The following is a 72,089-nucleotide window of genomic DNA, read 5'->3' on the forward strand; positions in this document are numbered from 1 at the left end:
TTATCAATTAAACTCATTGACCAATGAAAATTATCTTCGACTTTTACCATGCTGAAGTGACCATGAATAGCGATGGACTCAACCATTATTATGTTGACGTGACATTTTATGTGGAACTAATTATTGATGTGATTTTAAGTAATTAGATATAATCATGTGTATTTATTCATTTTATGGTTGAATCCTGTTTGGGTTACGATGGTATTCTAGTAAAGCCCTCCAATAATGATGAATCCAAGATTCAAACTTAGTCCAAAGGTTAAAGAAAGAAGTCTACCCCTTCTTTCAACTACGAATTATGTTAAAAATTATGTTTAACTTATTATCTGTACTACGAATTTAATAATAGAATTCTTACTGAAGTAAAATCTTACAAATATAAATTAAACAATTTCTTGCATTTTATTATTTCAATATCTCTATATGCACACATCAAATTTCCACACCTTACAAAGAGAATGAAAAATTCCAAACTGAAGTTTTTAGTCGAAGTTAGAATTTGACATATAATTTGGTGAGCTTTGATGATGACTACCATTACTTAAATGTAATAATAATGTCAAATAAATAAATAAAGGCAAGCGCCGATGGAGAGTAAAAAGGAAATGGAACAGAATTATGGAGACTCCCACGTATGATTTTAAAAAAATTCAAACCCAAAAACCAAAATCAATCCAATAAAAAATAAATCAAAGTTGAAATGATTTGATAATTTCAAAAGTTTAATTTATTTCATCTAAATTTATTAATCTAAATTCAATTTGAAAAAACTACTTTATACTCTAATAATTTTAGATAGTTGTCTAGTTATTTTGCCAACCACGCCAGTTTTAATGGTGGAATCATTTTACTCTTTAATTTAACGTACAACGACCAATTTTATTTAGAATCCGATTTCTAAGAAAATATACTTTTACTTGACTCCAGCTCTTGTTTCTTTTGAATTTTTCATTCCATAAATTTGGTAAAAAGAATTAAATAAGAACAGAAGAAAAAATAAAGGAGAATAAGAAATTTAAGAAACAGGATGTCGGTAAAAGGCTAAAAGAAGATGCAAGAGTACATTTACTTTATAATATTTTATAAAAAATAATATTTCATAAAATAATTGAATAATAAATGAAGTACCATTCCACTTTTTAGTATGTGACTTATCCCTTACGTTATATCTATCTTGGGATGATTTCATTATTTATATTTAATCTGGTGTGTAAAATGATAATATGTTATAAAAAAAATGAAAATTGAATTTATGTAATCTTATTTATATGATGTGAAGTTAATTAATTTACTAGGAAATGCCTATTGAGCATTGTTGATCATCAATCTACTACTCAAATTTAGATGCTATATTATCCATTTTAATCCCTCTAGTAATTTGTAATTAGAATATTTGTTATCTTAGGGTAAATGTCAATTTCACTAGATATTCTTAAAATATGACTTAAATTCTACATTAATTTGTATAATTTCAAAATATCTTGATGGGTTATTAAAGTATCAATATTATATTAATTAAATCTTTTTATCAGTCTAATATTAGTTTAGACATTAAATACCAACTTGAATTTAACATAAAGTATACATAAATAAAGAGTTAATTTCATCAGATATCCCAAACTATGACCCAAGTTCTATCAATCAAGCCCTTTTTATTAGCCTAACGTTAGTTTGAGCATTAAAAACTAATTCGAATATGTGGATCAGATTTTAATATGTATATGAACAGATCATTTAGATATGACACGTTACAAAGAGAGTGTGTCATTAAATGTTAGGGGCTATTTCTTTTTTAAAAGGTAAGATCTAAAATGTCTAGGCAATAGGTACATATTGTCTTAAATTTGATTCATGCATTTTAAAGATTCCCCACACCAAATCTGAGCTAACATTCGACGCTCAAGCTAATGCTTATTAAGATAGAAGGACACGATTGATACAATATTGATACTTTAAAAAACTAATTTAGAATTTAAACCATAGTTTAATATAGGGTGAAATTAACCCATAATAGTAAATAAAAGAATAAAATTTTTATTTGAAAATAAATACTTATTTGAATAAAAATCTTATTCGAGTATAATAAAAACATAACAATTATTGTAGATAATTTACATAGCCTTTCCCTTTGTTAATCATAACCACATATTTGATGTGATTAAAAAAAGGAAAAGAGAGAAGAAAAAAACAAAATAATGGTAAGAAGTGACACGTCATAATGATAACTCAATTTGAAAATGACCTAATATAAACTTCCCTAATATGACATTAAACAACTATTGTCAAAAAGGAAAAACCTAAATTAGTCCAACTTGCAAGATTAATAAGTTTCTCTTTTAATGGCTCGATGAGGTCCCAAACAACCTTTTGACAATGAGTTTAATTAAAACCTAAACCTAACTTTAATCCTATTCAAACCTTACTTTATACCACTTGCGGGTACCTGCCGATCAGCATCGGCAAAAGTTTAGGTACCGGCAGGAGCCAAGTCAGAAGGGTTGAAAGTAAATTATAAATATTTCAGAAATTAAAATAAAATTTTATTATTATATTCATTTGTAATTTTATAAATTTTAAAAGGGTTTTTATATAATTTTATCATTTTTGGAGTTAAGGTAGCTGCCAACCCCTCTAATTTTGTCATTGAATACCGAGATTTTAAATATCTAAATTAATGTTATGTTTGTTGATTAAGATTAAAATTACCAATATAATTAATTAGGTGTAACTAAAAATTTTGTGGGTTGAAGTCCCAAAACTTTTTTAAGTATGAACCATGCAACAAAAACTAGCCTAATTATTTTTCTAATTACACCATTACTCCAAAACTAGATTCTGAATTAGTTATAAATTTGTATAGTTAAATTATTGTTTGGTCTTTCTATTATGTTCAAATTCAGGATTACATTTTGTTTTCAATACTACTAATTATTTTGTTTAAATTACGGTAAATGTATTATGGAGGCCTTTATACTAGGATTCGGATTGTATTTTGTCCTTTCTACTAAAAAAATCAGGCAAATTAAACTCTGTATGTTAGATCAAAAGAGAAATTTGGCCTTTTCTGTTAAAAATTTCATACGCATGGCTGATAGAATAGTTAAACTGTGACATATGACATGCCACATAACCATGATTTACTTTTTACTCTAACATCAATGACTAATTTGGTCATTTTGGGTAAAAGAGACAAATAACAATCTAATTACCAATATAATAGAGGTGATCATGGGCCGGGCCCAGACAAAAATTTTAGGCCCATTTTCTAGGCCTGGGCCCGGCTCGAAATATGGGCCTAAAAATTTGTCCAAGCTCAGCCTGAAAGAAAATTGCTAAGCCCGAGCCCGAGCCGGCCCAGCCCATATTAAATATATATATTTAATATACAATTCGGGTCAGGCCTGGGCGAAAAAAGTTTTACCCAAGGCCCGACCCGTTTTCTAAACGGGCCTTTTTTTGCCCAAACCCATATTTCGGGCCTATATTTTTACCCAAACCCTCCCATTTTTCGAGCGGTCCGTCAGGCCGGGCCGGGCCGAGCAACCCAACCAATGATCACCTCTACAATATAATGACCTCTATGATATTTTTACCATCATAATTAAATATTTTAAAAAATGAGGACTGAAAATCAACAACATATAAAGAAAAAAAAAAGAGAAAAGAACATGGGGCTGTTTTGTAAGAAAAAAAAATACTCATTTAGTTGAAGAGAATAAAATAAAATACAAAAGAAGGTAGCTTTCATCGTACCCCGAAGAGGGGCTGTTTTGTAGTATTTCTTTTAATTGTTGTCCAAAAAAAAAGCAATTTAGGGTTTAAAAATGACCAAAGGGGTTAGCCCCCAATATTTTTCGTCAAAGTTAGGAGCTCCATGTTTCATACTTATATTAATCAAATAATTAACTATCTAATCAAGTATTAGAAAGTGAAGACAAGAAGCTAACAAAAAAAAGTAGAGTCAAATAAGAAAAAAAATGGGATTAATCATTGTCTCGGGCCGCTAATTACAATCAACTTAAAATATATTAATTAATATTTTAACGGATAAATCTTAAAATTATATATTGTAAACGAAAAAAATTACGGATCAATCATAAAGCGATAGGTGTCAAGCTAAAATTATTATGGGTCAAAATCAAAATTATCATGATGAAAATGATGATATCATATATGTGTCATAATTATTTTTCTCTAATTAATTTAAATTAATTAAGATATAAATATTAAAATTTTATATTATCACTAATTAAAAATAAAATAGTTAAGTGACTATTAGTAAACGGATATGCTCCTTGTGGTCTTTGAAATACACTAGTATTATGAACTTGAAAATGGGCAAAACTGACTTATGGTCGGGTTTTAAATGTTGGAGCTTGAATTTGACTTATATTTTAAAGGGTAAACTACATTAGTAATCACCTAATTATTAGGAAATTTTTTCTTCTTCCTTTTTTGCCACTCAATTATGAAAAGTTACAGAATAATTACTCAACTATTCAACCTTTTCTTTTTTGGTCATGCAATAATTCAAAATTTTCTTTTTCAGTCATCTACAATTAAATTACTAACAAAAAGATAACTTGACAACTTTTAAAATTGGTATAATAGTAACTTTAACCCTCAATATTTATACATATTTTCAATTTAGTCTTAATTCAAAAAAATTAACTCTCAACATTTACACACTGTGTAATTTGGTCTCTTTTTCTTTTTTAAAGATTTACTTTTTTTTGTGACATTAAGGGTTTGGTTTTAAGAAAATGAGAAAATATGAAAATTATTATCTTGGATTTTTGGCATATTTTCAATCAAATTTAGTTGATAGATTTTTTTTTGTTTTTTAGGTGATGGAATTACAAAAAAAATGACCAAATTACACAATGTGTAAACATTAAAGGTTAATTTTTTTAGAATCAATACTAAATTAACACAATATATAAATGTTGAGGGTTAAAGTTATTATTATGCCAAATTCAAAAACTGACAAGTCATCTTTCCGTTAGCCATTTAATAATTGGTGACCAAAGAAGAAAATTTTGAATAGTTAGGTGACTATTTTGTAACTTTTCAGAGTTGAATAACAAAATAAAAACTTAAAAATATTTGAGTAACTACAAGTATAATTAAACCTACTTAAATAAGAAGATTTTTTTATTATTATTATCTAAGTTCATTTTTCAAACCTGATATTATCATCCATACATTTTTCAAATATTGCATGAAGCTTTGAATTTAGACAAATAACCCCAACTATAAACACATCTATTTTAAGCCTTAAATATTAGAAAAATAGGAAACATTTTAGGATGTTAAAATTTTGTCAAATGCTATTAGAAATTATTATTTTAACTTAATTATATAGAAAAAAAAAGAAGGTTTGATTAGGCATGGGAAAAGCCTGTTTAGTGAAGCGGCTATGGTGTACGATTGGGGGACAAAAGCCGCCGTCCGTACCTTTTTTCTTAATCATTCATATTAATATTAATATAATATACTTAATTAGTTTAAAATCCAATAATTAGTGGCCGCTAATTTCACGCGGTTTCCACGTGATTGTTTGATAATATTAATATTAATATTTTCTTTAAAATGAAAAATTTAAAGAAAAATGAATATTGTAAAAAATTTAATTTTTAGATTTTTGAAGGCTTTTTACAAAAGCTTTACCGCTCACTCTCTCTTTTATCGATTTTACTTTATGCTTTTAAAAGTTATGGAATACTGTTTTATTTTTCTTCAAAATTTTTATATTAAATTATGTCATGTAAGATTTGTCATATCATGATTTAATGGTTAAATTAACGGTTTTAATAATTGAAGGATCTGATTTATATAACATCTTTAAACTAGTTTAAAGATGTAATTAGAATATTTTAAAATTTGAAGATCAATTTAAAATGCGTGGGTCATAATTTTGATTTTGTACCAAAATTATCCCAAAGGGAAAAAGTGGCTATTTTACCAAAAAAAAGCCCTTTTTTAAAAAAATTTACCGAAATGGGCCGACTTTTTGATTATTTACCGGAATAGGTCATTTTCAGCGAAATCGCATCCACGTCAGCGCGATGTCAGGGTACGTGTCAGATATCGCGTCCACGTCAGTGCGATTTGCTGATGTGGAAGGAAATCGCGCCCCCTAGGAGGCGATTTGCTGGCTTGGCATGAACAGTGTGTTTTTAGCTTGGAAAACTTTGAAAGGCCATAACTTTTGGCTCGGTTGTCCGATTGAGACGAATTTTTTTTTGATTTCGAATAAATTTTTGAGATCTACGCGCTGGAAAACTGCTTAGAGATGAATAGGGACTAATTTGTAAAGTATAATTTGTTAGTTACGAGTATAGGGACTAAAGTGTAATTATTTCAAAATTAGCATGAAATTTTTGTATTTAAGAATATTTGAATGTTATGGAAGGATGAAATTGAATTTTAATTGAAAAACGAAGCTTATATTTGAAAATATGACTATTTAGGTTTTAGGGACTAAATTGAATAAAATAGAAAATTTTAGGGAACTTCTCAAAAGTGGAATGAGATGACTTATACCTATAACAGGATGATATAAGACAATTCTGTAAAAAAATATCCGGTGTTTACTTCAAATAAATGAGGAAAATAACGATTTGAATGTTTCAAAATTCAATTTTAAACCGAAAAAATTAAAATTTAGGGGCAAAAAAGGATCTTTTTTGATGAAAACTTCGGAAAACCGCCTTTGGTAGATTGCCAGCGAGTAGATCTCGAAAAGTTATTCGAAATAAAAAAAATTCGTCTCAATCGGACAACCGAGCCAAAAGTTATGGCCTTTCAAAGTTTTCCAAGCTAAAAACACACTGTTCATGCCACGTCAGCAAATCGCGTCCTAGGGGGCGCGATTTCCTTTCACGTCAGCAAATCTCGCTGACGTGGACGCGATGTCTGACACGTACCCTGACATCGCGCTGATGTGGACGCGATTTCGCGGAAAATGGCCTATTCCGGTAAATAATAAAAAAGTCGGCCCATTTCGGTAAATTTTTTGAAAAAAGGGCTTTTATTAGTGATTCTCTCGGAAAAAGTTTTCTTAAACAAAAAATTAAAATTACATCATAATTATATATTATTATCAAGTACATTGATAATGGAGTTAAAATAAAACACGACAAGTTATCTCTACTTTATTTATCAATTTTTAATAGATAATTATTTTATCCACTAGCAATATAATTTTTTTTACTTCACAAGCAGGATTAAGGGACCGCCACATATTATTAATTATTTAATATTTTAATTCCGTAAATAGAGTTCAAATACTGCTACTTGCCCTTTTTTCATTATTAATTTTTATTTTTTAATATATCCTAAATAGGACATGTGTTATCCTTATAACCCTATGTTGTGCGAAAGCGTGTAAAAGAGTAAAATTATTGTACTAAAAAATCACACTAAGTTCAATTCCCAGGAAAGAGAGGTGGATCACAAGGATCGCTTAAGTACCAAGTCTTTCCTAGCCAGAATATTCCTCAATCGTAATTTAATAGCACAATAAATCACTACAATCACACTCACAATTCATGCAGAATAATACAATAAAGAACACAAGAATTTAACGAGGTTCAGCAAATTTTGCCTACGTCCTCAGGCACTACCAAATATATTTCACTCCAAAATACAAGTGAGAATTTACAAAGAGAGAGAGAGAGAGAGAGAGAGAACAATGCCTTAAGTAGAGAATGGCAAATATGAGATACAGAATGTGAGATGATTATGCCTATTTATAGTTGAGGTTCAGGGATCAACAAGCAAAGTCACTTTACAATTAGGGACCAAATATTGCAAATATCTCAGATTTCTTATGCCAATATCTCGATACCCATATCTTTGACTTTCCAATATTTGATACCCATATCTTTGACTTTCCATAAATATGGATGATTTCCAATATCCTACTCACGGGGTCTAAAAAATTTATTTACAGTGTACCGAATAATTTTCCATTTAAATTTAAACTATAAAACAAACAAAATAGAATATATTTAACTAACCCATATTTTAAAAAAATTACAACAATTCCAATAAAATAAATAAATATAAGAACTAAAGACGAGAATTGGGGGTGGAGATAATCCCAAAATGGTAAATATACTATTTAGCCCCTTTAAAATATATGAAGTTACAAATTAATATAACAGTAAAATTTGCACTTTGACTCTTCCAAAATTATCACACGTAATTGTTTTCCCCTAAAGTAATGTGAATTAACGATATTGAAAGCAATGTTTTAATAACTGGATTTTGAATTGTTTAGATTATTGATTTTTAGTTTAATTGATTGTTGATTTAATAATAATTAATTTTTAGTCTGTTCTTGTAGCACGTTTTTTAGTATTGCTTATGCATGTAATCTTCCTTTTGCAAGTGATTTTTGGGATGATTTTGCTGTCGTCCTCTCTAGTTTGGCGAATGCTCGATTCTTTTGTCGATTTTTGCTCTCCGCTTTGGACCACCCGGGGCTGATTTTCGTACCGTATTAAGTGCTTGCAATCACTTCAGAAATGTCGTGTTTGAGTTGTGACAAAGCCAATTGCAACGTGTCATAATGTTCTATTGATGTTGAGGCTAAAGTCTTTGTTGTGTTAATAGAACTTATCATTCACCATCTACAACGACAAGTGTACGAGTGTTGTTATTTTTTCCTCTAAATTGTATGGTTCCAGTCATTCAATGAATTAATAAATGGTCAAAAAAAAATTTGGCCAAATAGTTTTTACTTGTCTTATGCTCGAATGGACCAATCCAAATTACTTATTTTACTCTATTAAAAGTAGTGAAATATTACTAACAAGTATTGTATAAATGGTAAGGCATATTGCGTTTTTAAAGAAAAATGTAGGCCAGAATCTTAAAAATGATATTATTAGAAGGATCAACTACGAACTCTAAATATGGACAATAAAATTATGATTAAGAATACAAAATTAACGAGATATTAAAAGAAATGGTTTATAAATTTAAATTCGTGTCTAGGTTGACTGAACGTGATCCTAGAAACAATATTTTATTAAATTTACGGCGTGTCATGTGACATGAAAGTAATAACATGAAGAATAACGAAAATTCAAACATTATTTCATTGTGTTATGCATATGTATTATTTAACAAAAATAATTAAAATATGGAAATTAAATTTGTGAAATGACTTGTATTCTAAATTGACATTATTGATTCAAAGATTAATTAGAAGCAAAATTCATTGTGAAATGACTTCTATTCTAACTTGACATTATTGATTCAAAGATTTAGAATCAAAATTCCTCGTGAAAAATGTGATTTCCATCAAGAAACTTTTTGGAATAATTAAGAACAAAGAGATTGACGAAAGAAAACAAATTCCCTCAGGAGACACGTGGGAGAAAATAAAAATAGTCACCAAAATGATTTATTGTTTATGGGATAATTTAACATTTAGTCCCTGGGCTTGTTAATCTTTTCCGCTTTGCTCCTTAACTTTTTTTTGTCAACATTAATCTCAAAGCTTGGTAACTTTTTTTTTCTCAATTTGATCTTTGAACTTAGATTTTGTTAAGGTGTAATGGTATGGCATTCCAAAATTTCATCACACCATCGCTTGAATTCTTTTAAAAATTTTATAATTTCTTTATAATTTTTAGGGTAAACTATACCCGATGTTAGTAAATTATTAGGAAGTTTACGTTTTGGTCACTCAACTTCAAAAAGTTATAAAATGGACATAGAACTACTCAAAAGTTTTCATTTGAGTTATTGAGTTGTTAAAATTATTGTTGTATGGCCTTCTCTATTCTCACTGCTCGCACCAATATATCATAAGCTCTCCTTCCTATTCTTTTCTACAATTTAGTTTTTTTTATGAAATAACTTTGAACATCACGAATTTACGAATCAAAATCCAAACAAATTTATTCTCCGACATTAACCGTTAGATTAACTTGGCTCTAAGGTATTAGGTATGTTCTTCTACTTGTTTATGGGTACTAATCCACTGTTTCGACCATTGAATCATTGCTTGAAGCTTGTTAGTTAGATTTAAAAAACAAAAAGAAAAAAACTTAACAGTCTAGTGACCATTTTGTAACTTTTTAAGATTAAATAATAAAAACTTACTAATAATTTAGTGATTTTGGGCGTAGCTTACCCTTTTTCAATAAAGTTATATATATTTAATGATTTTTTTAATTTAATAAAAGTAATATGTTGAAATATATTGTAATAATTAAATGATTCATAATCTGTGTGTGAGTATCAATTAAAAAATAGTAAAAGGAAAAATCAAATCTTAATTACAGGAAAAGTCAGAAAAGTACATGCGGGTTTTCCGGTAAAAGAACGAATAATTGATGACGTGCCACGTGGATAAACCTGAACCATAAGATGAAAGTTCAACGGCGGAGATTCAAACCTTTATTTGAGTAGATTCATTGAAACTGGAAGAGAAACTGTAGAGAACTGCCCACTGAACAGATTCATGTTCTTACATGTTTATCCCTCTACAAAATTTATGGTCTAATTTCATTTTTAGCCCCTCTTAAATTTCAGATATAATTCTTCTTCAATTTAAGTTTTTCAATTTTTATAACAATATTGATCTAGTTCTAACTTGTTCGGAAATCGATTCTCATATTACAAAAACTAAAAAAATTAATTCAATTGAGTAACAATATTAAACATCACCGTTAAATTTTTGACCTAAAAATTAACAATTCAATTATTTATATACAAAAAATTTAAAAAAATTAATAGTTATCGCTCATATGCATTGTTAATAATTAGGCCAACTTTTAAATTTTTCGTAAAAATAAATTTTAACAAATTAAAGTAAAAAGATTTAACTTTTTAATTTTCGTACCGTAGAGAGATAATAAAATTAATAATTAGACCTAATATTATTAGTAGCTCCAAATTTATAATGCGATTAACTATCGCTTTAAAATGGTAACATGGATTCTTTTCGTAGATAGTTTTTTTTCCGTATACAATTTTTATTATTACCCATAATCTCTTCCAAACTCTTAAGTCAGAAGATAATACGCACATAAACACGCTCAAACCTATATCCACTTGTTTATTGCAACAACAACAACTAACTTAACTATTGCAATAACAATAGTATCAATTGAACTAAGGCTTAATCGACAATGTTGATGATGTTATTAAAACTAGATTTTGTTACACCCATGATGTGAGTGAAAGAAAATATTATATGTTAAAAATAGTTTCTTTTAAAATTTATTCAATAGTAAATATAAGTGGAGTGGTAACAAATTTGTATTTTAATACTATTAAACACATGTTCAATTTGAGGATCTGTAATTTTTAATTCTTTTATTTGAAAATGATATAAATGTATGAAAAGATAAAAATGTCATCATAATAATATTAAGGGTAAATTACACTTAAGGTCACTGAGCTATTAGTAAGTTTACGTTTTGGTCACTCAACTTCAAAAAGTTACAAAAATGGTCATTGAACTATTTGAAAGTTTTCATTTAAGTTATTGAGATGTTAAAATCATTGTTGTATAGCCTTGTCTATTTGCACTACATGTACCAATTGAAAGCTCTCATTTCTCTTCTTTTCTATAGTTTGATTTTTTTTTCATGAAACAACTTTGAATGCCATGAATATGAGAATCAAAATCTAAACATTTTTCTTCTCTAATTTCCAACACTGACCATTAGATCGACTTGGATCTAAGATATGTTATTCTATTCGTTGATAGATATTGGTCCACTAGTCAGATCAACAAATCGTTGTTTGCAACTTGCTAGCTTCTCTTTTTAAAAAAAAAACTTAATAGTCCAATGATTTAAATAAATTTTTTGAATAGTTTAGTGACTTAAATGAAAACATTTGAATAATTTAGTGACCATTTATTAAATGACTAAAACTTAAAATTTTCTAATATTAATTAAAATGATTAAATATAGTATAAACAGATTAAGAGAGATTAAAATCAAAATCATATATATATTTGGTTATAATTTAGGAGGAGAGAGATAGGGAGCTGGTTTTGGTCATAAATGAGGTAAGGGTGTAGCAGAGGGCGGAGGGCAGTTCTCATGGCGGCGTTGCAGTGGCTTAAATTCCGTGCCATTATTGGTGGGTAAATTGAAGTGATAGAGAAAGCCAAAAAAAAAAAAAAACCCTCCTTGTTTTTCTTTATTTTATTTCTACCCTAAAAGAAAAATAATATTTTTAACCTCAAAAAACATCCTAGAAGAACAAAAAAAAAAACAGATCCTTTGTACTTAAATTTCTACTAATTCAGAGTTTTCAGACAGAACCAGAAACAAAACAAAGAAAGATCAGGTCAAAACCAAAACCCCAACAGTTGTTGTTTAACCCCCCCCATAAAAACCCACTAGTTGATCTTGGGTGGGTTTGAAAGGGGTATTTGATAGTGTGTTTTGCTATGGATTTTGGGTCCAAATTGATAGATTTTGTATCCAACAAATGGCTGGTTTCTTCTATTTAACTGGAAACAAACAAGAAGATAAAGAAGAAAGCTTACATTTATATAGAAACGAAGAGATCTACAACAGTAACAACAGAGGGTTCGAGATATGGCCGCAGTACTATTATCAGCAACCGCAGCAAGCAAACGTGGTGAGCAGCACCTACCCGTTTGGGACGGGTCCTAGTCGAAGAACTATCGCTGGTGGGTTTAATTTATCCGATGAATCATCATCTTCAAGGTTAAGACAAGGAGGAATAAATTGTCAAGATTGTGGTAACCAAGCTAAGAAAGATTGTCTACATTTAAGGTGTAGAACTTGTTGTAAAAGCCGAGGGTTTCAGTGTCAAACACATGTTAAAAGTACTTGGGTTCCTGCTGCTAAAAGACGTGAACGACAACAACAACTTGCAACTTTACAACAACAACAAGAACAACAACAGTTTCGTGGTGAGATCCCTAAAAGACAGAAAGAGAATCAAGGTGGTGTTGTTGTAACAGCTGTTCCTTCACTTGCTTGTACTCGTTTATCACCCACCACCACAGCTACCACTTCAGGTAAAAAAGAAACCTTGAGAATGGTCTAAAATGGTGATATTTTTGTAGACAAAAGCTCACATCCCCACCTGTTTTTTTTAAAATTTTTAAATTCCATTATTTCAGCCACTATTTGATGGTAAAACTGACTAAGAATTTCCATAATATTCGGGTTCCTGTGTTACTTATTTATTTATTAAGGTTTGCTTTTTCTTTATATACATATTAGGGTTGGAACTGGGGCAATTCCCACCGGAAGTGAGCTCACAAGCAGTGTTCCGGTGCGTGAAAGTAAGTGCTATGGACGATGTTGATGAAGAATTCGCTTATCAAACGGCGGTGAACATTGCCGGACATGTGTTTAAAGGTATACTCTATGACCAAGGACCTGAATCTCGTTACACCGGTGGCGGCGGTGGCAGCAGAGAAAACTCTCAACAACAACAGCAACTTAATCTCATGGCCGATATGACGACGACAGTCGTGGCTACTTCAAGTAACATAGGCACGAACATGCTCGATCCTTCGGTCTACCCAGCTCCGATCAATGCTTTTATTGCCGGTACGCAATTCTTCCCACATCCAAGGTCTTGATTTTAACGAGCATTTGTCTCTCCGAAATATGTTATCATCTACCAAAACTTAGAAAGCTCATAATTTAAATGAGAATAGAATCCATATGATAATGGGGGATGTTTTTTTTTTTTAAAATTTAAATTCAGATTTTCAATGACTTTACATATATATATATTATGTTTTTTGATTTGAGTGTACTTTGTGCAACATGTGAATGTGTTTGCTTTCTTGAATCTGTTTGGTTGCAAAGAAAATGGGACGAGAAAAGAAACATTAGGTTTTAGGCATAGGGTTATACATTGCATTAAATATATATGTTTTGAGAATGTATATGTATTGGTGCATATATATTCACAAATATTTAGCATTTATAGGACGTGCATGGGTGTGACCCTCCATTGCAAATTATATATATGCATGTGATTTATGTTTATTTTTAGTTTGAGACTAATGATAGTAGGCTAAGGTACGCAAGGTGTTAAATGGATATCTATAGAGATGCTTCTGTTTTGCTAGCCTTCTAGATTTATCCGATACCCTAGCTTTGCTCCTCGTTTAGAATCTGACCTGATTTAGTCAATTTCTAATGTAATTACTAGATACAAAAGATTTTCAGATAAAAAAAATAAAAAATATATATGTAAGATTTACATTTGATGCACTAATAATTTACCATTCTATAGATTATCAGTGAATTAGATGATGAGTCATTATTTGAAAAAGAATTAAATTAATTTCATTTTCAATGTTATTATTTGATTTACTAATGATGTGTATAATTATAAATTGTTAGAATATCAAATATTAATCTATATAATCAAAAAGTGTTGAACGTAGTAGTCATACAAGAAGAGAATTTAGGTTCGAACTCAAAAAATAATATTATTAGAAGAGGTAATTACAAATTCGAAAAGAAATAATTTTCTTAACCCATAAAATAAACATAAATGTTTGTTATTTGTCGGAGGGATTATGGAAGGGTCAGAACAGGATGATTCTTTATGGTCATGAAATGAATAATAGCTAGCATTGTCCTCAGTGTTGATGCTTAAATCTAATAATAATAATAATAATAATTGGATCGTAGGGAAAACAAAACAAAGTAATAAAAGATTCGTGGAGTTTTATAGAAGAAGATAAGAAAATATTATTGAGGAATTAATGCATTTATAGCCTACTTGACCTAGAAGCATCATCTCCTTGTGCATTTTTCTCAAAAAATAAAAAAGGGGTCACATTGCTAAAGATAATAGGGGAATGGTTATAAATATTGAAATTTGTTAAATATGAATTAATTGAATTAATCACATATGAAGTTCATTAGCAATAGTTAATTAATTTTAATTAAATAGTTAATTTTTTTCTTATTAGTATTGAGTCAATTAATTGAATTAATCACATATGAAGTTCATTAGCAATAGTTAATTGATTTTAATTAAATAGTTAATTTTTTTCGTATTAGTATTGAGTCGATTGTTAATCGTCTAAGGGAGGTTCCTGAGAAAATCGTTCCAATTTGTCCTCCAATTGGTACATATATAGCAGCTCGAGCAATGCCTCGATAATCAATAGGTTTGAGATTGGGATCTCCATGCCCAACCTTCAACGCTAATCCTTTTCCCAAGATTACATATCCATTTTACCAGTTTTCCTCAGTGTAGTTCCATCTACCAATTCCTTATGTGACAAGAAAAAGAAAATAAAAAAAGCCTAAAAATTTAACTCCCAAGTAATTGGGAAAACCATGTTAACTAGAATAAGTACATTAATGTTTTGTATAATAATAATTATTTATGTACGATTAATGTATCAATTTCATGTACCATTAGTAAATAATAAAACAAATAATGGAGGGCTTATAAATAAACAATAACTTTATTTAAGTATAATTAAATATTAATTGTAATTATTATAATTTTATCTGGTTTAGAGTTTACAGTTTAGAATTTAGGCTTTATATCGAATTTCGGGTTTTATATTTATATTTAAATAAAGTTATTAATATTTATTTCTAAGTGATGTATTATTTTTTATTTCATGAGTGATGAAGTATCATCTTATTATCTACGAATGATGTATAAGATGTACATATTGACCAACTGTGCATTAAATATTTACCGAATAATAATATTTGATAGTAAAATGAAAATAAAAGGGTTGGTTTTGCTTGACAAGTGTGGCTGTTGAATCATTTCCATTAGCATGAAAGATAGGATTGCAATTTACCTCACTAGGTCTGTTTGTCATTAAGCTAAAATTTGGCCAAAAAATTGACAATTTTTTTTACCTATTTTGCTGGAATTTTCACCACCTAATTACTTTGTTTTTGAACTTATAAATGATTATTTCAATGGAAGAATTTAGAATAGTATTAGGCGTGGGTAATTACTCTTTTATTTTCATAGTGCTCCTTGTTATAATTAGGTCATTATTGAAATCTTTGAATGCTAGATTACTACAAGAAATTATTATAATGCCAAAAATAATTGAGCTAAATTAAATTGTTTCTTATTATCAAAACATAATTTACTAAGATTTATTCCTCCATTGTTTTTGCTTTTTTCCTTGGAAAAAATTAAACATAATAAAAGCTAGAGGTGAGTATGGTTCGGTTTGGTCGAGTTTTTTGAAAATTTCAAACTATTTATAATGATTAGGTTTGTTTTTTCATTTTCTATACAAATTTTGTGTTTTAAATTTTTGGACTTATTTTGAAAAAAAAAAGCTTTATTTAATGGATTTTTGGCTTATAAAATATTTTTAAAATGATTAATTTCAAGTAAATAAAAATAATTAAAACTCTTATGTAGTATTTTTGAAAATAATTATTATATAAAATTTTAAGATATTTTCATTATTTTGCATCATAAAAATTAAAATTAATTTAAATAATTATAAATTAATAAAAATAAAATTAACTTCCATTCGAATAACTGCGATTTTTCAACTTATATTTCAAAAAATCATCCAAATGCTATAGATTAGATATTTTCATCCCAATATAAAATTACTTTCCATACTTGATATATGCATATTGTATACATGAGTTCTATCTATATTAATTTTAATTTCATCATAAATTATAATAATTGATTCTAACTATAACCATATACCTATAATTTTGTATTTATAATTTCTTTGCTCTAAGAAGAGTATTTATAATCTCTTAAAAAATAATAAACTAATGCTATATATATAAGATAATTGCATACTTCAAGTTTCAAATAATAACATAAAGAGTAAATTAATACATGATTTTGCAAACAAGTGTGGTTTTAATATTACTATATTTAATAATATATATTTTCATCTTCGAAAAATATAAATAATTATTTTTGGTACAAAAATTATAAATAAAATGTCCATTATTAAATGAGGAGGGATTGTATGAAACTGTGATTCTATGTCATCCCTCTCCTTTTCTAATAGGAGAATGACAAAAGAATTTTCTTCTGATTTTCAGCTTTTTCCTCTTAAAAAAAATTCAAATCCAACTAAAACTACTAAAAATCAAGAAGAAAAATCTGATTTGTCATTTTCCTATTGAAAAGGGAAAAGGATGACATGAAATTACAGTTTCATACAATCTTTTCTCGTTACTAAATTTAGTACAATATTATATTTTTGATAACCCAATATTATTGTTATAAAATATTGTATTAATTATCTTACTAACCTCATTTATTAGCAAAATTCAATTAAGGAGAAAGGCATTGTATGAAAAGTCGACCTTTGAAAAGAAAAAATAAAATTAACTTAGAGGGCGTAGTGCCCCCCAACTAACGTAACCTTAGTGACACGAAATATTTATTATTAGTTAATTTTAGATCCCAAGGCCATTTCCCTAGCTATAAAGCTGCCATACTTAATTCATTATAGCCTAGAATTAATTTATGATAATTTTATCAATTTAATTCATTGGCAAATAAAAATAGAAAATTCCGCATATTTATAACTACTTATTATCAATCAATTAATCAAGATTTCAATAGTAATTATTGAAGAATTTTTTACTTTTCCGAAAAACTATCATTTACTCTTAATGGATTGACCCCTCAATGAATTAATATTAATTTCTGAATCGGTGGTAGTACAGTTGTCCACAATGTCTTATATTCTATAGGGTATGAGCTCCAACCCTATATAGATAGATATGCTCTACACACGGTTTGTCTCAATGAGACGATCTTATTTTATTGAATCCGTCATCTTAAAGACTTAAATTTTTCACAAAATCTTAATTTGAAACTCTACTTAATAATAATATCGATTCATTAAAGAATTCATCCTCTCTAATTAAATGACACTCTAAAAACATGTTCGAAAAAAATAAAAACCCAAAACTTAAATTAAAACATACTATAAAATGATATTTTTCTAAAATATTATGAATGGATATGAAGAGGAAATTAAATTGATATGCAGTGATTAATATTTGGTGGGATATGGAATACTTTTTTTAACATTGACCCGATAGTGAATTGACATTCACGTGGGCTGCCCGCATGCTTCCATTGCACATTGACACTTGGAACGACTCTCATTACCCTAAATTAGATGCATCCGGAGAATATGGTACCTAATTTTTCATTGATAAGACTTCCTTGCCCCCACTAAGTCACAAAAATCAAAATATTATCTGTTCACAAAGGTTCTTGAAGTACTTATATATCAATTTCTAACTCTATGTTGGTTGTATTTAAATATCCTTTTACTTTAAATTTTACTATACATAAGTTTTTCTTTTAAAAATTATTATACTATGTAATATTTGATTTTGATTTGAACGTATGTTTTAATGTCTTTTATTAGTTGGCTTAAATTAGTGGGCAAGACCCATTAATCGATTAATGATTATCATCTAAGTTATAATGAGTTTAATTTTAATACTTAATTGGTATTTAAATTTAATTTTAGTGTTTAATTTTATACTCAAACTAAATATTATTATATAGTCTAATGAATATTTGACATACGTGCTTTAGAGGAAAAAATATAAGTACTTATTTAGGAAAAAAACTCAAATATTAAGTAAAACATTGAAGCTAAACTAAGGTGCTTAATTAAAAAAAAACCTTAAATATCAAACTGAAAAAGCTTAAGTACTAAAATGAATATTAGATCCAAACTCAGATGCTAAAGTGGAAGAAAAGGAACTCATGTACACTCAAATACCAAATCAGAAAAGAAAATATTGTGTTTGCTATTGTCAACATGTTTTGTGATACTGGAGATATATCATCTTAGCTGCGCATATATATATATATATATATATGTATATATATATAGGCATATAGCTGTATAATTTGAGTAAAACGAAAAAGGCCCATTAGCTGACCAAAGCTAAACATAGTGTTTTTGGGATACTCACTGATCCTCAATTGCCACAGTTGCTGCTATATTTTGTTATGGAAACTTCCTTAATTATTGAATCCAAAACTGCAAGTATAAAAGATGGGTTTTGGACCTTTGGTCCCTATTCATCCTTATCGTGTGATGAGGAAGGGTAAATTCCACTGACATCCTTGAAATATGATTAGATTCGATTCCTAATTTAAAGTATTTATTGAATTTTTAAAGTATAAATATTGATCAAGTATTTTCCGATTGTCTCACTATTAGCTTAAGCTTTTACTGCTGAGCATGTTTAAAATGTATGTGTAACTATTGAATGAATTGTTTGAATCTGATGTGTTAAGACAGGCATTGCACTCATGAGTTTTAGTAATATTGTTTAATTTTTTAACATGTTAGATCCAAGTTGTTTATATGGTAGGTGCACACATGTTTTACAATATGGTTCATGTCAGAACCAAACTAGTATTTAATGACTAGGCTAATGGAAGGATTTGACTGATACAAAACTAATATTTTGAAGAGGGTTGAGCAAGAAAAAATTGAGAAATAAAAAATCGGCCAGAATCGAAGTGTTTGAACAATTTATAAAATATAAGTTAAAAAACAATTATACAAATGGAATTGAATTCTATTTTTATTTAATTTTTATAATGTAAAAGCAAATATTTTCTATTTAAATAAAAATCACTTCAAAATTCTACATAAAAATTATTTAAAAAAAAACTATGTAAGAGTTATTGAAATTTTTTATTTATTTGAAAAATTAAATTTTTATAGAAATATTTATCAAAGGATTTTGAAACAATAACAAATAATATCTAAAAATTATAAAAAAATAGCTCATTTTTGTCAAAAATAAGTTTTTTTAAAAAAAAAATCCTAAAACTCAAAATTAATATAGAAAAACAAACATAACCAAATCAAATTGAATTATCATGGACGGTTCAAAAAATCCAAAAACCGGACCAGACTGAACCGAAATCACCCATAAGTTTGAGGACTTAATTAGAACATTTTTGACATTTAAGACTAATTTAGAATCGAAGTAATAATTTGGTGATGTCTAATGGAATTAACCCGAAAAAGGAAAAAGGGCAGTAGTGTCCAAACAATAGCATCTAGGGTTTCCGACAGTAGACAAAAATAGGGTGGCGAACTAAGGGTTTTGGCATATGACATATCGTCTTCGCCATTGGCATGCGAAAATCTACTGCTAGTATCTTTTGGTTTATTGGCGTTGTGGCTGATTTGTGGTCCAAAAACTCAGTTTTGTTTATTTTTCATGAAGAAGGCAAAATGGTTGGGATTTTCCATGCCGAAAAAAAGATGGCCAGGCCTGCTTTTCTGTTTGCATGTAAAGCTAACCACATTGCATGCACTGCAGCCTACACCCAAAGTCAAAACTGCTGAAACAATGGCGTGACCATTTTGATATTGGCATATAGGTTACGGAATGTTAGCGAGTCAGATATCTTTATCGCTTGAATTGGATTAAATTATTATTTGAGGATTGAATAAGGTAATTATTTTTATATTGAGTTTGAATTTGACAACTGTCTTTTCATATTGGGACTTGAATTTTAGGGTTTTCAAGAAATAACTTGAAAAAAAAAGTTTAAGCCCCGATTTGAAAACAATTATTAAGTTTAGGGCTTTACTTAGATAAAAAAATTTCAAACCCTAATGTAGGAATAATTGTCAAGTTCAATGCCTAAATTGGCCTAAAAGAAATTCAAACCTTAACGTGAGAACAATTATTTCAAAGCCTAATTTGGACAAAAAAAAGTTCAGGTTCTAATGTGAAAAAAACTACCAAGTTCAAGACCCAAATTGAAATTATTTGAATTTGAATCGGTAAATCTATATAAAAATCTTAACTTATTTATTATCCACAAATGATTCTAGCATTACTATGCATATTTGAGTTTGAATCAAATACTATTATCCATAAAATATTTGAATATGTAAAATTTTTTTTAAAAGAGATAAATTTCAAATTTATACACAAACTTTGATCCAATGTGTAATTTGATATTTGAACTTTGATCTGTTGCAATTATTATACGCATAAAACTTGAATTGTGGTTTATATGTATATATGAAACTTTGATTTTTATTCAATTGTTCACATTTAAAGAAATGAACACATACATTTATTTTTATATTGGATTAATATAATTATTTGTGTATTCGATATATCAACATAAAATGACGCTAATTCAATATTGTTTTTAGTGATTTGTAAAAACGGAATCAAATCAAAATTTCATATATAAAATTGCACAAAATAAAAGTTCATGTATGACATTGTACAAAATCAAATTTATCCCATTTTAGAATTTCCAATCATTTTTTTGGATATCCAAATTCACAAAAATCTAAATTCAAATTGGCTAAACTACATTTTTATATATACATAAAATAATGAGTTATAAGGTAGATTCAAATTTTTGAATCCACCTTTGTTATTCAAATAAGTAATGTGGATTCATATAATAGATATATGATGGATTTATCCACAACTATTTCGAATTTGCAGTGAATAGTAATTTTCAAATATAAATCTTTTCTAAATTTGTATAAAGAAAAAACAAATTGAATATTTGAATCCATAGTTCAAATTGTCGCCATACTCAAAATTTTATTCTTAGATTCATCTTTACCACCAAGCAATAGCCTAAAAAATAAGCAAATGTGCCTTGTTTTTTTTTTTTTTTTCTAATTTAGTTTTCGAGCTGGTTTACATGATTTATATACATAAACTCAAATTTGAACTCATTTCAAATACAATGAAGTAATTTAATATCAAAATATTAATATATTTATACATAAAATGTTTGATTAAACTAATAAGTTGTTCAAACCCAAATATTAAATATTCGATCAACTAACTCAATAGCTCTAGTTGCTTGAACTCGAATAGATAACGAAATTCAGTATTTATTTGTTCACTATAATATCACCAATGAAATTAAAATATGTTTTTTTTACATTAAACAAGAATTCATTTGATGAACATAATGTAATTTAAAATATCTAAAAACTTGTTTAGCAAAATAAAATTTCTTCCTATGGAACATTATAAAAAAAATTCTCTCCCTAAGGAAATTCAATATTTTTATCAACAAAACAATATTATAGAAAAATGGACTACTAAGAAAATAATGAATAATCATTTGCTAGACTTATAGGGCCCATATAGTTTGGGTCATTAAAAGGATTAACAAAACTCAATATCATAATGGGCAATAGATTTAGGCCTTATAGGCTTATTTTTCTAGTTATTATATAAATAGATTGTTAGTTAAAGTTATTTTTTACAGAGAAGTCCCCTAAATTTTGCAAATTGGTCCCTAAAGCTTAACGGTAAATTTACCATCATATTAACATGTAATTTTACAAATTTTAAAAGGAATTAATGAAGTAAATATTCATAATTGGTATAAGGTTTTAGCGAATAAAATTTATTGGTAATCAAGAGAGTAGATTTTAGTATTTAGAATCTTATAGAGGAGAGATGAAGTCCTCCAATACTCAATGAGGCAAGTCTTTAGCTAGTTTGCTATTTGCAAATATATTTACTATTTCTCTTGGATACATCAAAGTCATTTAGATACACTAAAAGAGGGATTAGTCACAACATCATTCACTAAGCTTAGATTCATCATGATTTTTTACAAATATACATTGTACTTATTGTTGAATAAGAATTACGAGTTCAAATCTTTAGTAGTAGTGATTAATAGTAAGTTTTGGTTCTTTTTCTATCTTTAATTTGTTCAGATGTTTGGGAAAATTTTATAATTTTTTTTACAATTAATGCAAAAAAAGAAAGTAGTGGGCAAATTGACAAAAACGGTAAAGGTTGAGGGGTTAAATTTGTGACTATACCTAATTTTTAACAGAGTTGCCAGAAAAAGTTAACAGAAAGACTGAAAAGGAGTAACTCGAAAGTAGATGAACCAATTTTGAGCAAATAAAAGTAGAGGGACTCAATTTGTACAACCCGATAAGTACAAGAACTGTTCTTAGAATTTAACCTTAAATAAAACAATTATATTTTTTAAAAGTAAAAAATAACATGGGTGGGAATAAACGAACTTGGGTTAGCTATTTCAAATATGAGTGGGTTTGAGCAAAATTTGAATTTCATATTTTGAACTTGACCGAACTTAGGTGACTACGTATGGTGTTAATGTTGTTCATATAAACCCAACCCGACCTAGCCCATGAACTACTCTTGTTTTAATTGAATTATTGATGTTTAGGAGAAGCCAAAAATACAATTTTTTTTTCATGTAAATAAAGAGTTAAAAGGAATTAAATTGAATAATTAAATTTCAAAGAGACTAAAAGGATTATTATACCCTTTTGCTAAGGGGGCCGCCAAGGCTTATCTGTCTCCTTTAACGATGGAAATAATTATTTTTTGTAGGAATATTAGAACCACATTTTTAACTATCTCCATCGTAACAATCATCTCTTAAGCCTAGTGGCGGAGGGAGGGGTTGGCAATAGTCTTCCCCCACCAAACCAAAAATTCTTTATATATTCTCTTTTAATTTTTAAGAAATCACAAGTTAATACCCTTAAAAAAATTATTCTTTTGTCTTTTGTCTTCAATTTCCTTGCTTCGCGGGTGCTTGAACTTATACAATTTCCAAATGTCTTCAATAGCATTAATGCCACTTGACATAATCTTTTGTTGTCCATCATATTACATTAACATCGTTAAATGTACCATGTCGTGTTTTTAACAATCGTAATAGCTAAGTTCGTTCACTGCATGTGATAAGACTAATCATGCCCTCTCGAAGTCCTAATCTATATGGTAACCGAAAATGCCAAGAAAACATCGAGTGGGTTTTGAATACAACATCATGCCTCGAAATTGAGCCCTTTCTAGAGAGCCAATGGCCACAGCTATGTCGCCCACTGAATTCTTCTTTGTTAGACCCACGCCAACCCCAAATATGATGAGTATCTTGACAATGACCAACTAGGTATCTTCTTTGTCACCTTTGAAAAGATTCCATTACCATCTTCTCAAATAAATATATTGAACCATTGAGCTTTGGCTATGCTTGATCAACTTGATCCTTTAAATTGGACAATATTTGGCATTTGATGTGGTCCTTTGGGGGGGGGGTGCCCCCATTGTCCCCTTTACTTTCACACTTAGTGCAACTTAAAGAGAAAATGGTAATGGAGACTGTCACTCCCATGAACGTGGATTGCTAAAAGTGGTTGAAGTGGGAAACCAATAACCCCATTGAAAGAGATTGATATATTAACCCAAAGTGTCAAAGATGGTTTCATTAGGAATATTGGAAGAAGCTGTGGCACTGTCCCTATATTATATATATAATAAAATTAAAATAAAATGGGGATCGATTTTAAAATAAAATGGGAGTCGCCACCCATCTTTTATTAAGGTGTGATCGGTTCACCATTAAAAATAAATTTTAGGTCTGCGAGATTTGAGAAAATAGGTCCAGGAGTTGGTTACGCACGAGGAAGGGTTAGTACCCTCGTAACGCCCAAAATTGGTACCGAATTGATTATTTAATGTCTTAGTGTCGAGAATTTGAAAAGATTTTAAAATACGATCTTTGAAGTTTAAATTTGAGTAAACCAAATTGAACAATAAGACAGACTCATTTTGAAGAAATAAATTGCTACACTCAGTGAGTTAGGGTGCAACAATTCGATCTTTGAAATTAAATTTGTTTCTTTTTAGAAAATCATGTGATTTAAAAAGGAGATTTGATTATTTAAGCCAATCGAGAAATTCGAACCCAGTAAGTTAGGGTTTGATCTCTCGAAATTCTTAAACAACCGACATTGCTTTTATTTAAAACGAGATAACAAAATGTTGCATCCAGTAAGTTAGGATCAAACATTTTGAAATCTTAAGAATTTTAATTGTGATTTTAAAAAAATGGACGCTTGGTCGTCTAAATTCATCGAGAAGAATCGAAGCCCAGTAAGTTAGGGCCTAATTCTCTCGTGAATCTACAAACGCCAAGCCTTTTTAAAGTTTATAAAATAAAACGATCATGACCTTAATAAAATACAACTTTTACAAACGGAACATGATTAAATAATGATACTTCGAATAATTCAAACTTAAATTTAAACGAGTAATAGGCCAATACAAACATTGATTTAAATCATATTATATAAACATCCATAAAAAAACTTAAGCAACCCATAAACTCATAATCAATAAAAACAAACAAAAACAATACAATAAAAAGTAAAGAAAAAAAACAGTGATAACAATAAACAATGCAAATATGTACTGCAATTAGTAAAGGAGTAAAAAGGGTTTGAACAAATTTTAATGAAAGATCTTCAAAACACAAAGAAATAAAAAAGTAAGATAAAAGTGAATAGCTTGGAATTAATATCTACATTCTAATCTATGTAAATAAAACTTTGTAAAATAATAGTATGTACTTACTAATAATCTATAATAGTTGAAATAAAACAACAAATTTAAAAGGAAGAATGCTTCCCTACGTAACACTATTATTTGAGATTATTATACATATATATGCATATAGTAAAAAAAACATATTACATATACATAATATATAAGGATGTAAAATATTATTAATATAAATCAACTTTCTATAAAAAATATAAGGTTAATCCTATATAAAATACAAACATATAGAGAAAAATAATCATACAATAATAAGAACAAGTACGGTATAAAAAAACAATAAATTTCCTAAATAAAAAACTAAGCAACAAGAGGGATTAAATCACAAACCAAACCAAATTGACAGGGAGCAACTGGAATTAAAGAAAAGTGGGGGACTACGCTGCAACACGCGCATTACATGGGGGGCGATTGAGAAATATCCCGCTTTCCCAAAACGCAGTGTTGCAAGCCGGGCCGAAATGGAACGAAAGCAGAATATGAGGGCCAAATCAGAAAAGAAGAAGGGACTTGATTCAGAAACACCAGAAAAGGGGAAAGGCTGGTCGCGCAAATACCCCTCCCTACGCCAGAACACGCGATCTAACCGCGTCTGGGTCGGGTCATCGGGTCGCGGCCCAAAACGACACCGTTTAAGAGCCACTGAATCAGGCAATACGGCGTCGTTTCTCATCTCCCCACTTAAACCAACATTAACCCTATTACCCTAATCAAAAAAGAAAAGAAAAAGATAAAAAAAAAACTAAAAAAAATCTCCTCTCGTTCCTGAGTCGCGCCGCTTTAGCATCCTGTTCATCCAACCCGGACTCCGATTGCGGCGGAGTGAGCCTAGATGCTGCCCTCCCACCTCCGAGGAAAGTATCTCCTCTCCTTTTCTCTCTTACCCTCTTCTTACAATAATAAAAAAACGAATATCAAAAGTAACCGAGAATATCACTAAGACAAAATGGATCACCTTTCCAAAAACTTTCTTTTCGATTTCTCCCTAAATACTTTTTGTATACACTGTTTTTTTTGTATTGTCAAAAAAAATCCCTGTTTACAGCATTCGCATGGCCTTTTATGGCCCGCATTACAAAATGAAATAAAAAGAAAAAATAAAAGAAAATGCTCCCCCCAAAATCCCCTCTGTTGCCCCTATTCTGCTAACCTTCTCTGCGTGTTTTCGTGTGTATTTTGCAGGTACGAGGGCAGAGGCCAACGTGGTGTGTACGGAGGCAAAATGAGCAGTGGCGGCGCATGTGCGAAGGAGCGCACGCTGGCAGAGGCTCGGCACGTGGGGACGAAGGCCCTGGTGGTTGCGGCGTGGCACGTATAGAGGCTAACTGGTGTGCGCGGAGGTTGCTAGGGTTTGCCACAATGCATTATGATATTGGGCATTTTGGGCTGAATCGGTTTGCTGGTTTAGGTTTAGGGCTTTGGTTATTGGGCTGGGATGTATTTGGTAATTCGGATTTGATTTTGGGTAGTGCGTTGTGTTTAGTTTTGGCCTTATTGAGCCCAGTGTAAAAGGACTATTTTGGACGTTTAATTTTGGTTTTATATTTATTGTTTATTTATTTCTGATTTGGGCCGGGCAAATTTGAGCTATTACAATATATATATCTTCTTGGATCGAAAAATACCTTTATATAATAAGGTATTCATCCATGCCCAGACAATAGCGTATTTGTGTCAATTGTTTGCTTTAACTTATAAACTTGTTTATAAGACCAATAATATTATCATGATTTACGTTTAGTGAATTAGTGTTTTGTGATGTTGCATTATGTAAGATGTAAATTCTCATGCAAGTGCACTGACAAATTTAGACTTCAACATTCAAGGCTCAAGATACAATATAAATATATATATGAACAATTTTATTATAGGTTCTGATAGTATCTACTCTTTTTGACACAATGCCTAGAACTGCCTATAGCCCCTCCCCAACCTATAAATAGGATGATAATGCGTTTCAGCGTACTCGAACCCACGTCCTCCTGCATTGACAACAATACCCATGCCAGTCAAGTTAAGACTCAAACGGTAGATACCATATAAATATTAAAAAATGTTAAACTTGTCTAAATTTATAATTTTAATAAAAGAAAAACAATCTAAAGATTAAATATTAAATATTAAATTAAAATTAAAATTAATATATATTTTTAAAAAACATAGATGAGTCTAAAATGGACTTGAATTAGTAATTTATAAATATAGACAGATTAAAGCAAAATTTTAAACTTGTATTTTGGGCAAGCCGAGTTTGAGCATATATAAAATGTACTAATCTCATACATAGGCTCGATAAAAATTAAATCCGGCGTAACCCAAACTTGACTTGACAAAACATGAACTCAGCTCACAAACGCCTCTGCTCACAACTTGGCAAGTCTATCTCGAACATATTTGATTCCTTCGGCATTGGGGGTCCAACTTCCGAAAGGAATCAAGTTTTGTTTTTCAATTTTCTCATGCCCCATAATCATGAAATCAGCTTCCATTATTGCCTAAAACAGGGGAACAAGAAGAATTGTAGATAAGACCCTTCAAAGCCATCGATAACAGCCTTGAAAGTTGCATTGTTATGTATATATATCAGGGGAAGGTAGAAGCTGGCATGGTGCGTGTCAAAATTGATTCTAAATATGAAGAGAGATATGTTCGTTGGATGAGAGTGATTGCTAATAAAATGGTTGCAATAATGGCAAACAATTTTGGACATTTGAGAGTGACCGATTGATATTTGTTCACTAAATCTCTAGACAATTTGTTAACGAGTGGTAGAGAATTAAAGAAACCTAAATATAGTGATTATATTGTTAAAATGATTTAATGATTATGTTGAAATTGTGTGAGCTTTAAAATCTAAAGTTCGAGTCTCATAATGTGTTAATGTGTGAATTTTTCATCAATTTTATTATGTTTAAGTACTGTTAATTAATTAGAATTGAATTAATTTTTTAATTTAATACATATAATGATTAATTTTATTGAAATTGATGTAATTATAATTTTTTTATAATGTTAGTATATATTTATTTTTGAGAATAGTATATCTTTAGAAGTTAATTGTAACTAAAGTGATATTGACATATAGATTTTTATTCCAAAGTATGGTAGTATTAAATTAATAATCCTAACTTATCATCTCCTTTATTAAAAGAATATTACTTCCTATAGCAAGTTAGTCCAATTTGATGACTTAATGTGTAATCATCAAGGAAGATTTTTCAGTAAAAAAGAAGGGAATAGCATATCGTTAGGGTGTGTTTGATCTAATTAAAATTTAATTAAGTTATTTGACTTAATTGATTAATTAATAAAATTAATTTTTAAAATTTTTTTTACCCAGTTATGATTTGGGAGGGAAAATTACATCAACAGTTTGAACCTTGATCATTGAAGTGTTAACAAAATTAACCACTACTCTCGTGTTGTTGACAATTTCGATTATTGATCATGCATTCACTCTTGGATTGGATTTTCCAATGGCTTCAAATGAAGGATACCAATGCTGAAGAGGTAAAAAGTTTCTACACGTTACTTTCTTGCGTTCTGTGGGTGATTTGGAAGTCTAGAAATGAAGTTATCTTCAAGGAAGTGGAGCCCAACTCAGTGGGTGTCATTCATCAATTGAATGAGCTTTATGACTATTTCATGGAAGCATTTGATAATCAAGAAGCATCGAGAAGAATAATAAGCCCATTGCGAAGGACATTGAGACAATATTGGAATAATTGGAAGTGGTTAATAAAAGATTGGTCTAGTATATTTACTTGTGCATTGCTAAAAGTTTTGATGGAATTCTTATAGAAGAGCAGCTATGGCGCAATACTTAATTGGAGAAAGATCGTTTATTTGTAAATCTTTGAAGGTGGATTTCAAATTGCAAGCACGAACTTTTATCCTTATACAACTTCAATTATTCAAGAACAACACGTTACAGAATGTAAGTTTCTAAACAGAGATAAAGGTTGAATTAATTCATTATTGGGGAGATCATGTGTAAGATGGAAAATCTTTCTTGCTTAAAATGCCATCTTATTAATAGTGGAACATATCAAAATTATGTCAAGAATAAATCAAGATAAGCTACTAATGGAGAAGATGAAAGAATAAATTAAGGTTTTAAACTGAAATTTTATCTTATCACATGATGATGGAACAATTAAAATTCAATTAATTCATTAAATTCGATCTATTAGTACTAGATTTTGTGTTTGATTAATGGTAAAAGAAATTGGCACCTCAATTAATGACTATTCGATATATGATTGTATTTGAACCGGTCAAGGGAACATCCCTTTCAATCATGGATCGATGCCTAAATGGTAATGAATGGGAATAGGGATTGATCTCCCTTTAATAATTACACTACATAGTATTACGTAATTTGTAAAATTACATGAACCCATCTAATCATGTTGATTGCCTTCAACAAAACCATGTAAAACCACATGATAGTTTATAGTTTTACCAAATATACGCCATACTTGCATGTTCCAATAAATATGATTTAAATCGTATTAGGACAAGATAAATTTTATTTTGACACAAATTTATATATCATAACTCATCGACGATAAATATGTTCATGAATTAAGTCAGATGATTTGCATGATCTAATAAATTTACCCTAAATCGTGTTAGGATAAGATAATTTTTACTTTAAATCAGATTCATTAAACTATTTTAGGATTAGACTGATTTATAGATATTGGATTAAAATGTCTATGTGGGAAGTCGAGTCAAATAAAATCAAGCCATGACCAAATTTGAGTCATGAACATTTTTAATCTGAGTGTGAGTGCGGGTGGGTGGAATCACTTTATGTGCTAGAAGCGCCAAGCAAAAGCAATAAAAAGCATCACTAGTAGTAGTGGTTTATCCTCTAACGAGTGCAAAACCCAAAAGGAGCCAACCCATATATAGCTAAGGAGATTTTTCCAAAGGGATAGAGTTAAGTTTTTAGTTCTAATTGAATCTAAAAAAAAAAAGTGACATGCACTTAAAATGATCACTAAATTATTAGTAAATTTACATTTTGGTCATTCGATTTTAAAAATTTACAAAATGATCATTGAATTATTTGAAAGTTATTTAAGTTACTAGATTGTTAAAATTGTTGATATATGACTTTTTCTGTTTGCACCGTCTGTACCAATCAAAAGTTCTTCTCATTTTCTTTTATAGATCAAATTTTTCATGAAATAGCTTTGAACATCACAAATATGTAGGCCAAAATCCAAACAACTTTCTTCTCTGATCTTCGACACTGACCGTCAGATCGACTTGGATTTAAGATATCTTCTTCTACTTGTTGATGGGTATTGATCCACCGTATCGATCGTCGAATCATCACTTGGAACTTGCTAGCCGGGATTTAAAAAAAAACAACTTTACAACCTAGTGATTTAAATAAAAACTTTCGAATAGTTCAATGACTTAAATGAAAATTTTCAAATAGTTTAGTGATTATTTTATAATTTTTGAAATTGAATGACGAAAATATAAACTTACTAATAATTTTAGTGACGTTTAATGCAATTTACCCAATAAAATAAAATAAAATCTCTCAATTTCATCAAAGCTATGACATCTTTGGGGGATACATTGGCATTATTGTTGTTTTCGATATCCAAAAACAAAGAGGGTCCAAAAAGAAAAAGTGAAGGGAAAAAAATGTTTGCTACTTTTGTAAGTAAGGTTTACTACAAACTTCCAAGCTTTGATGATCCCCTAGAGATACACCTATTGAAAATCCTCTTTAACTTATTATGTCTTTGGAAGTTTGTTTGTGAAATTCAGTTCAACAAATATTCCCAAACTTGAATATGATTAAATGATTCATATGATGAAGGTTAAGCCACAAACCAAGTGCCGTGCATAAAGGATCACCACTTGACCTAGCTAGGCTTCTGTTTCATAGCATCACAATGATTAGCTCCAAGCCAAATGAGATATGGCCTGATTCAACTCTATAGTAGCTTTTACTGCAATTGATCTTTGTTTTTACAGGGAGATTAGCTTTCCCATACTTTTCAGCTCCTTGCTAGATTGGTTTTTTCGTCAATAGGTCTATTGATGATTGCTGATTGATATCCTACGTTAATGTTGCATTTCACTGTTGTCAATTTAGTGGCCCTGGGTCACTTAATGAGCTAAAAACAGGCACCTTTCAATCGAGTGGTAGGTTTAAGTCTTTTAAAATTTTAAATTTTAGAGTGAATTTAAGTTAGAGTCATTTTGGGTTTGGATGATTATTAGTCAAGTTTATAGGTCGATCATTTTTTGTATGAGTAATTTTATTTCTTTTTCATTTGGGTCTAACACTCGAGTTTGAGTCATTTTGGATTACTTGTTTAGATTATTTTGGGTTTGAGTCATTTCGAGTTCAGGTTGTTTTGAATTCAAGTTATTTTTTGGTTTGAGTTAAACAGTTTTAGATTCTTGACCTTTTATTATCAAGTTAAGTTGAATCAAATTCAAATTTAGATTACTTACGAAAACCTTAATTAGATCTAACCAATCTAGAGAAAAAGAATCTTATACTTTTGAATATAACTTAATAAGTCAAAATACCAACAATCGTTGAGTGCAGTAGTAAGATATATTACATTCTTGGGGAGAAAACTTTAATTCGAACCTTGAAGATGACATTGTTGTGGGGAATAACCAGAAACTTTGAAAAGATTAATCTTTATGTTTCATAAAATGAAATGTTTAATCATATTTAAAAAAAAGCCAAAATATAGTAAAATATTTATTTAATGAAAAAGCTGAATAAAATTTGGGGGTTGATCACAAAATAATAGACACCGGGATAGGCGGTGATTTTAGCCTTCAAAAACAATACAATTATACTTAAACTCCTCTAAATTTTATAAAATTATAATATAATCTAATCATGAATTTACACTTTAATCTTTTTAAAAATTTAATTTAATTTTAATCCTTAAAAACGAAATTTCGGGCATAACATTACATGCAGATTAGTGATGAGACACATTACCATGGGAAACAAAAAACAATGTAATTTCACGTTGTCTTCAAAGTGCTCAACATCATTGTTACATGGTGTGAAAAAGAATGATTTCAGACCCCCCCAATATATATCATATTCTTTGTTAATCATGAAATTTAACTGCAATTAAGTATATGTCACCCAATAAAGCTCACTAATTTTGAAATTTCAAAAAAAAAAAGAAAAAGAAAAAGGTCATCTATGTCATGAACAAATTTCAAAGTCATAGCAAACATTATTATAACTAATAATTTGTATTAATTAACGAGATGTTGCATGCTTGCATTGATCCATTATCAGCAAATATTTTTTGGACAAATAAATCAAAAGTTTTACAAACTTTTAATGAAAACTAAATCTCACTTAATTGTGAAATTATAATAAAATATTCTATTATTTTTATAAAACAATAAATATTATTTTAAGGTATTTTTATCTTTTTATTTGTTATATAAAATTTTAAAAAAAATTACATACATATGATAGGATTTGAATTTGAAAGGATCTTTGTTTTGTATTTTGTTCCACTATTGATGTATGTACTACTGGTAAAACAACAAAACTTGATTTATAGCCATTTAAAATAAGCAATCTCGTCCTATTTTCTGTTGGAACAAAATTTGGACAAAATTAAGAGAGTTTGCAAAACAAATTCAAAGTGCAAGTGAGTCAAAGAGAGAATTGACATACAATATTTGTTCACGCAGTTCAGATTCCTCAATCTTACATCTGCATAGTTTTTCTCAAAGAGTGATTTTATTCTCCAATTGTCTGGATCACCTATTGGCTCAAGCCTAGTCTACTTTTACACAAAGAATAATTACAACCCCAATATCAACTCCAATTGTATAAATCACTCTCCCTCTATACCTCATTTTATATAATTTCTCTCTATAACAAATCCCTAAATAGGGAGTGTCTAAACACACCCCACACAACTAAAGAAGAATGTCGGCCAAAATAGGCTCTCCAACGTGATTAGCAATCAGTGTTTTGATAAGCTTGAAATACTTATTTGAAGGCTAAAATTATCCAATTAATAATCTTGAATATTTATCACATAAAATCCTTCATATACTAATCTTCCAACAGCTCCAAAACTCTCTCAATAGGTAATAATAAGGATACACATTTTCTACACTTTAAACTTTTCAATATGATCAATTAAAGAATTAAAGAGTTTTAACCGAACACCAACTATTATTTTGTTAAACATGTCACTACTTTGAAGATCGAAAACAATAACCGTCCATGAGATCCTAACATCCCACAAAAAATTCGTTCTCATTCAAACAGACCATGGAACAAGCAAATCAAAGACCCAACAGAAACCAAAACACTATGACATTCACTCACTTAACTTTCCTATTTAAAACAAAATTATATTTGATTTTTATGTTATTCTTTTTATAAATTTATTACATAAGTATGCTTAATCCAAAGATTTTGGCTTTTGATTTGGGGTTTAAATCAATTATATTTTATATAGATTTTTTCTTCTCAAAAATCAAATCTCATTGATTTGGTGGATTATCTAATTGATTTGGATGATAATTTTTTACTACTTTCAATCCGATTTATTTCATGTAAAACTTGTTAGATAAAAGAATATGTATAACTATGGTTTTAGTCCTCCTATACTAAAACTTAAGATTTAATAGTTCGAATTTAATTTAATATAATTTGACCCTCTATTTTTATAATATTATTAGTAGGTCTAAATTGATAGTCCTATTATTTGTTGTTATTAAAGTGGTGATATACAATGTACTATATGAACTTTAATTTAGTGTAATAGCATACATAAAATTTCAATTTGATTTAATTTTCACAAACCACTAAATGTCAACGTAGCAACATTTTGTAATCCAAATAAATATGTTATCCAATAGGAAAATAAATGAGTGTATTTATTTATTTATTTAAAAAATATATAATTAAAATTAAAATTAAAATTAAAGTTTTATGTGTATAATTAAATTAAAATTAAAGTTTTGTTTTATATAATTACACTAAAATAATATATATATACATCATATTAGCCAATGAATCAAACTATCCTTAGTGCACATGTTATGATTGTGTCACTATCAAAACTCATCAAATTTAACTAAAATATTTCTATTTAAAATAAACCAACTAATACTCCCAAGGGAAAAAAATTCCCTTAAACATTGTTTGATATGTATAATATTCTCTTTTTATTCTATTTATAGGCATAATAATAGATTAAATGGAAGTCTACTATATAAATGTACACTTTCATTTTTCATATGCCCTACCATTAATCTTGAAATATTGGGATATTCCATATTTGTGGTCCGTTGGCTGAAAAGAGATCCCATGTTTTATGGACTTTCCTTTTTTAAAATTAAACTTTATAATATCAAATAAACTAATTATATATGGCCATTGTATTTGTCATCAATGAAATTAGTACTATGCTTTATTAAAGAAAAAAAAAAGAGAGGGTGATATTAAGTCAAACGAATCGACTCAGACCTCAACCAGAGTCTGGCATTGAAGATTCTCCCGAGGAAATAAAATCTATTTTAGCTAGCTGTCAATCATCTACTTAAATAATCTTTATCCCTATCTCTTATAAAAAAAAAATCACAACTCCATTTATTAGATTAGAGTTTGAGATTTTTCGGTATTTGATAGTTAAATTGGGTTTGATTAAATTTAGAATTGAATTCTGTTAGGCTTTTAAATGATTTAATTGGTATCTAATCGGTTTTTGTAGGTTGAATTAGATTTAAATCGTTTCTTTTTAAGAGAATCTTTAGTATTTGGTAGTTGGAATTAAGCTATGTCAAACCCCTAAATGGTTAGATTAGTATCTGATCGGTTTATGCATGTCAAGTCAGACCCAGATCGTTTGTTTTGAGGTCATAAACCTTTTGGCATTTGCTGATTAACTGGACTCGACCAGATTCGGAATTGAGCTATGTTAAACCCCTAAATAGAGGGACAAAACTTACTTAACATTATTTTCTCAATTCACAAGACTCAAATCTCAAGATAAGACATTAGAAAAATCAAGGATAAATTGCAACACTATTCCCTCAAACTATGAGCTAAATTCTAAATTGATTCTTAAACTTCACAAATATTCCAATTGAATCCTCAAAACTAAAATATCATACCAATCAAACCTTTACATTAGTCTAGGAATCAGCTTCGAGGTTAAATTTAGACAAATAAAAAAGTTCCAATTGACTACTGAAATCTAAAGTACTATTCCATCCTTCTGTTAGTTTAATCGTCGGCTTTGACATTAAGTTTATGGACCATTTATGAAATTACCTTAAGTTTATGGACCATTTATGAAATTACCTTAGCAATCAAATTCATACCTGTTTAAAAAAAGGAACAACACTAGATCTAAGCTAATATTTAATACCAAAACTAAAGATTAGACTGATAGAAGCATCTGACTGAAAAAAAGCATTCAATTAAAACATTTTGAAATTTATGATCAATTCAAAATTTAACCAATAATTTAGGGATACCTAATCTAATTAACTTAAATTATATATTTGCAGGGGCAAGGCAAGCCTCCTTTGTTGAAATTTAGAATGATGGTGGTCTCAATTGGCAGGGGTCAACATGTCCCTTAAAGCAAAGTAGGTGAGATCATAAACAAAGCCCAGCATTGAGCATACTTTGGGAGTGGGAACTTTTTAGTGGAAACACTTCATTAGGTTCAATATCTTTTATGTTTAAAGACCCTTTAATTCAATTAATTATGGTAATTAACCTGCTCTACACTAAAACAACTTTTGATCATTTCTTTAGTACATATGGTTTTTTTTTAAAATTATTTACAAAACAGAAAGAGAAAAGAAAAGTTACAAATTGTTGAAAAGTTGGATTCCTCATGTTGGCAATGGCACCTACTTATATATATATGTACACACACATATACACCACGGTCCTCTACTTGCTCTAGATTAAAAAAAAAATGTTTTCTCTTTTTTAACTTCTCTTTTGCAAGCACCTAGTGGACCCTAATCTCATTTGGAAAAAAGCCTTAGAGCTAATTATCTTGAATTGTTTGACAACTTTGTTGTTGGGTTAATTATTTGGCTTTCAAATGAAAATCAGATTGCTTTGATTATTCTATGAACAAATTAAAGAAACACACAATTAGATTGTATTAAATAAGTATATCTATAATACGGGTGAAAAAATATAAAATAAATATATTTATTAAAAATTGATAAAAAAAAAGTAATACTTTAATTAAAATGGTAAAGTTGAGATTATTGAAAATTATGTTGTGGGAAGTTCAAAATATGTGTATGTTTTTTTAGATTTTATATAAAAATATAGAATAAACTATATCAAAGGTCACTAAGATTAGTAAGTTTACATTTTGGTCATTCAACTTCAAAAAGTTGTAAAATGGTCACTGAACTATTTGAAGGTTTTTATTTAAGTCACTGAACTACTATTTAAAAAAAAAAGATTGGCTAGCAAGCTCCAAGTAACGATTCGATGAACAGTATGACGAATTAGTATCTATCAACGAGTAGAAGAACATACCTTAGATCCAAGTCGATTTGATAATCAGTGTTGGAGATTGGAGAAGCAATTTTTTTGGATTTTGGTTCTCATATTAATGATGTTCAAAGTTGTTTCATGAAAAAAAACTGAATTGTAGAAAAGAAGGGGAAGAAGAGCTTTTAATTAGTGCAGGCAGTGGAAATAAAGAAGGCCATTCAATAGTGATTTTAACAGCCTAGTGACTTAAATGAAAATTTTAAATAGTTTAGACCATTTTGTAACTTATTAAACTTGAATGACTAAAACACAAACTTACTAATAGTTCAATGACCTTGAGTGTAGTTTACTCAAAAATATAAAAAATACACAAATACACTCACTTTGTAAAAGGAATGAGAAACCTGATTGATGGATGAAATAGCTTAGTCAAACACAAAAAATAATAATATAGATCAATAGATCTTTTCCACAACATTGTGTTATGTTAATTATTTATCAAATTATGATTTTTGCCCCTCTACTAAGCTCAAAATTGGGGTTTAATTTCTATACCTTAATTTGGCATTATTTGGCATCTACTTGTATAATGTCATTAATCAATGTAATAATTAATAACATTAACTATTTCAGTTTAAATATTAATGTAATTTTTTTCTTAAAAACATCTTTTCTAATAAGAAATGATTCATGTTAGCATAATGAGCTAGAAAATATATTTTTCAAAAAAAAAAGGGTTTTAAATGATTAACAAATAACATTATAAAAGTATAAAAAATCAAATTATATCAAGTTAAACTACAGAAACTAGGCTGAACCCCAAAAAACTATAGAAACTAAATATCAAATTTTAACATAATAGGAGGGCCAAAACCATAATTTAACCTTGATTATTAAATGGTAGGGATTGGTAGTAAGAAATTGTGATCTCTTGGAGATTATATACAGGTGATAAATGTTGGAATATTTTCTTTTTAAGTATAATTACAAGTGATTTAACTCGTTTTATAGTCTGAGTTTAACTATATTTAAAGTTCAAGATCCAAATAGTTGAAAAAGAAGTTTACGGCCAATTGCCGAATTCTTCTACACATGGGTTGATTAATATTTTATTACAAAGAATGGTGAGGGGGGTTCATGGAGCATGAAGACGCATGGGGTGTGTACCCATCATTCACCCCTCGTGCGTGTTATTTATCAATGGCGGCTCACTCACCTTCAATTATCATCATTAATGGCATGGAGCCAAAACAGAAACCTCTTAAGATAATAGTGTATAGTAAATAATCATTCTTTTTCTTTATTTTTTTTCAATTAATGTCATGTCAGCTAATGAAGAGAGGGTGGAATAGGGAAAAGAATGTGGGAGACAACCCAAAAACATTTGAAGGGCTATCACCAGTTGACATAACGTCTTTTTAGGTCCATTGTGGGTCACACCCTCCACTTTCAAATCTCTTGGTCTAATTCTAGTTTTAGTCCTTCTAATATTTTGAAATTAGAGGTTTAATCCCTTTACTTTAATTTGGCATAATTTAAGCTCTCTATTTTTATAATATTTTTCCTAGATTCAGATCGATAACAATGTTATCTAATACAATAATGTTATGAAGTAGATATTTTTAACTATTATTTGATCATACACTTAGAGCTATGTGAAAATTCAATTAATCATTTTCAACAAATAATAAATTTATATGTGAATCGAATGCTTAGTATTGTTTTAAAAGAAAATTTTGTATCACCATTTATTCAGTTGCAAATAATATTCTTATCAATTTGGAATTACTAATAACATTGTAAAAGTAAATGATAAATTATGTCAAGCTAAAGTAGAGGATCAAATAACAAGTGTTGACATAATAGTAAGACACATTGCATTATCAGAGAAAAAACTTAAGTTTGAACCCTGGAGATAATGTTGTAGAGAGAACAACCATAAATCTCGAAATGATTAATCGTCGTGGATTGTAAAATGAGCAGGTAGGAATCCACCTTTTGATTTTTGATATTGCAAATATAAAGGATTTTAAAGGATTTGAATTCGGATTTTTGCATACCTCAATATTCAAAAACTTATTCTGGAAATTTTAAAATTGTTTTTTTTGTAGATTCCGGTATTTGACTGATAATAGTATTTAATTCAAATTCGAATTTTAATATCAATATTAAGATAATTTATTAATAATAAACGAATTCAGATTTTTAGGTGAATTTACAAATTCAGATTCAGATAAAGCAAAAAATGTAGATATTTGACTTGCTATTATTCTTACATATTATCGTAGTCCAAATTGATAATATTATTAGTTGTTACGGACAAAATTATACAATTAGAATCACCTGAAAATCTAAGTAACTGTGTTTCAACAAATAATATGTATGCATGTCAGCAAATTACTTAATACTATTTTAGAAGGAAAACTTCATCATTATGTAAATAGTAGCAAGTAACAATGTTATTAATTTAAACCTACCAACACTATTATAAAACTTAAAGGATTCAAATTATAAGTAGAGTGACCAAAAACAAAATTAGACCAAATCTCTTTTCTCTCTCCCATTCTTCAAATATATTTATATATATACCAGCACCTCGTTCCCTAGCTCCCCATCCTCAACTTCCCTTTAATCTCTCTCGTAAAAATCCCTAGTTTTTTTTTTCTTTTAGTTCAAGACCTTTGCTTCAATGGCTGATGCAGGTGGTTCAGCCGTCTCTAAGAGGATGTGGTGCTCGGTTCCCGAAAGACTCCAGCTGCATATGGCCATGTTGGCCTTGCAGTTCGGCTATGCAGGGTTCCATGTGGTTTCTCGAGCTGCCCTTAACATGGGCGTTAGCAAACTCGTCTTCCCAGTCTATAGAAACATCATTGCTTTCCTTCTCCTCCTCCCATTTGCATATTTCCTCGAAAAGTAAATACAAATATACATATATATATTACAAGCATAGGTAAAAGTATCATGAAACTCTTATATTAAGAGTTTGATTGTATTTTGTCCTTTTCATTTAAAAATTAGATAAATTATTTTTTATACGTTAGGTTAAAGAGCAAATTGATCTTTCTATTAAAAATTTTACCCATTTTTACGGTTAAAAATTAGTTCTTGTTTGCCAAAATAAGGTACATTTGGTATTATTTTATTAATCATGCTATCTTTTAATAGTAAAAATAGATGAAATTTTTAATAAAAATGATTAATTTGCTCTTTGATCTAACATATCTAGATTAATTTATCTAATTTTAAATAAATGGGAAAAATGGAATTTCACTTAATATAGAGCAAATACTTTTACCTACAAGCATGATATGCTTTTTAAATTAAAACCCTAACTTGATTCTTCTTTGTTCCACAGGAAGGACCGACCAGCCATTACACTAAATTTTCTTTTACAGTTCTTCCTCTTAGCTCTTGTCGGGTATGCTTTAAACACACTTAAAATGTAAAGAACAATGGGAAAAAAAAACATAAAAAGCTAACCCTATTTTTATTTTTCAGGATAACAGCAAATCAAGGTTTCTATTTGCTTGGTTTGGATAACACATCACCAACCTTTGCATCTGCAATACAAAACTCAGTCCCAGCCATTACTTTTCTAATGGCTGCTTTGCTTAGGATAGAAAAAGTGAGGCTTGATCGAAAAGATGGGATATCAAAGGTAATAGGAACAGCCTTATGCGTGGCTGGTGCATCAGTGATAACATTATACCAAGGTCCAACCATATACAGTCCAAGACCATCATTAAATAGACCCACACCACCTATGTTTGTTTCTTTGGGTGACGCAAATGGAAAGAATTGGACACTTGGTTGTTTGTTTTTGATCGGTCATTGCTTGTCTTGGTCTGGTTGGCTAGTGTTACAAGCACCGGTGCTGAAGAAGTACCCGGCTAGACTCTCGGTTACGTCCTATACATGTTTCTTTGGTCTCATTCAGTTCCTTGTTATTGCTGCGGTTTTTGAAAGGGATGCTCAAGCTTGGGTTTTTCACTCTGGTGGTGAACTCTTCACTATTCTCTATGCGGTTAGTAGAAACCATTTATGCAATTTTCTTCTTTTCTTAATGGGAATTTGTGTTTCGGGACACGTTTAGATTATTAATCTAACGTTTAAGTTATTTCGGAGGACTATGCCAAGTGACCAGTTTATTGGTCCTGCAACCTCTTTTCCAACAATGTTTTCGGGTCCTAATAGTTACTTACTATGTCACGACTTAGATTCTTTTGAGCACCTAAATATATATTTCTCCGTAAAACTATTATAAAGTTCTTATATTAAGAGTCAAATTACATTTTACCCTTTCTATTTAAAATAGGGATAAATTAGCTTTTATACGTTAGATCAAAGAGCACATTGGTCTTTTCTATTAAAAATTTTATTCATTTGTATTGTTAAAAACTAGTGTGGCTAATAGAATAACCTGGCAATGGCAAATGGCATGCCACTTGTACCTCATATTGACGTACATGAACCATTTTTTAACAATAGAAATAGATAAAATTTTTAACAAAATGATCAATTTGTTTTTTGATCTAACATATAGGAATTAATTTACCCATTTTTTGAGTAGAGAAGGCAAAATATGCAATCCAACTACAGGGACCTCCATTATACTCTTACCCTATCTTTTATGTATACAATACACACTCTTTTAACAAAATCTTTAAGTTCTACACTGCACATACCACATACAGATTATAACCAAGTAATTCTTAAATAAATAAACACCCGACCAATAAATGTTTCTAACACCTAAATTTATCTTTTATCATAAAAGATAGTTATCAGATACCATCAGCTACTTGGGAAATTGGCCAAATGGTACTAAAATAAACATTTTAGGCACATGGGGAAGAGAGATAAATAATCTTTGTTGAAATTCTTGGCACACATTGGCTTTTGCTTTTCTTTTGTAGAGTGTGAATCTTTGTGCATATTAATTACTTTAATGTACATGCATACCAAAAGGAATGCCTAAAGCTATCTTTTATGTGCATAGTATTTTAAGACCCAAAATTTTTTTGGTGTGGAAATGAAATGTGCAGGGAGTGGTGGCATCGGGGATTGCATTTGCTGTACAAATATGGTGCATTGACAGAGGTGGCCCTGTCTTCGTTGCTGTTTATCAACCTGTTCAGACTCTTGTTGTTGCTATTATGTCTTCCGTTGCTTTAGGTGAAGAGTTCTATTTGGGAGGGTAAGTGGGTCCTTTTGTTTCTCCTTCTTCAACAATTAATAATGGGTTAGATGCACTATACATCCCCCAATTATGATAGTGCTTTTTAAGTCTTCAAAGTATCAATATCACATCAGTTAGATCTTTCGGTCAACCTATTTATCAGCTTAATAGTTAACTGCTAACTTGAATATAATGTGAAGCATGTGGATAAATAGACAACTTAGATCTAATGTATTAAAAAAGTATTGGTATTTATCTTTTTAATGCGTTGGATCCAAATTATCTTTACAATATGTACTATTTAAAATTTGATCACACATTTAAAATTAAGTCCTCCCATCAACCTAGCAAGGGAGAAGTTAGGAATCAAGTGATGGGAGACTGAGATAAAACTAAAAAAATTCGGATGTCCAAAATTTAAAAAAATTGTATTAAAATGGCTTAAATTGAAATTTTTTTAACTTTTGAAAAAAACGAAAATTACAATTATTCCATTTAAATAAAAACTAAAAGAGATTAAATTGAACAATATACATTTAGGAGATACTAAAATTATAATTATACTATTTAATCAAGAAAAGTTGAGGCCCTTGACTACGTCCTTACAACCTAGTCGTTAATTTAAAACATCTATACCGATCACATCGCTAACTTAAATTTAACATATTTAAAACCAACCATATAATATATAGACTCGTATTTACAATTTGATTGCTTGTTTTGATTATCTTTCATCCATTTAACACTATTTTCCTTGTGGTAAAACACTATATATTACAGTATCATAGGGGCAGTGCTGATCATAACGGGATTATATTTAGTGCTATGGGGTAAAAGCGAAGAAAGAAAATTCGCAGCTCAAGAAAAAGCCGCAATTCAGTCGTCAACGGCGGAGCACGGCAACAGCAGAGCATCGAGCCATATCAAAACATCCCTTACTCAGCCACTTTTGCCACCTTCAACGGAAAATGTTTGACCCCTAAAGAAAATTCCTAAACTTTCAACCATTCTGCTTTGCTGCAAAAAATGAAAGAAAAAAAAAAGAAACAAATGGGAAAAAAAACCAAGCACTACCCTATATCAGAAAGTTTGTGTGTGTATGATTTTTTTTTTAATTTCTTTTCTTTTTCTTCTTTCTTTTTAATTTAGTCGTCAATGGCTGTTCTCTGAGTAGCAGAGAGGGTTTTTGAAAGATGATGATGATCACTGTCACAGCTGTGTATGATGGCTTATGGGGGGCCTGAAATTCTCCATATGCTTTTTTATATGTTAGTCTTATGGTTTGTTTTAAAGATAAAAAGATAATGCAAACTATCAAGTTAAATTGCTCAAAATCATCATCATGCATGTATGCAAATGGACCCACTAACTTATATAATATGAAATCTTTTTTTAATTAAATGATAAATCAACATTTAGTCCTTCAATTTGATAGGTTTTCTCAACTTTGTTTCTAAGAGGGACAAAGTCAAAATATTATTTTAAAAAGTAAAAAAATGAATCATAACTTTTTGGGTGCAATTTATCGTTATATTAACTTGTAATTTTTAAAATTTTAAAAAAAATTACAAGACAATTTTACCATTGTGGGAGCCTGTTCCGTCTATGCCTTTATTCTCTAAATTTTTTTTAATCCACATTAATCCTAAAACTTAGCAAATTTTCTAATGAAATTTGTTATATAATGATAATAAAAATAACCCGACTCGGAGTCCGATCCAAAATCCGACTTGAAAACTCCCTAAAATACAATTTTAAAGACCCTCTTAGAGAAGGACAATCCAGACCTCTTTTTGAATCCTTTTCTTCTCTAGTTCTTCATCCTCTCCCTTCGTCTCCACATCCGTTAATCCAATATATTAATAAAATTAAATTTAAAAAATTATCAAATTCAATTAGCAGACGTTACTTCACCCAAAGTTAAACAAATTCCCATCACACCAAACAAGCTGTTTGCAAATATATGAAAGCTCATAATAAAGATAAATTAGAGACCGACAGCATACCACCAAACCCTACATTTTGGAAGGTAACTAAATTTATATATTATGTTGGAAGGGAGCCAAAGAAATGACATGCAATGAGAAGTGACAAACATTTCATATTAAATTATATTATATAGTATAGGTAAGTGATATGACCCATAAAGCTTTTAGAAACAACCAAGGGGAAAAGCAAAATAGGTGCATTGGGTTTCAACTATAAAATTTTAAACCAACAAGATGTCAGAGAAATATAAAAGATATATATTATTTATTTTGTGGAGATAAGCAAAAAATTGCCAAAATTAAGGAACTAAAGAACCTTTTAAGAAGATTGACTCAATTAGAAGTGTCTTGGTTCAAATCCTTCATCCCCCACCTATTAAATTATGTACTGAAAATAGAGTTAAAAGCAAAAGCTAGGTGAAGGGATCCCAAGATTAATGCTTTAATTAATATTAAAGAGATTGACATCATTAGGGAAATTTTTAATTATCACAGTAATTAGTAAAATCTTTTTCAAAAGCAATAATCCCCTTTTCTTTTTCTTCAGCAATCAAAATATGCTTTAATGATGTGAATGGCATATGCATCATTTTGTTTCTCTTAAAACTTTTACTTATCTTTCTTGTCTTCCAATTAATTAATTACTCTTTCTTTTGTCTACACAAAGTTTTTGTCTCAATGCATTGCCCTAATTAACTGCAAATCCTAGATAGTTTTTAACTTTTTTGGGAGTTTCATTTCACGCATAATTGAGTTTTAGTTTTATTGATATTGGTATTATTATTAGTGCAGGAGGTTGTGAATTTGAGTGCGCTAAAATGTATTATCCTCCTATTTAAGGATTAGGGAGGGATTATAGGTAGTTCTATGCATTGTATCAAAAAATTGCATATAAGAAAAATATATATAGCTAGATAAATATATTATATATGTACATATATTCTTATATAGTTACAAGAATAACTATGTAATTGATTTTATAAATCAAAAAAATATTCACACCATTTGTTTAAATTTAAAGTATTATTTTTTTCGGTTCGTTTTATGGTTCATAAACATTAATATTTTCGAGTTTTATGGCTATCCCTCTTAACAATATGTTGTCTCCAAGAATCAAATTGAGTTCTCTCCCTAAAAGTGCCATGTATGATAAAAGTATCATGGAAGCCCTTGTACTAAGAGTCAGATTGCAGTTTACCCTTCTACTAAAAAAATAGGTAAATTAGTCCTTGTACGTCAAAATGAGGTACATGTGGCACGTCACGTGTGACTGCCTTGTTATTTTGTTAATCACACCAGTTTTTAATAGTAGAAATGGATGAGATTTTTAACAAAAAGGACTAGTTTGCTTTTTGATCTAATGTATAGGGACTAATTTGTCAATTTTTTAGTAAATGAGGTAAAATGCAATCTAACTCGTAACACATAACCCTTTATATAATACTTTTACTTGCAATCTACCCAATATAGTTCTTCATCTTCCATGAATCAACCATACTCCCAATACCATACAATTTCAGAATTCCACAAATACATTTTTTCTTTTCGTATACTTTTATTTGTTTAGCTTTTTAATTCTAATAATTATAATAATAGTCATGTTTTAACCCACCAACCCCACAAAAGAAAATTCTTGTCGTAGTTTTGAATTTTTAATAATTATAAACAATAGACTTGAGTTTGTTCCATATCAAGTCAAAGAACTAAAAGATAAATTCATCCTCCAAATATATTTTTCAATATTCAAATTTGTACTCTCAAAATTTATTACCATCTCAGCCAATAGTTTGTAAATAATTATATATTTAATTTACATATATAGTGAAATTATTCACAAAAAGTAAAGTTTCGACGGAGACCGTGCACGTTTCACGATCCGCCCATAGAAGTCTCGGCCAATGGATATGATTTTTAATCATATAAATCTATTAATTATCAAGATAAGAGGGACCCGTATGCTTATGGATCATCATTCCAAGTAAATAAGAGGGAAAAAAATTCTTATCATTACAACATGGATAAATGACACATGGAAGCAGAACAGCTTGGGCAGAACCACTCCTTAGAAAAAAAAAAAGCATGGGCCATTAGATTGCATGGTCCAATTCGAGCAGATATTAATTTGGGTCTCTAGGCCTTCCTTCTCGGGTATCAAACACCTTTCACATTATTTTCTTCGGGGTTAATTATATGATTAGGACCAAATGAAACATTTGTTTAATGATAATGTTGAGGTCTTGAAATTGAAAATTAAGGGTGACCGTTTGATTGAATCAAGTAAAAAATTTTAAGTTATTCGAGTTGATAAGCCTTATTTTATCATCTTAACTCAAATTTTGTTCAAATCAAATTGAGTGAAATGAAATTTGAGTCGAATAAATCAGTTCGAATTAAATTTTAAAAAGTAAACAAGTCAAGATGAAATCTTGTTGGCAATTTGACTAAATTCCAAATTAGAGGTAAAATTTGAGTCATATATATTTAAAAAACTCTTTCAAAAAAAAACGACAATTTAATATGATAAACTAATTTGAGGAATGTACATTGATTTGCTATTGTATCCAACACCATAATTGTTGAAATCATACCAAACAGACGTGTTGAATTGAGAATTAACACCAACCTGAAATAATGAAAAATAATTGATGGAATTGAAATAAAAACCTGATCGAATATAATTTTATAATATTTTTATTTAAAATTGAATCAAAATTAAATCGATTAAATTCAACTGATCACGTATCCAATTTTAAAAACCATGTATCATTGATCCAATATTAGGTACAAAGAAGTACCACCCGTGCTTGCTTTTAGTTGGAATATACCTACAAAGCAATCTGACATGTCATATGACATTTATCAGTTAAAATTTAATTTTAGTCCTTTTTATTATACTCAAATTTTAAAATTAATTTTCATATTATTTTACTAATTCAAATAATTTAATAATTTCAATTAAAATATTAATGTAAATTTTTAAAAATAAAACATTCTTTTTTTTTATTTAACGAAATTGAGAGAACAAAATGTAATCTAATTTTTAATATAAACGTTTACAAGTTAATTAATATTAAATAATTAATAAAAATGTCATTTCAAACACAATTATGGGTTATTAACCCAAAATTATGGTTAGTTAAGATATTATTACTGATTAAATATTATATGTTTTACGAAGTAAATAATGGAATAAGATTTTTATTTCTAATTAAACTTTCCATTGAAATAAAAGAAGGTAGATAAATTGGCAAGTTTTTATTTAAACATTATATAATTCATAGCATTTGTTATTTATATTTGTAATGATATATATGAGATTTAATGAAATAAATATTAGAATATAGTAAGATAATGAATATAATTATAGTAGGTTTGTAGAATTAAGATAATTTGTATTATAATAAATATAAATTAATGAATGTTCAAAATAAATTTAAATTAATTGTTGATATTCATTAAAATAATTGAAAATTTAGAATTTTTAAAAATGAATTTATGAAGTCAATGTTTCATACATTCATTATCTACTCTAAATAGTTGTTTTAAAATATTGTTAGGAGTCTGACTTTAAAAAATAAAACTAATAATTAACATTTATAATATCTTGAAAATGCTGTTTACTTTAAAGAAGTTGGGGTATAATTTACTTTCTGAAACGGATGCTCTCTGGGTTTGTGTTCTTAGATTTTAGTATGGAATGAAGGAGGTTATGTCGGATTGTATTTCTCGGGGACATTGTTCTTTCCTTTGGAGGGCCATTTCTAAGGTTTGGCCTCTTCTCCAAGAAAATTTGCTTTGGTCTATTGAGGTCAGAGTCCTAGATAATTGGTTTAGTTTATGTACAGATGGTGCAATACATGTAGGCTATGGAATTGCTACAGCTGGAGGAGTATTACTAAATCGAAAAGGCGAGTGGATCATGGGATATAACAGTTTATTGGGTGAATGTTCTGTGTTCGATATTGAATTGTGGGGTATCTTTGATGGTTTGACTCTTATCCGAGATAATCAATTTGCTAAGGTGATGATTCAGACAGATTGTTTGGAGGCGATTAAGACCATTCAAGCTACTTCCTTTAATGATTCGAACTCCACTCTTATTAGAAGAATTTATCATCGTTTAGCCAATATTGGAGTTTGGGGCATGCAAGTACATGCCCAAGGAGTCTAATAATATTGCTGATTGTTTAGTCAAAATGGCTTCTTCTTTTTTTGGCTTCATTCGATCTGTTATGTTGTAAAAAACAAACTGAATAACGTTCAAAAGTTTAACATTATATCATTCCAAAAGAAAACACATTCAATCACTAATAGACTTACATTTACATCAAAGCAATAGCTCACCGCCAAGTTTGAAGAGATTCCAAAGTAGGTTCTACCAATCACTCCGGTCATTAAAGCAAGAAATAGCCTTGTTCAAAGTTTTTATGTGTAGTTAGTTTATTTTTTCAGTTTAACATAACAATAAAATGTGTAATATTTTGTATGAAAAAACTAATAATCCTTTTATACACTTTGTCTTCATAAAGTTACCAATATTGAAATAGTTGTAATATGTATGGTAATGGAGTTATTTATTTTTTAAGTAAATATAGTAGAAGAATTAAATAGATTTTTGTATAGATGTTAATGTTAATAAAATTATGAATGTGTATCCAAATCTACATTAAATACAAATTACATATCAAACAAGTATCATTCAAATAAACCTTAAAAGAGGATATAATTGATTTAATTTGATATTAATGTAAAAGCAATACTCTCTATATAAAGTACTAAATGCTATCCTTTGCCATTCCCCATTTTCTTTTTTACTTTCTCGTTGTTGTTAATGATTAGCATGGAGAACAAAAGTTCTAATATTAGATTCATGCTACTTTTTTTGGGTTTATGTTGTTTTTTGATATTTTGTGTTGCTGTTCCTACAACAAGTAAGGGAAATATTCTACTTTTTTAAGTTTATTTTTTTTAAGAATTTGGTTGATTAATTTATACCAAATTTCTTTGATATATATTTATATATTTTTATATAGGAAACCTCAAGTTAAATGAGGAATTACTCCCCTCTTCCCTCCAAAATTTACTTCCTCAGGTTGTTTCTCTATCTTTTAATTTTTTTTTTGCGTACATATAATATTACCTGGTATTTTATCGATGAAATTTTTAAACTCCAAAAATAGAATAACATAACAATATATTTTTAGGGGAGAAAAATAAACTCCTTTGATAGATTCTTAATTTTGAAATAAAAGAGATGCTTTTGAATGAGCGTCAATACTAACAATTAAGGGCGTAGTTAGAAGGGCAAGTAGTGGCTTTGGCCACCTTAGTTGTGTGGTATTCGGTTTAAGCCTTTTTTTTTTAACAAAATTTTTTGTTTTGATCTCTTAAACTTTTAAAATTTTATTTTAACCCTCCCATAATGAATTGGTGGCTTCACCTCAGCTCACAATGTTGAATATTGTTGTCTTCTAAAACAATTGCCAACTTTTTAGAAAAGAAAAAGAGAAAGATTGATTACTTATCTTTATAAATTTGCTTCTTAATATATATATTTATATATATAAATTTAATAATTAGATTAAGGTTGTATATATGATTATATTTTACAGGATGTGAACAAATCAAATGAAGCTGAAGAAATGTTTGGACATGGATTCAATGAAGAAAGGATGCTAATCGAAACCATAGATTATGAAGAAACTGGTGCCAACAGTAAGCATGATCCTTTAGCTCCTCCTCCTTTAATCTAAATATTTTATATATTTATATTATTGCAATAAATCTCTATTTTATATATAGAGAGCTTATTTCTAAAAGACTCTCTTTATTTCAATTATCTTTATATTCTTATCATAAATCTGTTCTTTTTTATACAATACTTAAAATTACTCATAGCTCTTCCTCAATCCTTGAAAAGGAGAATAATGCACTTCAGCGACTCGAACCCACGTCATCCTACATTGAAAATCGAACTAAGATTTAATTAGCCTTAAACAAGTATTCTTTAAAAACCTAAACCATCTTCCCTAATTATTTTGAAGCAATTATTAAGCATATAAATATTATGGATTTTGGAATTTTTAGTCATATTTGAACAATTGAGCAGATATTATAATTAGACATATTACAAACCCTTCTTAAAACGTCTTATTATATTATCACTAAGTTGAATACCTTGGCCATGAAAGTATAAATTAATTAATTAATTTCCTTATAAAAATGGAAATTAATTAATTTTATTGCAATTAATGTTTTTTTTAATGGAGAAATTAATGTTTAAATTTCAATACAAAGAGAAAAATTAGACAAACACATACAATTTCCTTATAGATCAGTATATATATACCTATTAATTAATATCAAGAATCACGTTCAATTTAATCCAAAATATTTAAATTTCACGTTTGGAGAAAAAATATCATATCTAAATTTATTATTTCCCTTAATATTATATTTAAATATAGGGTAAACTATATCAATTGTCTCTAAATTTTGATTAAAATTACATTTAAGTCACACAATTTTCTAAAGTTACATAATTGTCACTAAAATTATCGAAATGTTACATTTTGGCCACTCCTCTGCTACCTCCCATTAGGAGAATGACATAGCACATTAATTTAAAGGGTTAATAACTAATTTATCCCCTGAACTATAACTAAAATATCGACTTGATATTTTTAAAATTATTAACTAAATTGGTTATTAACTCTTTAAATTTACGTGCCACGTCATCCTTTTAGAGGAAGTTAACAAATGAGTAACCAAAATGTAATATTTCAGTAATTTTAATGATAATTATGTAATTTTTGAAAGTTAGGTAACTGAAATATAATTTTAATCAAAGTTTAGAGGCAATTGATGTAATTTACCTTTAAATATATTGCTTATCTTAATTTTCAACTCCTTAAATCACGCCCAAAATATCAATTTAATTTCTTTAATTTTATTCTATTTATTTTTCTTTGATCTTATTAATGCACTAAGTTCATATTTAATCATTGCATGACACAATATAAATCTATTTTTACTATTAAAAATTGGCCAATGTACACCAACAAGAGGTATACGTGGCATGCCACGTGTCACTGTTTTGTTAGTCTGTCAACCATGCCAAATTTTAACCATATAGAGATGAAAATTTTAAAAGAAATGGCCAATTTACTCTTTGACCTAACATATAGGGGCTAATTTATCTATTCTTTAAATAAAAATGACAAAAATGACCTTACATGTTCCACAATGCGAGCAGATACAAAGAGGGACCAAATGGTGCTAATTTGGGTCTCTTGGCATTCTTTCTTGGGTATCTCAACCATCTAACCCTATGTGCAAGACTTCTCTGAAGTCTAACCCAACGAGTATCAAACACCTTTCACATTATTTTCTTTGTGGTTTAACTATATAATTAGAAGCAAATGACCACATGGTTTAATGGTATGTATGACCCGAGTTTCATTTTATATAAATATTTGTGTTTGATGATTTTATAACTTCAAACGATGAAAAAAAAATCTAATTTGAATTGTAAAAATTGATTAAATTTTTTAAATTTCAATTTTTTATATAAAGTTTAGAATTATCTATAATCTTTTTTTAACTCTTAAAAATGAGAAGAAATACATTTCAGTTCGCTCAAATCTATATCTTTCTACACTAACAATAATATCGATACTAACTGCGTTAAGACTCAATCAACTAAATTTCAAAATAAATAATTACCATTTAAATTATTTAATTTTTTTAATCAACTCAAACTTAGAATATGCAACACAAGTGAATAACTCAAATAATTTGAAATTGCTTTTAGTTGTCATGTACCTACAAAGACGGTATGGAAGCTGATTCCAGATGTTTGGACAACACTTCTACAAGAACTATTGGGATTTTAATAAAAACAGTTTCAACCTATTAGGTTGACATGATTTATTTCATGCTAAAAAAAGATATTTTTAATGTCAAATATTTAGATCAATAAATTATAGAGTAATTGAATTATATTGAATTAAATAATAATAATCAACTGATAAAGGGACCAACAATTGTGGTTTGGAAACATATTGTATTTTAAAAAAAACCACATTTAAATTTTAAATTAAAAAATAATTATAAATTAGAAAAGTTTAATCTCTATAAACCATTTTTTATTTCTAAAAAAACCCAAAATTTTACTTGAAATAGTCGTGGAGGATGAGGAAAGAATGTCAATATTAAAACCCTGGCTCTACCTTTGCCAGCAAATTTATTGAAAATCAAGGTTCACTTGGGACAACATTGAGACCACATCTTTGGGGTATTGGGTTGTAGAGTTTATTAAATGTGACATTGGGTTCTTCTTTTTCATGATATTTTGTTTGTGGGTGATAGTGATGTGTAAAAGTATCATGATTTGCCAAGATATGGATGGAAATCCCTTACATTATCCTTCTATTTTTTTTTTCTCTTTCATTGTCATTAATTACAAATTCTGATCTAACATTCTTAGAGTGGAAGAGATAAAAAGGAAAAGTGAAGTAGACAAGATAAGGCAATCTGATTGAAATGCTGTAGCTTTTGTCAGCACCACAAGTTATTGGAACATCCCTTTGGTTTTTATTTTTAATTTTCTAATAACTTTCGGTGTGAATTGTTGACACCATTTTTTTTTATGAAAACGGGGTCAACTTGGATTTTGAAAATAAAACGAAAAATGGGAGTCGCCACCAATCTTTTTTCATGAGGTGTGATCGGGTCACCTCGTAAAATGGTTGTTTTTAATAAACGATTTAGATTTTATTAAAACAACGATTTTTGTCTACGGAAATCAGAAAAATGGGTTCGGGAGTCGGTTACGCACGAGGAAGGATTAGCACCCTCGATACGCCCAAAATTGGTACCTAGTTGATTAATCAGTGTCTTAGTGTCGAAAATTGAAAATTTGAAGAATTTTAAAAATACGATCCTTAAAAGAAACTCTGATAACATGAATTGAAATATAAGATTTTCTTGTTCCGAAGGAATATCACATCCAGCACGTTTGGACACGATACTCTATACCATCGAAACCAAGATCACCTTATAGTTTATTGAAGCCATACTTTGAAGCTTTAAGAGGATATTTGGCTATTTGGTCGAACGATAAATCGAAACCCAGCACGTTAGGGCACATTTTCTCGATTTTCCAAACGTGAAATATTGCCTCATTTAGAAAAATTTTCCTTTTGGTGTTTAGTGTCAATGCTTGACAAAACAATAACGAATACGACAAGGTGAGCAAAGTAAAATGAGTAACAACAATGCAATAGGTAAAATGAAATGACGAGGCGATTACATAAACAAAGCATACAAATAAATAAATAGAACTAACATTTTAGAAAAAGCACAAGTGTACATGGATAAATAAACAAACACCAAATAACAATGATGACAATAAATACAATTATGTAAAAAAATATATATATATATATGCATGTATAATTTAAAGCCATAAAATAAGAAATATATATAAATTACAGAATATGAAAACATAGATAAGTATGTACATATATATAAAATTGGTAAATATTATAAAAATGTAAATGTGTATTTATATATTTACAAATCGTGATAATATAAAATATATGTATGTGAATTATAAAATATGTGAAATATACAAAAAGCATTTTTAAGAGTATAAAATATATAAGTATGTATATGATGTAAAATATGCATAAATATATGTAAGTATATAAGAATTATGAAATGTGAAAAAATATATTTAAGTATGTATAAGTACGTATATATACATATTATAAATATATAAATATATAACAAAGCATAAACTAATAATAATAATAATAATAATAATAATAATAATAATAGTAACATTGGAATATAAAAGAAACGAACATAAAATTAATAAAATATTAAAATAAAGTGAAATGAAAAATGTTAAATACGAAAAAATATATGTGTTTACACGTACGTAATAAAAATATACACTAGTACATAATTATAATAATAGTAATACTAATAATACTAATAATATTAAAATAATAAGGATATTTAATAAAGATACAAAAATAAACGAAAAATGATTAAAATTGAATTAAAAACAAAGTTGTAGGGCCAATTTAAAATGAAAACAGAGAAAAAGGACTTAATTGTAACACGCGTGCAACTTGGAGGGTCAAAAGCGCAATAAACCCAAGTATTAAAACGTTGCGCAGCATGGAGGACCAGAACGAATTCGGGGCAAAACCATGGAGCCAAATTAAAAATAAAAAACCTTGATTGTAAACTCCCAGAAAAGCGGAAGGGCTAAAAGTGCAATTAGCCCTTCCAAAGAAAACACGCGGATCCTCCCTGGTGCGGGTCGGGTCAACCCGACCCGTGTTCAAAACGACGTCGTTTCATTTATTTAAACCGGGGGTCCAAACGGTGCGTTTTGACCCCCTATAAAAGTCAAAAAAATTTCAAAAAAATCATTTGTAAAGCTGAGGGAAAAAAAAAGAAAAGGGAGAGAGGAGAGGGGAGCTCGGAGCGATTTCCGGCCAAGGGGGGTCACCGGACGGCCACCGGAGGCTCGCCGGCGCCGGCGCTTAAAATTTTTATTTTTTTTGTTAACTCTTTTTTATAAACTTATGCTATGTAAAGATATATAATAGATGAGTTTTTGAACAATAAAAATAAAAGAAACCTTAGATCTGACTGCCTTTTCTGTTTTCGGGTGTTTTTCTTGCTTGAATCTGCTTTTACTCTTGTATTCTTAAGTAATATTACAATTGAAAATGAAAGGAAAATCCCCGAAGAGAGAAAAAAAAGTCCCCCGTTTGATCCTTGATTTTGGCTTTTTAAAGCCGATCTATAAACATTCATTTCTCTTTTTTTTTGTTTCCGTTCTTTTGTTTATTCTTTGCCCCATTCCCTCGCATGCTTCCTTTTGCTGTTGTTTCTGTCTCTGTTGCAGGTGGTGGGCACGGTGGAGCAGGTGGGAGTGTCAGACGCGTGGGGCGTGGTGGACGAGGGGGCCACGCATGGAAGCTTGCGACGGCTAGCTTGGGGAAGCAAACTAGGGTTTGCTGAAAATGGGGTTAATCTTGGGCTAGGGTTATGTTTGTTTTGGGTTTAGGGTTAATTTTGGGTAGTTTGGGCCATATGAAATTTGGGCTGCAATGTATTTGGTTTATGTTTTATTTTTATTTTGTTTTTGTTTTGCACTGGGCCCGGGCAAAATGGGCTCGTACAGCTGCCCCTCTTTGCTCATTTTCGTGTAACGAGAATAGAGCAAAGACATCAAAAGGGCCAATTTTGCCCGGTCTTTAACTTTTTGGTGCTCATCTTCTTCAAGTAGCCTTATTCCAACCTGCCACGTCTTGTTGCTTCGATCCACTCTACTGCAACTTCAGATACGCCTTGTAGCTTCAATCTACTCTGCTACGACTCCATGGGGATGAGATTTGTGTTTTTAGTCTGCTCCACTGCTATTTAGGGAGATAAGATCTGTGGTTTCTTCTGCTCCGCTACTGCTTAAGGAGATAAGACTTGATGCGATCTGCTCCACTACTGCTTAGGGAGATAAGATCTGTGGTTTTGTCTGCTCCACTACTGCTTAGGGAGATGAGTTATCGGCTTCAATGTACTCCACTGTAATCAGGGAGGTAAAATCCGCCGTCTTCAACCTGCTTTGCTGCCAAATACAGGAAGGCAAGATCTGCAATCTTCAATCTATTCCACTGCCAAATACAGGGAGATAGAGTTATCGGCTTCAATGTACTCCACTGTGGTTAGGGAGGTAAAATCTGCCATCTTTGATCTGCTTCGCTTGCCAAATACAGGAAGGCAAGATCTGCAACCTTCAATCTACTTCACCACCAGTATGGGAAGACAAGATCTGTATCTTGGATCCACTTCCTATCAATATAGGAAGATAGGACCTGCTATCTTCGATCTTCTTCACGCCAATACATGAAGACAAGATCTGCTTTCTGTGATCTACTTCGCCACCAATATGGGAAGACAAGATCTGCATCTTCGATCCACTTCCTACTAATATAGGAAGATAGGACCTGCTATCTTCGATCTACTTCACGCCAATACATGAAGACAAGATCTGCTTTCTGCGATCTACTTCGCCACCAATATGGGAAGACAAGATCTGTATCGTCGATCCACTTCCTACCAATATAGGAAGACAAGACCTACTATCTTTGATCTACTTCACGCCAATACATGAAGACAAGATCTGCTTTCTGCGATCTACTTCGCCACCAATATGGGAAGACAAGATCTGCATCGTCGATCCACTTCCTACCAATATAGTAAGACAAGACCTACTATCTTTGATCTACTTCACGCCAATACATGAAGACAAGATCTGCTTTCTGTGATCTACTTCGCCACCAATATGGGAAGACCAGATCTGCATCTTTGATCCACTTCCTACCAATATAGGAAGATAGGATATGTTCCTTTGACCTATAAAATCAATTTTATGGACCTATTTACGTCTAGTGTTTAGGATGACATGATCAGAGTGGATCAAATGCTCCTAACTAGATGTGTATGAATGATATTTGTAAAATGTCATGAGAATGATCCATTTTTAATGCTTAGGTTGTCATTCCTCATTGTTCATCAAGGTTCCATCACTGATGCCTTCTTGTTCAGCCAGTACCTTTGACAGAAAACCTAAAGAAATAGTTGCAATTTAGACTATTCTTCCTCCAATGCTTCTAACCTTTAAGTTTGGTCAATTCTAAACAATAGCCCTGTTTCAGGTCCTCGTACTATTTAGAAGCTTTCAGAGTAATATGCAGAACTCCTTCTGCATGTGTATTGTCAGTCCATTAATCGTTATTTCAATGAAAAATGCTTGAGAAAGATTATCAAAATAGACAAAATGAAATTTTGTTGAGAGCAAATCTCTAAACAAACAAATCAAGATAGCAAATTTTGCTGAGATATGAGATGAATAAGATGAAAAAGATTATCACAATGAATAAGATGGAATTTTATTGAGAGCAGAGCTCTAAATGAACAAATAGCAAATTTTGCTAAGATGTAAATAAGATAAAAAAACAGGTGCCCCAGATATCGCAGCATGAGCTTCTCTGCACAAACTCTGTGTTTAGAAATCCTAAAAGACTTTGTTGATGCCCCAAGATGTAGCATCTCTCCTTCTTGTTAATTCGGAGAAGACAAAACTACTTTATGCCTCACCTTTGATCAAAAATTTGAATTGCCCACTCCTGGGTTTTCAATTCAAAGCCCCTTTGGTCTCAAGGTGCCCTTTGCGGGTTTTTGCCTTGGCCTCTCCCTTTTTTTTTTTTTAGGCAAAGTACCTTTTCACTGAATCCGAATTCACAGGATTGGGCAAGCTTTTGCCATCCATCCCAGTTAAAATTAATGCCCCTCCTGAAAAGGCCTTTTTTACTACATAAGGTCCCTCCCAGTTTGGCATCCACTTTCCTCTGAAGTCCTTTTGTATGGGAAGAATCTTCTTCAGTACCAAGTCCCCTTCATGGAAGTTTCTAGGACGAACTTTCTTATTGTAAGCTCGCATCATTCGTTTCTGGTACATTTGACCATGACAGATAGCTCTTAACCTCCTCTCTTCAATCAAGTTCAGCTGATCATATCGGGATTGGACCCATTCTGCTTCGTCTAACTTTAGTTCTGAAAAAACTCGGAGAGAGGGAATTTCAACCTCAATTGGTAGCACTGCCTCCATTCCATAAACCAAAGAGAATGGTGTTGCCCCGGTAGAAGTCCTGACGGATGTTCGATAAGCATAGAGGGCGAATGGCAACTTCTCGTGCCAATCTCTATAGGTCTCAGTCATTTTCCCCACAATCTTTTTGATATTTTTATTGGCTGCCTCCACCGCACCATTCATCTTCGGACGATATGGCGATGAGTTGTGGTGCTTGATCTTGAATTGATTACAAACTTCTGCTATCGTGCTATTATTCAAATTTAATGCATTGTCTGATATGATCCTTTCAGGCATTCCATACCGACATATGATTTCCTTCTTTAAAAACTTGCTGACAGCTGTCTTTGTAACGTTGGCGTAAGAAGTAGCCTCTACCTATTTAGTAAAGTAGTCAATCACTACAAAAATGAAACGATGTCCGTTTGAAGCCTTTGGCGATATCGGCCCAATGACGTCCATGCCCCACATGGAGAAAGGCCATGGGGAAGTCATGACGTGAAGAGGTGATGGAGGCACATGAATTTTGTCTCCGTAAATCTGGCATTTATGGCACTTCTTAGCATATTTGATGCAGTCTCCTTCCATGGTAGACCAATAATATCCAAATCTCATGATCTGTCTGGCCATTGTGAACCCGTTAGCGTGTGTTCCACAAATACCATCATGGACTTCTTCCAAGATCTGCTTGACTTCCACAGCGTCCACACATCTTAACAACACTTGATCTTTTCCTCTTTTGTACAGGATCTCTCCATCTAAGACATAACCACTGGCTATCCTCCTCAACACTCTCTTGTCATTCTCAGTTGCTTGGTTTGGGTATTCACAATTTTTCACGTATCGCAATATGTCCTGATACCAAGGGTTGTCGTCCTTTTCTTCTTCCTCGTCAATGTTACAACAGTGGGCTGGAGCATCATAAATGCTCATTTGGATAGGCTTCACATCCTCTGGTCTATTTACTTTGATTATGGAAGCCAATGTAGCTAAAGCGTCGGCCATCTGATTCTCGTCTCGTGGGAGATAACAAAAAGTGATGTCGTCAAATTCCTCAATCAATTCTAGGACTATCCTTCGGTAACTAATCAACTTAGGGTCTCTTGTTTCCCATTTGCCTTTGAGCTGATAAATTACCAATGCCGAATCCCCATATACCTCAAGTACCTTGATTTTACGTTCCATAGCCGCGCGGATTCCCATGATACATGCTTCATATTCCGCCATGTTATTTGTGCAATCAAAATCTAGTTTACTGGTGAAAGGATAATGATCACCGTTTGGAGATACCAAGACTGCCCCAATCCCGTTGCCCATGGCATTTGAGGCTCCGTCAAAATTTAATTTCCAAGTATTGCCTTCTTGTGTGCTCGCTTCAGTAGTTGCCACATACATCAGATCCTCATTTGGGAAATCAAAGTTCAAAGGCTCATAATCGTCCAGGGCTCTACTTGCTAGAAAATCTGCTATCGCGCTCGCTTTTACAGCCTTTTGATTCACATAGGTTATGTCAAATTCAGATAGTAGAATTTGCCATCGGGCCATCCTTCCGTTTAGAGCAGTTGACTCCATCATGTATTTCAGAGGGTCTAACTTTGAGATTAACCAAGTTGTATGGTACAACATGTATTGTCTCAATCTCCGAGTAGTCCAAACCAATGCGCAACATAATTTTTCAATTGGCGAATATCTCGTTTCGCATTCATTGAACTTCTTACTGAGATAATAGATCGCTCTTTCTTTTCGTCCTGACTCATCATGTTGGCCGAGCACGCACCCCATGGAATTCTCAAATACTGCCAAGTATAGTATCAGTGGTTTGTCAGGGCAAGGTGGCATCAGTACTGGGGCGTTGGACAAGTAATGTTTAACTCTTTCGAAAGTTTCCTGGCACTTCTCATCCCATACACCTGGATTGTGTTTCCTAAGAAGACGGAATATGGGGTCACATTTCTCAGTTAATTGTGAAATGAATCGAGCGATGTAATTTAGTCTTCCTAGGAAACCCCGAACTTCTTTTTGAGTACTTGGCGGAGGTAATTCTTGTATGGCCTTAACTTTGTCTGGGTCAATTTCAATTCCCTTTTCGCTGACTAAGAATCCTAGCAGTTTTCCTGATCTAGCCCCGAAAGTACACTTGGCTGGGTTAAGTTTTAGCTGGAACTTCCTTAACCTCAGAAACAGTTTTCTCAGAACTTGCACGTGTTCCCTTTCTGTTCTGGATTTTGCGATCATGTCATCAACATAAACTTCTATCTCTTTATGCATCATATCATGGAATAATGCTACCATGGCTCTCTGATACGTTGCTCCCGCATTTTTCAATCCAAAAGGCATCACTTTATAACAAAACGTCCCCCACATCGTTATGAATGTGGTCTTCTCCCTGTCTTCAGAAAGCATCTTAATTTGGTTGTACCCGGAGAAACCATCCATGAAAGAGAACAGTGAGTATCCGGCCGTGTTGTCTACCAAGGTATCGATATGAAGCAGTGGGAAATTATCTTTTGGGCTGGCTTTGTTCAAGTCTCTGTAGTCCACACACATTCGCACCTTCCCATCTTTCTTAGGAACAGGGACTAAATTGGCTACCCATTCTGAGTACTTGACCACCTGTAAGAAACCAGCATCAAATTGCTTCCTAACTTCTTCCTTTATTTTTAGCAAGACATCAGGCCTCATCCTTCGGAGCTTTTGTTGGACTGGTTTGCATTCTCCCTTTATAGGCAATCGGTGCACCACGATATCAGTACTTAAACCTGGCATATCTTGGTAGGACCATGCGAAGACATCTTTAAACTCTTGAAGCAACTCAACAAGGTCTCGTCTTGTTTCCTTGGCAATGCAAGCGCCAACTTTTACCTCTCTGCCCTCTTCTAAGATCACAACTTCTACTGATTCCTTATAGGGTAGAATTTGTTTTTCTTCTTCTTCCATCATTCTTAACAAATCCAGAGATAAAACGCTGTCTTGGTCACCTTCAAAATCTTGAGGATCATCTATACTCATGTCTTGCTCAAATAGAGACTCTGAATTAGTAACAGAGTCGCTCATCTCGTTGATATCTGAAGACCTGTTATTGGAACAAATGGAGGCCCAAATAAAAGGATCTAAGAATACTTGTATGCATAGTATGATTATAAAGGGGATGAAAAGAATGAAAGAATATTTGCTCAAGATGAAACTGAATGATAAGTTTTCACTGAAATTAGATTTTGGACATGTGCCTTTTACAAAAGATTCTTATCACCCCCAGGCTTAGGGCAACAAGTGTTCTGAATATTACTCTGAATTAGTTCTAAATGTTACAGGGATCTCTTCTGCAGTCCAGTTATTCAAAACACTTCCAGGTTCGTAAGGACGAATGCCCGATAAATTCCTTTCCACCCTTTCTTCCGCGGATATGGCATTGATGTCCAACCTCTCAATCCTTCCTTCTGTAACTTCATCCTTCTCTTCAGGGTGGACAATTCCCCCTGAAACAAAAGTCTTAGATATATGAGGAAAGGTTATCGGTCCCCACTTGGCTTCTATCCCGCCCAAATGTGCTCTTCTCCTTTCTTGCTTTTTCTCCATCTCCTTCCTCCTTTCCCTCGCATTAGGCTTATATCCCAAACCATAACGTCCTGTTGTTACTAGATCGGACCCTTCCCTGGAGGTACTTTCCCAATCCTCTTCCAGGCAATGCTCCCTTCCCCATCGTTAGTTGTAAGCTCATTGACGTAGCTTTGGATATCTTAGGCTTTGGGATTTTACTCATCTCGATGACAAATGTGGCATTTACGAATTCCAATGATCGAAATGAACATTCTATCGCTTCACTATCAGCCTCTATGTATGGCATATCATCGGTGACTGATGCAATGATGTCTTCTTCTGCACCTATAGTCACCAATCGGCCCTCTATCACCAATTTTAACTTTTGGTGAAGTGACGATGGTACAGCTCCTGTGTTAGTCCTTGTGTTGGGCCTTGTGTTGGGTTCCTGCCTTGAGGGGGCTTAGTGACTAGTGGTTATCATTTTTGGAGGGCCAACAGTAATCGGTTTTGAATGGCTCTTGCTATATGTGCTTACGTTGTTTACTTCGCCCTCTTTTTTCCTTGGGGCTGGTCTTTTGAAGTTTTCCCCCGTGTCAATCTTACCGCTCCTTACCGCGTTCTCAATCATTTCACCGGACATTACCATATCCGAGAAGCTCTTGGTAGCACTCCCCAACATGTGGTTGATGAACGGGGCTTTCAAAGTGTTGATAAACAACATGGTGACCTCTTTTTCCAAAAGGGGTGGCTGGACTTGTGTTGCCACTTCTCTCCATCGTTGGGCGTACTGCCTGAAATTCTCGCTAGGCTTTTTCTCCATGTTTTGTAACGTAATTCGATCGGGTGTTATATCCGTTACATGACTGTATTGCTTCATAAAAGCTTGCGCCAAGTCTCTCCATGAACTAACTTTAGCACGACTCAGTTGGTTGTACCATTTGGCTGCAGATCCGATCAAACTGTCCTGGAAGCAGTGGATTAACAGCTGATCGTTGTTGACGTATCCTGTCATTCTTCGACAGAACATAGTTATATGAGCTTCAGGACAACTAGTCCCATTATATTTTTCGAATTCCGGCATTTTGAACTTAGGTGGGAGTACTAAATCAGGGACCAAACTCAGATCCTTGGCGTCAACCCCGCGATGATAGTCGATGTTCTCCATGACTCTAAATTTTTCCTCTAACCATCTACATCGGTCCTCTAGTTGTTTTGGCAGGTTCATTCTTGTTTTTTCTGTTTCTGCCACATCATCGAGGTCCGGGACCACAGGATTAGTGGGATTATCCCCGGGATTAGAACCCGAGCCCATTTGAAAATGCAATGGTACCGAGGCACCAGCCAGATATTGAGGTCTAATGGTAACCGGTACCCTCTGTGGGTACACCTCTGGTTGTGCTTGGATGTTAGTTGGGGTGAAACCTGGAGGATAAACAGGGTCATCGTGATCTTCCCCAGCATCGACTACGGGGTCTTTTCCTCTGTTGTTTCCTCCAGCCAATAACTGCTTTAATTGGTTCATCACAGTGTTCTGGGATTCTAACATATCCTGCTGGATTTTTTCCAGTCGTTCATGCATCTGATCTTGCATCTCTCGTTGCAACTGTTCCAATCTTTCTAACCTTTGATCCATTGCTTTTGTTTGGCGACGAGTACCGTAGTGATATTTGATTAGACTTTTGTTGGTTTCCAGGGTAACTGTCATAATTTAATTTTATTAGGGTCATTTTATTAGATGTAATGCAAATGTATGAGATGAATGCAAAAAAGAGGCATTGATTCGAATTCAATTTCATTAGAAAACTCAACTAGACAGCAAATTTCTTTACATAAAATAAATTACATATACGGCTTCGCCTTTATACCCAAAGCCTTAACCTTCCTAAGAAGCCAAGCTAAATCTCGACCTCGGCTTGATTCTGACTCATATTTTAAACTCAATACATCGGCCTGAACTGCTAATGTTTGCAGATGATCAGCCACTTCCCGCACTTGAGTCACAGCTTCGCCCATAACGTAATCTCTATCTCTAATCTGCCTTTGAGAATGATGGAATTGCTCTTGCCATTGATCATTACTCCTCTCAAGAAGCTCCATTCGTAGCTCAGAATTGTGTAATGCGTCCTCAAGCTCCTCTACCTTTCCTTTCAGTTCTTCGATCTTATTTAAACTTGCTCTTAATTCGATCATGGAGTTGCGACTACGGTACGAGTGAAGTGACTTTTCTAGCTCTGCCACCTTGGCCTTTAATCCTGCCTTCTCATTTCGGCACTCTAACAAACTCCTTTCCAAAGCGTTTTCTCGAGCTCGAGCATCTTGAAATTTCTTTTCCCACTGATCGGCCCTATTCTTTTCCTCATTGATCTCTTGTCGCCACTGCTCTGACGTTTTACCCAGACCGACAGTTCTCATCGATAATCGCAGCTTCTTGTAATCTGTTTTTAGACTAACCAAATCCTCTTCAGCTTTGTTCTTTCCCTTCCTTAATTTCTCGGCTTCTAGCTTGTGGATATCGATGTCTAATCCCAAATGCACTCTTTCTTCTTCTAACTGTTCTATCCTCTTTCCCAACTCAGAATTTCTTTTCTCAAAGTCTCGTTTGATGATCTCTAATTCTGACGGAACTACTTGTAGATGCTCCTCTATAGACTGAACGCAATCTTCCCTCTGCTTAGGGATGTTGTCATTGACTCTTTTACTCCACCACCCATAATATTCTGAAGTTGCCATCGCTTCTACGGTAAATCTTTTCATTCGGTGAACTTGTTTCCAAGCGTTAGATATTTCTCGAGTTTTTCTCTTGTAGTTTTCATCCTTATAAGAAAACTCACATTGAGCCAGCCCTTGTGTTGCTGGTATGAACTGTCTCGATCTATATTGTCTTAATACGAGTAAAGGGGCATAACTGACAGCTCCCCAAATTCCGAGTAAAGGGACCCAGTCGAAATCCCCACATCGATACAGGATCTCGTCGGGTACCATCCAAGGAGCTTTCCATTCAACGTCATCCTCCTGAAGATTTTGGAGAATCGTCATCCACTTCTCTTCTGTGATGTCGTCTCGTCTTGGTGTAGCAACTTGTTCCTTCAATGGGGAATAGTCTTCTGAGAAGACTCGATAGGAGACATTTTCCACCTTCCAAAAGTGACTATGGAACCACACCAATAGTAGCTGTGCGCATCCGATGAACCTTCCCTCCCCTGCTCTTCGACATGCGCTTAGAGATCTGAAGGTTTCTGCTAAGATTGCCGGGATGGGCGTGACTCCTTTACTAAGCCGATCGAACAAATCAGTGACGGCCTCATCTACGTGCCCTAAAGCTCTAGGAAAAATTACCAAACCATAGATACCTAGAGCGAAGACATCCACTCTTTTCTTCACATCAGGGTGTGCTAATACTAAATCTCGCAAGCTTTTCCAAGGAACGCATTTACTATTTCCTTTCTGTTGGATTCGGGCAGCGACCCACTGTTCGCTCATTCCCGTAATACTCATCAATTTTTTTAATAATGTTGGGACACTAGCAGCTCTAGAGTAGGCCTTGTCAATTTGAATCTTTGGACACCGAAGCAAGGTCGTATATTCTTCCACGGTGGGCACCAAGTCCACTTTTCCAAAAGTGAAACAACTGTAAGCAGGATTCCAAAACTGGGCTAGGGCTCGGAATAAATGCCTGTCCACTTTGACACCAAGTAGATGAGGCAAGTCCTCGTAATCACAGTAAAACATCTGATTGGTCCCGTCGTCCCATTGACCCCATATTTCCTTCATTTCTCGAAGATCATTTTGGATTACGCTGATACGGGTGAAGTCCCATAACTCTGATACGTACCCTTCTGCAAGACTATCGCCTTTCTCTCTCCACATCGTCTCAGCCCATAATCGTACAGCTGCATTGTCTTCTACTTTATCAAGAAACCTCTTTTCCATGATAAGCTTTCTATCTATACTGAACGTGAATCGACACCTCTTTTGAAATGAAAATGCCATGCAATCACAAACAAAGCAAATTAGATCTAGGATTTAAAGTAAACAATAATAAATAAAGCATCTATTCGGTAAGCACTAGGGTCTGGAATAACTCTATCTCGGTGGGTTCTTATGGCTCGCTATGTGTGGTTTGGTTCTAAAGTAAGGGTACCTGAACCAGCAGATTCCTCGATCCTCACCCATTATAGGCTCATATGGACCGAGTTCAGTTCAGGGGAATACATTTCCCTATGGCCATGCGGAGATGAAAATCTCACGAAGACATAGGTACGGATGTATCCCGGAAGCGATTCACTATCCCATGCGGAGGTGAAAACCTCACGAAGGCGTAGTTTCTCACTCCCACTTAAAAGGTGTGACCAACGGTCATGCAATGGAATGTGCAGAAATATACACCTAAACTCTAAACAAAGCAGTAATTATAAACAAATAATAAAAGCCAAAATAAAGGCAAAAAGCAAGTTTTCAATTTTGACACAAAGACAAAAAGCAATCAACTAGTGGCTTGACTCTCTTATTTAAAGTCCCCAGCGGAGTCGCCAAGCTGTTGACACCATTTTTTTTGATGAAAACGGGGTCAACTTGGATTTTGAAAATAAAACGAAAAATGGGAGTCGCCACCAATCTTTTTTCATGAGGTGTGATCGGGTCACCTCGTAAAATGGTTGTTTTTAATAAACGATTTAGATTTTATTAAAACAACGATTTTTGTCTACGGAAATCAGAAAAATGGGTTCGGGAGTCGGTTACGCACGAGGAAGGATTAGCACCCTCGATACGCCCAAAATTGGTACCTAGTTGATTAATCAGTGTCTTAGTGTCGAAAATTGAAAATTTGAAGAATTTTAAAAATACGATCCTTAAAAGAAACTCTGATAACGTGAATTGAAATATAAGATTTTCTTGTTCCGAAGGAATATCACATCCAGCACGTTTGGACATGATACTCTATACCATCGAAACCAAGATCACCTTATAGTTTATTGAAGCCATACTTTGAAGCTTTAAGAGGATATTTGGCTATTTGGTCGAACGAGAAATCGAAACCCAGCACGTTAGGGCACATTTTCTCGATTTTCCAAACGCGAAATATTGCCTCATTTAGAAAAATTTTCCTTTTGGTGTTTAGTGTCAATGCTTGACAAAACAATAACGAATACGACAAGGTGAGCAAAGTAAAATGAGTAACAACAATGCAATAGGCAAAATGAAATGACGAGGCGATTACATAAACAAAGCATACAAATAAATAAATAGAACTAACATTTTAGAAAAAGCACAAGTGTACATGGATAAATAAACAAACACCAAATAACAATGATGACAATAAATACAATTATGTAAAAAATATATATATATATATGCATGTATAATTTAAAGCCATAAAATAAGAAATATATATAAATTACAGAATATGAAAACATAGATAAGTATGTACATATATATAAAATCGGTAAATATTATAAAAAATGTAAATGTGTATTTATATATTTACAAATCGTGATAATATAAAATATATGTATGTGAATTATAAAATATGTGAAATATACAAAAAGCATTTTTAAGAGTATAAAATATATAAGTATGTATATGATGTAAAATATGCATAAATATATGTAAGTATATAAGAATTATGAAATGTGAAAAAATATATTTAAGTATGTATAAGTACGTATATATACATATTATAAATATATAAATATATAACAAAGCATAAACTAATAATAATAATAATAATAATAATAATAATAATAATAATAATAATAGTAGTAGTAACATTGGAATATAAAAGAAACGAACATAAAATTAATAAAATATTAAAATAAAGTGAAATGAAAAATGTTAAATACGAAAAAATATATGTGTTTACACGTACGTAATAAAAATATACACTAGTACATAATTATAATAATAGTAATACTAATAATACTAATAATATAAAAATAATAAGGATATTTAATAAAGATACAAAAATAAACGAAAAAAGGATTAAAATTGAATTAAAAACAAAGTTGTAGGGCCAATTTAAAATGAAAACAGAGAAAAGGGACTTAATTGTAACACGCGTGCAACTTGGAGGGTCAAAAGCGCAATAAACCCAAGTATTAAAACGTTGCGCAGCATGGGGGACAAGAACGAATTCGGGGCAAAACCATGGAGCCAAATTAAAAATAAAAAACCTTGATTGTAAACTCCCAGAAAAGCGGAAGGGCTAAAAGTGCAATTAGCCCTTCCAAAGAAAAACACGCGGATCCTCCCTGGTGCGGGTCGGGTCGACCCGACCCGTGTTCAAAACGACGTCGTTTCATTTATTTAAACCGGGGGTCCAAAACGGTGCGTTTTGACCCCCTATAAAAGTCAAAAAAATTTCAAAAAAATCATTTGTAAAGCTGAGGGAAAAAAAAAGAAAAGGGAGAGAGGAGAGGGGAGCTCGGAGCGATTTCCGGCCAAGGGGGGGTCACCGGACGGCCACCGGAGGCTCGCCGGCGCCGGCGCTTAAAATTTTTTATTTTTTTTTGTTAACTCTTTTTTATAAACTTATGCTATGTAAAGATATATAATAGATGAGTTTTTGAACAATAAAAATAAAAGAAACCTTAGATCTGACTGCCTTTTCTGTTTTCGGGTGTTTTTCTTGCTTGAATCTGCTTTTACTGTTGTATTCTTAAGTAATATTACAATTGAAAATGAAAGGAAAATCCCCGAAGAGAGAAAAAAAAGTCCCCCGTTTGATCCTTGATTTTGGCTTTTTAAAGCCGATCTATAAACATTCATTTCTCTTTTTTTTTGTTTCCGTTCTTTTGTTTATTCTTTGCCCCATTCCTCGCATGCTTCCTTTTGCTGTTGTTTCTGTCTCTGTTGCAGGTGGTGGGCACGGTGGAGCAGGTGGGAGTGTCAGACGCGTGGGGCGTGGTGGACGAGGGGGCCACGCATGGAAGCTTGCGACGGCTAGCTTGGGGAAGCAAACTAGGGTTTGCTGAAAATGGGGTTAATCTTGGGCTAGGGTTATGTTTGTTTTGGGTTTAGGGTTAATTTTGGGTAGTTTGGGCCATATGAAATTTGGGCTGCAATGTATTTGGTTTATGTTTTATTTTTATTTTGTTTTTGTTTTGCACTGGGCCCGAGCAAAATGGGCTCGTACATGAACACTTGACGGGAGTCAATTCATACTCATAAAAGATCAAAATTAAGAATCTGTCATGGAATAAAATTACTTCATGATCAACAGCTGTAAAAACAACACAAATTTGTTTCATAGTTTAACTTTTTTTAATTGTAACTTTTTATTATTTTATATTTTAAAATCTTTTGTTTAAATGAGGAAGTGTTAGAATGCTATGAAGAGATATGTGAGGAAAAAATCGAAACAGGCTATAAAAAGCAAGTAAGAATTATGATCATTGATGGTCATTACTTTAATGTTTGGTTAGGATGTATGGTAACAGTATTATAAAGATTATTGTATTAAAAATTGAATCATATGTTGTTGTTTTTTATTCGAAAAATAAATTAATTAATTTTTATATGTTAGATTAAAGAACTAATTGATCATTCTATTAAAATTCCATACATTTTTATTATTAAAATTTTATCCATATGTATCAATCTTATTTTTATGAACTCAATTGGCCTAAGCTGCCCATGGATGTTGTGGCTTAAGGACCACCTTCCTTGGTTTTCCTTTAAGACTCCTACTTGAACTAAAACTCTTTCGATTTAATTGATTAAAAATTTCATATGAGAATTAAACTCATATATATTTTCCTCAATAAATACGAAGTGCTAGCTGAAATTATCGAGTATCAACCATTAAGTGTTTTCATGATAGAAATTTAGTTGTTTTAATATTTGAGTAATTTTTTATTCAAATAAATTATTTTTTTTGTTGAGTTGGAATTTTAGATTAGAAGCAATTATAATTGCAATCATTTAGAAGTTAAAAATTATGGTTTGGCTTCACTATAGGTTTGTGCAAGGTTCTTTCAAGGGAGTCTTATTCTTGTCCTGTGTTTGGTTATTTAAGTTGGAGCCCACTTTCTAGGCAATCAAAAGTTTGAGAATAATAGAAAAAATCAATTGGTTGAAAGCTTAAAGACGTCATATTTCGACTTTTTTTTAGGCCTTTTACAACTTAGACTATCCCCTCGAGGCATTTTGGGACTTAGGACTTAAATTATCTTCTTGAGACTCAATACACAAGTAATTATTTGATCAGATTTATTACTTTAGAAATAACAATCAAATCCATTTTACAACTTTTTTAAAATTTATTGCCCAACCCTAACAACTTTTCTAAAATTTCTAATAAATTGAGGTTGTAAATAAACTATTTTATCAATTTGTAACTAAACTTTCATTGGGGAAGGGCCTAATAAGAGAGTTTAACTTTATAATTATAGAAGAGTGAGGCTGCACTGAGTGTGAGGTTGAGCTCAAAACAATCGAACCAACAACTCAACACTTTTAACTCGTATCAAAGTTAGACATTAAAACAATTTAGTGAAGATCTTGTTAATTTACTGAGACATAAAAAGAAGCTTGATTTCTTAGCCACTTATGCTTGATAGTTCGAATTATGCTTATTAGAAGGCACCTATGACAACTTTTATACGGTCGATAGATGACAAGGATTGGAAGTCATTTTATCAGGTTAGGAACCACCTACTAAAGAAACTAATAGAGTTCAAACCATCAAACCTTAAACCACTTGGAGACAGGGTGATGCCAACAATTCTTTTCCAGGGGGATTATGTTGGGTGCAGTGGTAAGGTACATTGCATTCTCAAAGGGATATATAGGTTCAAACGTTGAAGTCAACATTGTTAGGAAGTGCAGTCATGAATCCTAAACATGGACTGTAAAACCAGACATGGAGAATACAAAGAAAAACATAATTTCACTATTGTATTAGCTTATAATTTTACAATTTTTAGGACTAAAACAAATTTTATTATTTTTGAGGTGAAACTATAATTCTACCATTATCAACTTATAAATTCATAGATTTTGGGGATCTAAAACAGAATTTCCAATTTTAGGGGCCTACCGGCTCCCTTCACCTTGACATGGAGAGTGAATGAAGATGAAGTAGTCAATTACAAATCAAAAGTTTTGAATGCTATCTTTAATGGAATAGATCATCATTCATGAGCATTTCCAAGTGTGTTTCTTCTTATAAAGCTCGGAAAATTCTCAAAACAACACACGAAGGCACCACTATGGTTAAGTAGTCCAAGCTCTAGAAGTTAAGAACATGTTTGCAAAATTTGAGACTATTAAAAAAAAGAAACAATTTTAAATTTTTATGCTAAGTTGTGGGTCATTTCTAACCAATTTTTTCCCCTTAGACAATAGGCATTCTAATGCAAAGCTAGTTTGCAAAGTCTCGAGATTTCTCAAAAAGATTCTCCGTCAAAGTGATTTTCATTAAAAAGTTTAATAACATCAACACTATAAAGATAAACGAATTGATTGAATCTCTTCAAACATTTGAATGAACTTGAAGGACGAGATGTAATCATAGAAATATATTGAAGTTGCTTCTTTGGGTGCAACACTATAAGGATAAACTAATGTTGAAATTGCTTCTTTGGTTTTAAAAATATTTTCTATTTTAATACTTTATTTAATTAAATCGAGGATTCAACTATGAAAAAAAAATATTAACAAAATCGTTAGTATCTACAAAATAATTTTTATTTAAAAAATTTCACCAAATTCAAAACTTACCTCCCCCACTAAAAGACGTCAACATTCCCATCATTACAATGCATATTATTTTAAATTCCCATCATTACAATTAATATATATATAAACGTTAAAGTTAAAGGGTAATTACATCATTACTATGGGTAAGTTTTTATTATAGTCACTTAATTACAAAAAGTTATAATTTGGTCACTAAACTATTTAACAGTTTTTATTTAAGTCACTGGACTATTAAAATTGATGACATATGGCTTTCTCTGTTCGCACTGCCTGCACCAATCGAAAATTTTTTTCCCCATTCTTTTCTACAATTAAGTTTTTTTTTATGGAATAACTTTGGATGTTACGAATTTATGAATTAAAATTCAAACAGCTTTTTTCTCCGATCTCCGACATTGACCATCAGATCAACTTGGATATTAGGTATGTTCTTCTACTCGTCAATGGGTACTGATCTACCGTACTGATCATCGAATCATTGCTTAGAGCTCGTTTCCAGAACTTTTATAAAATAAAATAAAAAACTTAACAATCTAATGACTTAAATAAAAACTTTTAAATAGCCAATGACTTAAATAAAAAATTTAATAATTTTGTAACTTTTTAATTAAATAACCAAAACTAAAATCGGTGATTGTTAAAAACTTTTATAAATAATAAAACCAACATCGATAGTATTTTAAATCGAAAAAAAAAGTCATGTTTTGTGCGTTTGGTAGGTCATCATAGCGAAAAACTGCCATATCAGAAACAAACACACATTAGGACAAAACCCACGCTTTCTCGAGTTTTGGAGTTCAGTCATAGACACGTGGTTGGCTTTCCTACAGTTTCTCCACACACTTCTCATATCCTTTCAATTGAATCCACTATATATAAAAAAAAAGAAAGAAAAAAGACACATACTAAAAGGAAACCAATCACTTTACCACACACTTCTTTCTTCTTACATAGCGTATCTGTTCCATTCGGTAGTAGGTTGAAGAGGAAATGACCCTTCTTACAGCTTCAGACACTTTTGTTCTTTATTTCCTATGTTTCATGTTGTGTTCATTTGGTATCTGTAATGGTGGAATAACTGGTAACTTTGTAA

The 72,089-nt window shown here is 31.2% G+C and overlaps 3 protein-coding genes across 3 annotated transcripts in view; all 3 read left to right on the plus strand.

Annotated features, from left to right (window-relative positions):
- Positions 1 to 11,957: 11,957 nt before the first annotated feature.
- LOC121218147 (protein SHI RELATED SEQUENCE 7) lies at positions 11,958 to 13,772 on the plus strand. Its single transcript, XM_041094858.1, has 2 exons — positions 11,958 to 13,030; positions 13,239 to 13,772. Exons 1-2 carry the CDS (start codon positions 12,472 to 12,474, stop codon positions 13,601 to 13,603), a joined length of 924 nt encoding a protein of 307 aa, XP_040950792.1. The 5' UTR covers positions 11,958 to 12,471; the 3' UTR covers positions 13,604 to 13,772.
- A 25,747-nt stretch (positions 13,773 to 39,519) lies between these two features.
- On the plus strand, positions 39,520 to 43,428 carry LOC107944462 (protein WALLS ARE THIN 1). Its single transcript, XM_041094860.1, has 5 exons — positions 39,520 to 39,828; positions 40,271 to 40,333; positions 40,414 to 40,939; positions 41,961 to 42,112; positions 42,875 to 43,428. Exons 1-5 carry the CDS (start codon positions 39,605 to 39,607, stop codon positions 43,068 to 43,070), a joined length of 1,161 nt encoding a protein of 386 aa, XP_040950794.1. The 5' UTR covers positions 39,520 to 39,604; the 3' UTR covers positions 43,071 to 43,428.
- A 28,470-nt stretch (positions 43,429 to 71,898) lies between these two features.
- Positions 71,899 to 72,089, plus strand: part of LOC107935048 (purple acid phosphatase-like) — a 2,749-nt gene continuing 2,558 nt past the window's right edge. The window contains exon 1 of the mRNA NM_001327388.2: positions 71,899 to 72,089. This exon is cut by the window's right edge and continues 77 nt beyond it. Coding sequence (NP_001314317.1) covers positions 71,987 to 72,089 — 103 coding nt within the window. The 5' untranslated portion in view covers positions 71,899 to 71,986.

The sequence above is a fragment of the Gossypium hirsutum genome, chromosome D06 (genome assembly GCF_007990345.1).
Source record: "Gossypium hirsutum isolate 1008001.06 chromosome D06, Gossypium_hirsutum_v2.1, whole genome shotgun sequence".
Taxonomy (NCBI): Eukaryota; Viridiplantae; Streptophyta; class Magnoliopsida; order Malvales; family Malvaceae; genus Gossypium; species Gossypium hirsutum.

Coding starts and splice junctions, on each gene's coding strand:
- LOC121218147 (XM_041094858.1), top strand. CDS start 12,472: ATGGCTGGTTTCTTCTATTTAACTGGAAACAAACAAGAAGATAAAGAA. Junction 13,031..13,238: donor CACCACAGCTACCACTTCAG/GTAAAAAAGAAA, acceptor TATACATATTAG/GGTTGGAACTGGGGCAATTC.
- LOC107944462 (XM_041094860.1), top strand. CDS start 39,605: ATGGCTGATGCAGGTGGTTCAGCCGTCTCTAAGAGGATGTGGTGCTCG. Junction 39,829..40,270: donor TTTGCATATTTCCTCGAAAA/GTAAATACAAAT, acceptor TTTGTTCCACAG/GAAGGACCGACCAGCCATTA. Junction 40,334..40,413: donor TTCCTCTTAGCTCTTGTCGG/GTATGCTTTAAA, acceptor TTTATTTTTCAG/GATAACAGCAAATCAAGGTT.